General features: G+C 45.0%; 4 protein-coding genes and 1 pseudogene across 4 annotated transcripts; 4 read left to right on the forward strand and 1 right to left on the reverse strand.

The window, feature by feature from the left end:
* Positions 1–1460: 1460 nt before the first annotated feature.
* LOC121270480 (zinc finger protein 239-like) lies at positions 1461–3256 on the forward strand. Its single transcript, XM_041175805.1, has one exon. The coding sequence runs from the start codon at positions 2169–2171 to the stop codon at positions 2697–2699; it is 531 nt and encodes a 176-aa protein (XP_041031739.1). The 5' UTR covers positions 1461–2168; the 3' UTR covers positions 2700–3256.
* Positions 3257–23820: 20564 nt separating this feature from the next.
* On the forward strand, positions 23821–39001 carry LOC121270335 (annotated as a pseudogene).
* A 1425-nt stretch (positions 39002–40426) lies between these two features.
* On the forward strand, positions 40427–49690 carry LOC121270476 (zinc finger protein 239-like). The gene is made up of 3 exons (XM_041175798.1): positions 40427–40621; positions 42286–42459; positions 45454–49690. The coding sequence occupies exon 3, from the start codon at positions 45693–45695 to the stop codon at positions 46671–46673; it is 981 nt and encodes a 326-aa protein (XP_041031732.1). The 5' UTR covers positions 40427–40621; positions 42286–42459; positions 45454–45692; the 3' UTR covers positions 46674–49690.
* Positions 49691–51794: 2104 nt separating this feature from the next.
* LOC121270472 (gastrula zinc finger protein XlCGF26.1-like) lies at positions 51795–57339 on the reverse strand. The gene is given in 3 exon segments (XM_041175790.1): positions 51795–54661; positions 54664–55757; positions 57228–57339. Coding segments are annotated over 2 exon segments (1257 nt in total). The 5' UTR covers positions 55403–55757; positions 57228–57339; the 3' UTR covers positions 51795–54143.
* A 13990-nt stretch (positions 57340–71329) lies between these two features.
* On the forward strand, positions 71330–71841 carry LOC121270481 (40S ribosomal protein S24-like). The gene has a single exon (XM_041175806.1). It carries the CDS (start codon positions 71360–71362, stop codon positions 71750–71752), a length of 393 nt encoding a protein of 130 aa, XP_041031740.1. The 5' UTR covers positions 71330–71359; the 3' UTR covers positions 71753–71841.
* The last annotated feature ends 248 nt before the right edge of the window (positions 71842–72089 follow it).

Here is a 72089-nt window from a genome sequence, read left to right on the forward strand (position 1 = left end):
TTATGCCCCCTCGTGACTGACCCTTCAACTAAGGGGAACAGCTGCTCCCTATCCACCCTGTCCATGCCCCTCATAATCTTGTACACCTCGAGCAGGTCACCCCTCAGTCTTCTCTGCTCCAACGAAAACAACCCAAGTCTTTCCAACCTCTCTTCATAACTTAAATGTTTCATCCCAGGCAACATCCTGGTGAATCTCCTCTGCACCCCCTCCAGTGCAATCAAATCCTTCCTATAATGTGGCGACCAGAACTGCACACAGTACTCCAGCTGTGGCCTCACCAAGTTGATCTCCCTACTTTTGTAATCTATGCCTCGATTGATAAAGACAAGTGTCCCATATGCCTTTTTTACCACTGACATGCCCCTCCACCTTCAGAGATCTATGGACACACACACCCCAAGGTCCCTTTGTTCCTCAGAACTTCCTAGTGTCATGCCATTCATTGAAAACTTCCTTGTCAAATTACTCCTTCCAAAGTGTATCACCTCACACTTCAGGGTTAAATTAAAATCAGAATGTTCAGGATGTCAGAATTAGTGGAGCGCAGATATCTCAGAGGGTTGTGAGGCTGGAGGAGATTACAGAGATAGGGAGGGGCCATGGAAGTAATTGAAAATAAGGATGAAAATTTTAAAACTTAGTTTCTTCTTAACCAGGAGCCTTTGTAGGTCAGCGAGTATTGGGGTGATGGGGGTACAAAACTTGGTGTCATGTTTACAGGGATGCTGAATGTGGGAGGATGGCTGGGAGTGTTAAGTCTAGAGGTGACAAAAGAATGGATGAGAGTTTCAGCAAAAGATGAGCAGGAACTTGGGCGGCCTTGGTGATGATGCATATATGTGGTTTGAAGCTAATTTTTAAGTGAAATATGACCCAGTGGTTGTGAACAGACTGATTTGGCCTCAGACAGTTACCAGGGAGAGGGATGGAGTTAGTGGCCGGGAAGTGGAATTTGTAGTGGGGACTGAAGACAGTGAGTGGGCTTTGGTCTTCCCAATACTTAAATGAAGAAAATTTCTGTTCATCCAGTGCTGGATGTCAGACAAGTCAGGACGGTGTGTGACTTGGAGGAGAACATGGAGGTGATGGTGTTCACATACACCTGCTATCCTGGCCCTTCTAGGTGGTGGAGCTTCAGGGTTTTGGAGCTTCCGTCAAAATTCTGGTTGAGTTGGAATCCCTCATTTTCAGCCCTTGCCTCTCCCACCCAACCCTTCTCTCTCTTGTTATGTTCTCCAATCTAGGCCAGTGTCTTCTGTAGGTCCAGACTGGGTGGCAGATTCCCTTCCCTGAAGGACATTAGTGAACCAGTTGGGTTTTTATGACAATCCAGCAGTTTTCATGGTCACTTTTTCCTCGTGCTGGCCCCACAAATTACCAGATTGATTCAGCTCAATTTCACAACGTGCCCTTGTGTTTTTGTGGGTTCTCTCTCACTCCCTTTTCTCTGTTTTCAGTCAATTTCACAGAGTATTAGAAGGGGAGGATTTGCAGTCGGGAAACTGAAACCAAACATCAGAATCTGACAGAGTTGCCCAATTTATCGTAACTTGAATATCATTGGAATTTGAACATGGTCGGAAGAAAGCACCGTTCACAGTGGAGAGAAACCGTACACGTGTACTGTGTGTGGACGAGGTTTCAGTCAGTCATCTGGCCTGTCGAAACATAAATGCAGTCAGAATGGGGAGAAACCGTGGAAATGCAGGGACTGTGGGAAGGGATTTAATTACCCATCGGAGCTGGAAAATCATCAGCGAGTTCACACTGGGGAGAGGCCATTCACCTGCTCTGAGTGTGGGAAGGGATTCACTTGTTCATCCACGCTGCTGAAACACCGACGAGTTCACACTGACGAGAGGCCTTTCAAATGTCCAGACTGTGGGAAGTGCGTTAAAAGTTCCCAGGAACTGACGGCCCATCAACGTGTTCACACTGACGAGAGACCGTTCAGGTGCTCTCACTGTGGGTCTGGGTTCAAGACATTATCTGTTCTCACTGTGCACCAGCGAATTCACACAGGAGAGTGGCCGTTCAGCTGCTCTGAGTGTGGGAAGAGATTTGCTCACTCATGCCATCTGCTGACACACCAGCGAGTTCACACTGGGGAGAGACCTTTTAAATGTCCAGACTGTGGGAAATGCTTTAAAAGTTCTGTGGACCTGATGCTCCATCAACGTGTTCACACTGATGAGAAACCATTCAGGTGCTCTCACTGTGGAACTGGGTTCAGGCACTCATCTCAACTAACTGTACACCAGCGCATTCACACTGGGGAGAGACCTTTCACCTGCTCCGATTGTGGGAAGGGGTTCACTCAGAAATCCAACTTGCTGACACACCAGCGCACTCACACTGGGGAGAGACCGTTCGTCTGCTCCGACTGTGGGAAGGGATTCACTCAGTCATCCACCCTGTTGGCACACCAGCGAGTTCACATTGGGGAGAGGCCGTTCACCCACTCCGAGTGCGCAAAGGGATTCGCTCAGTCATCTGCCCTGTTGACACAGCAGCGAGTTCACACTGGGGAGAGGCCGTTTACCTGCTCCGACTGTGGGAAGGGATTTACTCAGTCATCCAACCTGCTGACACACCAGCGAGTTCACACTGGGGAGAGACCGTTCACCTGCTCCAAGTGTGGGAAGGGATTCACTACCTCATCCAACCTGCTGAGACACCAGCGAGTTCACAAGTAACTACGGTGATTGGATTTTTCTGTTATTCACATCCAAGACTGAACTCTGTCATTTGGTCTGTTTCTGCTGATGTTAAACTCCACGCCAATTATAGGGGTCAGTATTCTGGATAAAGTCAAATAAATCAGCCTTATGTTAAACATACAGTGTGTCAAGTCTTTGTAACATCTCTAAAACAAGTTAGATCCTTTTGAAGTGCTCTCCCTCTCTTATACCTTCCCTCTTGCCCCCTCAGAGCTCATGCTATCAATGAGACCTGCCTTCTGCTGCCTTGACCCTATTCTCACTAAACTGCTGACCATCCATTTTCTCCATGTTAGCTGATATTGTTAATGGTTCTCTTTCTCTTCTCTGTCCCACTCACCTTAAAATCCACCACCATCACCCTCCTGAGAAGAAACAAACCTTTACCCCACTACCTTTGCAAACTACCGTCCCATCTCCCAAGGGGAGGGCCCACCATCCGTGGTTAACCAAAAAAGTTAAAATACAGTATCAAACTTAAAGAAAAAATATGTAATCACACAAAGATGTGTGGCAGGTCAGAAGATTGGAAAGAATATAAGAACAGCAAAGGACGATAAAAAAGATTAAGGAGGGAAGAATTAGAGTAAGAGAGAAAGCTAGCTAGTAATATAAAGATGGATAGTAAGAGTTTCTGTAGATATTTAAAAAGGAAAAGTGTGACTGTTAGTCCTATAGAAAGTGCGTTTGGGGAATTGATAATGGAAAGTATGGTGATGACGGATGAATTAAACAGGTATTTTGCTTCAATCTTCAGTATAGAGGGCACAAGTAACATCCCGGAAATAGTTGTAAATCAGGAAAAGGGAGAGAGGAGCTCAGGAAAATTACAATAACCAGGGAAATGGTATTAAGCAAATTGTTGGGGCTGCGGGCTGAGAAATACCCAGGTCTGGATGGACTTCACCCTTGAAAGAAGTGGCTAGTGAGATCGTTGGTTTTAATTTTCCAAAACTCCCTAGATTCAGGGAGGTTCCATTGGATTGGATTCAAAAAGGGAGGGAGACAGAAAGCAGGAAACTACAGGCCAGTTGGTGTAGTATCTGTCATAGGGAAAACATAAAAAAAACTATTATTAAAGATATTATAGCAGGGCACTTAGAAAAATTCAAGGCATTCAGGCAGAGTCAGCATGATTTTGTAAAAGGGAGATCATGTTTAACCAATTTATTGGAGTTTGTTGAATGGGCCACATCTGCTGTCGATAAAGGGGAACTGCTGGATGTACTGTATTTAGATTTCCAGAAGGCATTTGATAAAGTGCCACATCAAAGGTTATTGCAGAAAATAAAAGCTGATGGTGTAGGGGGTAACATATTGGCAAGGAAAGATGATTGGCTAGCCAACAGGAAGCAGAGAGTTGGCATAAATGGGTCGTCTTCTGTTTGGCAGGATGTGATGAGTGGTGTGCCACAGGGATCAGTGCTGGGGCCTCAACTTTTTACACTTTATGTAAATGACTTGGATGAAGGAATGGTGGCTAAATTTGCTAACGACAAATATAGGTAGGAAAGTAAACTGTGAAGAAGTTGTAAGGAGACTACATGACAGAGATAGGTTAGGTGAGTGGGCAAAGATCTGGCAAATGGAATATAATGTCAGCAAATGTGAAATTGTTCATTTTGGCAGGAAGAATAAAACAAGCTGAGTTAAATGGTGAGAGATTTCAGAGCTCTGAGATTCAGAGGGATCTGGGTGTCTTAGTGCATGAACCACAAAAGGCTAATATGCAGGTACAGCAGGTAATTAGGAAAGCTAATAGAATGTTATTATTTATTGTGAGGGGAATTAAGTACAAAAATAGGGAGGTTATGCTTCAGTTTTACACAGCATTGGTAAGGCCATATCTGGAATATTATGTACAGTTCTGGTTTCCTTATTTAAAGAAAGATGTAAATGTATTAGAAGCAGTTCAAGGAAGCTTTACTGGACAAATACCCGGAATGGGTGGGTTGTCGAATGAGGAAAGATTGAACAGGTTAGGCTTGTATCCACTGGAATTTAGAAGAGTAAGAGACGACTTAATTGAAATCTTTATGATCCTGAGGGGTCTTGACAGGGTGGATGTGGAGAGGATATTTCCTCTTGTGGGAGAATCTAGAATGAGGGGTCATTGTTTAAAAATAAGGGGTCGCTCATTTTAAGACAGAGATGGGGAGAATTTTTTTCTCAGAGGGTGGTGAGTTTTTGGAACCCTTCCTCAAAAGGTGATGGAAGCAGAGTCTTTGTATATTTTTAAGGCAGAGCTAGATAGATTCTTGATAAACAAGGGGCTGAAAGGTTACTGGGAGTAGGTGGGAATGTGGTGTTGAGGTTACATTCAGATCAGCCATGATCTTATTGATTGGCGGAGCAGGCTCGAGGAGCCAAGTGGCCTACTCCTGCTCCTAATTCATATGTTCATATGTAGGACCTGGATTTGATCAGCATTTAAGTGTAAGCATTAAGTTCCAGGTTATTACCACTCATTGCAAAAAAATTTCTTCCTCACATCCTCCCTGTAGATCTTGTGGAAAATTTGAAATCTGTGTCCCATAATCCTTTTACAGTCAAATAATGGGAACAACTTCCTTTGCCTACCTTACCTAAATCTATTATAAACTTGTACACCTCTGTCAAATCTCCCTTTCACAGAATCACAGTGCAGAAGAGGCCCTTCGGCCCATTGAGTCTGCACCAACACGTGAGAAACACCTGATCTACCTACCTAATCCCATTTACCAGCACTTGGCCCATAGCCTTGAATGTTATGACATGCCAAGTGCTCATCCAGGTACTTTTTAAAGGATGTGAGGCAACCCGCCTCTACCACCTTCCCAAGCAGCGCATTCCAGACCATCAGCACCCTCTGGGTAAACAAGTTTTTCCTCACATTCCCCCCCTAAACCTCCTGCCCCTCACCTTGAACTTATGACCCCTTGTGACTGACCCTTCAACTAAGGGGAACAGCTGCTCCCTATCCACCCTGTCCATGCCCCTCATAATCTTGTACACCTCGATCAAGTCGCCCCTCAGTCTTCTCTGCTCCAACAAAAATGACCCAAGTCTATCCAACCCCTTCATAACTTAAATGTTTCATCCCAGGCAACATCCTGGTGAATCTCCTCTGCACCCCCTCCAGTGCTTTGCTTCAAGGAGAGCAACCTCAGTTTTACCAGCCTAACAATGTGACTATAATCCCTCATCCCTGGAACCATTCTGGTAAATTTCCTCTGCACCCTCTCAAGGACCCTTACATCCTTCATAATTTGTGGTGATCACTGGTTTGCACAGACCCAGATGTTCTGTGTTCGTGTCTGTGATGTCATCACACATCGACAATTGCGCAGTGACATCACCCCGCTTCCTGGGTATTTCCTCAACTGGGAGATTTTTCTTTGACTCCAGTGCTTCTGATATCTTTCTAACTGCAGGCTCCAGCAGGAGATTTTAAAAATGAAAAGAGTGAAATTGTTTCGGAGGTGAGTATTTTGACTGTTCATCTGCAATTTAGATCTTTTAGTGTTCTGCACTGTTGTCTGTGTGAGGTTCCATGGCGCTGGGGCTGGCGTGGCTCCTTTGCTGTGGATCGGAATCCATTGTTCCATTTCAGCTCTGCCTAATCTCCCTGATCATCTCTCTGCCATGGTCTAACTTCCTCTGTCTCCAATAATAGGTGTGTTTTAGATGTGTTTAGCATTTTACTGTTACTCCTGCCAACCCTGTCGAAATGAGGTTCCCACGGCTGTCCATCCCCTGACCATGTGCTGTTAGTTTACCAGCTTTATCTTCCCAGAGTATCTTTCAGAGTCAGGAATTATTTTTCCTGCATTATAGTCCATTTCTCTTCTGCTTCTGAGCTTATATTTTCCATCAAGCTCTGCACCATTTTTATTCCCTGTAATTCATTCTGTACACTTTGAAATGTTTGTTTCTCCACAGTTACTGCTTGATCTGCTGAGTATTTCCAGTAATTGCTCTTTTTGTTTCAGATTTCCAGCAGCTGCAGTATTTTGCTATTATTTTGTTGCAGACATCGCTCACAGAACTGAGTCTAGAATCACTAACAGACTAATTTAAAGCTGGTTTTGTTGCAGGGTAGGCATTGGTTGTAGAAGTTAGTTCCCTGGCCTTCAGTGTAGCTCCTTTTTCATCGAGTCATGAATCACTGATTAGTTACGATACAGACAGAGGTCATTCAGCCCATCCTGCCTGTGCTGGATCTCTGCAAGAGCCAATCAGCTAATCCCATCTCCTGCCCTTTCACTAACAAGACCAGTAGCAGATATTACCAATCCTCAGTTACCTGTGGAGAAGATGATGTTTGACCTTTTTGAACCACTGCAGTCCATCTGGTGCAGATGCTCCCACAATGATGTTAAATAAGGAGTTACAGGATTTTCACCAAGTAATGATGAAATGTTCAAAATCAACAACATCAATTTGTATTTGTAAAACACTTTTCATGTATTCGACCTTTCCAAGGTGTTGCACAGGAGTTTTATGAATCAGGAGCCTTGTAGGTCAGTGAGCACAGGGGTGAAGGGTAAACAAGACTTGGTCTGAGTAGGTACACGGACAGCAGAGCTTTGGATGACCTCACGATCACAGGGATGTTGTGGGAGGCAGCAGATGAGCTGAGACTGGGGTGGAGTTAGGCAATGTTACTGAGGTGGAAGCATACTGTAATAGTGATGATGCAGATATAGAACCATAGAAAAGTTACAGCACAGAAGGAGGCCTTTTGGCCCATCTTACTATGCCAGGCTGAGGACACCCAGGTGCCCTTTCTAATCCCACCTTCCTGCACCCAGCCCATAGCCCTGCAGCTTACAGCAATTTAGGTGCAGATCCACGTACTTTTTAAAAAGAGTTTAGAGTTTCTGCCTCTACCACCAACTTGGGCAGTGAATTCCAGACACCCACTACCCTCTGCGTAAAAAAGTTCTTCCTCATGTCCCCACTACACCTTCTGTCACTTATCTTGAATCTATGTCCCCTGGTTCTAGAATTCTCCACCAAGGGAAACAATTTTATCCTGTCCACTCTATCTATTCCCCTCATAATTTTGTACACCTCAATCAAGTCACCTCTCAGCCTTCTTTGTTCGAAGGAAAATAACCCCAACCTATCCAATCTCTCCTCATAGCTACACTTTTCTAACCCTGGCAACATTCTTGTAAACCTCCTCTGCTCTCTCTCTAGAGCTATTACGTCCTTCCTGTAATGTGGTGACCAAAACTGCACGCAATACTCCAGTTGTGGCCTCACCAGTGTTTTATACAATTCCGTACATGGTTGGAAGCTCAGTTTGGGGTGAAATATTTCTCCATTGTTGCGCATAGTCTGATTCATCCTCAGTTTTTGGCAAGAGGGATGGAGTTGATGGTTAGGAAGTGGAATTTGTAGCGGGGACTGAAGACAATGGATTTGGTCTTCCCAATATTTAAATGGAGGAAATTTTTGTTGATCTAGTTCTGGATGTCAGAGAAGTCAGGACGGTGTGTGATTCGTAGGGGAAACTTGGAGATGGTGCTGTTTGCATACACATGCTATCCTTGTCCCTCTAGGTGATGGAGGTTTAGGGTTTGGGAGGTTCTGTGAAAGTTCTGGTTGAGTTGTAGATATGTAAAATCCCTCTTCTTCACCCCTTGCCTCTCCCACCCCACTCTTCTCTCTCTTGCTCTCTTCTCCCATTGAGATCAGAGTCTTGCATTGACCAGTTTGGGTGGCAGGTTCCCTTCTCTGAAGGACATTAATGAACCAGTTGGGTTTTTATGATAATTCAGCAGTTTTCATGGTCATTTTTACCTAGTGCCAGCCCCGCAAGTTACCAAATTCACAATCTGCCTTTGAGTTTTTGTGGGTTCTGTCTCTTATTCTGTTTTAAATCAGTTTCACAGGGCATTAAAGGGGAGGATTTGCAGTCGGGAAGCTGAGGCCAAGCATCACATTAAAATCTGACAGAGTTGCCTAATTTATCATAACCTGAATACCATTGGATTTTGAACATAGAAGGAGAAAGCATGATTCACAGTGGAGAGAAACCGTACACGTGTTGTGTGTGTGGACGAGGCTTTAGCCAATCATCTGGCCTGTCAGAACATAAATGCAGTCACAACAGGGAGAAACTGTGGAAACGCAGGGACTGTGGGAAGGGATTTAATTACCCATCAGAGCTGGAAAGTCATCAGTGAGTTCACACTGGGGAGAGGCCGTTCACTTGCTCTGAGTAAAGGAAGGGATTCACTTGTTCATCCCACCTGCTGCAACATCGACAAGTTCACACTGACAAGAGACCTTTCAAATGTCCAGACTGCGGGAAGTGCGTTAAAAGTTCCTGGAAACTGACTGGCCATCAACGTGTTCACACTGACGAGAGACTGTTCAAGTGCTCTCACTGTGGGACTGGGTTCAAGACATTATCTGACCTCACTATGCACCAGCGAATTCACACTGGGGAGAAACCTCCTCTGAGTGTGGGAAGAGATTCACTCAGTCATCCCACCTGCTGGCACACCAGCGAGTTCACACTAACGAGAGACCTTTTAAATGCCCAGACTGTGGAAAGTGCTATAAAAGTTCCTGGGATCTGATGTTTCATCAACGTGTTCAACTGACGAGAGACCGTTCAGGTGCTCTCACTGTGGGACTGGGTTCAGTGAATTCACACTGGTGAGAGACCATTCACATGTTCTGAGTGTGGGAAAAATTCACTCGGCCATCCACTCTGCTGGAACACCAGTGGGTTCACACTGGGGAGAGGCTATTTCCCTGTTCCGACTGCGGGAAGGAATTCACTTGTTCATCCAACCTGCTGACACACAAGCGCACTTACACTGGGGAGAGACCATTCACCTGTGCTGAATGTGGGAAGGGGTTTAGTCAGACATCCACCCTGCTGACACACCAGCGAATTCACACTGGGGAGACGCCATTCACCTGTGCTGAGTGTGGGAAAGGATTCACAGTCATCCAACCTGCTGGTACACCAGCGAATTCACAAGTAACTATAGTGATTGGATTTTTCTGTTAATCATATTTGGGATGAACCATTGTTCATTGGGGTCTGTTTCTGCTGATGTTAATAAACTCTAGCCCAGTTATTGTAGCTAATACTATGGATAAAAGCCAAATAAAACAGCTTTGTGTTCAACACAGTCTGTTGAATCTTTTTTCATAAACTAACATGAGTTTGTTCCTTTTGAAGTGCTCTCCCTTTCCATAGTATCATCCACTCTCACCTCCAACAACAAGTGTGAGGAATGCGTGGAGCTTCTTGGTAACTAAGATTGAGACAAGCTGATCAGCTGCCTCTGCTGCTTCCCTCCTTTCCACTAGCTCAACAGGACAAACTGTCCGTAAAGTTCCCCCTTGTCTAAGCCCTGAATTTGCATCTTTCTCCAGCCTTTCTCCTATCTTCTATCTCCTTCAGTGCTCATTTTGTCCATGAGACCTGCCTTCTGCTCCCGTGACCCTATTCTCGCTAAACTGTTGGCCATCCATCCTCCCCATGTTAGTTGATATTGTTAACAGTTCTCTTTTTTGATACTGTCTGTCTCACCTTTAAATTCATGTCATCATCCATCCTAAAAAAATCCTCTTTAACCCACCGTTTTTGCAAACTACCGCCCCGTCTCCAACCTCCCTTTCCTCCCCAAAGTCCTTGTACATGGTGTCCCCCAAGGATCTATCCTTGGCCCCTCCTATTCCTCATCTACAGGCTGCCACTAGGTGACATCATCCAAATGCACCGTGTTAGTTTTCACATGCACACTGACAATGTCCAGCTCTACCTCACCACCATCCCTCTCCATTCCTCCACTGTTACTAAATTATCAAACTGCTTATCCAACATCCAGCACTGGATGAGCAGAAATTTCCCCAATTAATAATTAGGAAGACCAAAGCCCAATTTGAACCCAAGATGACATTCTGACCTCATATCTAACCATCACGAATACCAGATATTTCAATCTCCATAATGTCGCCTGTCTGCACCCCACCCCAGCTCATCTGCTGCTGAAACCTTCATCCATGCCCATGTTACCTTTAGACACGACGATTCCGATGCATTTCTGACCAGCCTCTCATGTTCACCCCACCCCTACATGGAAACGTGAGATCATCCAAAACTCTGCTGCCCATGTGCTTTCTCACACCAAATCTTGTTCACCCATAACTCACTGACCTACATTGGCTCCTGGTCAAGCAATGCCTCAATTTTAAAATTTACATTCTTGTTTTCAAATCCGCCCATGACCTCAAACCTCCCTATCTCCATAATCTCCAGTTTCATACTCTCTGATATATCTGCTCTCCCCTTATTCTATCCTCTTAGAGCATCCCTGATTTTAATTACCCCGGCATTGGTGGCAGGGCCTCGACATGAAGCTCTGAAATTGATTTACTTTTTTTGAAAAATATACTTTATTCATAAAACACCTGAAAGAACATCACGAAACATTTCTAGTTGGCCATCACAAAAAGTGCAATCAGATTCACCTTTTACACATGGATCACGAGGTGCTTCAATACAATCAATGAATATTACAGTCATTTCATTACAGACGTTACAAACAGACAAGTGCAATGATATTGGAGTTATCAACATACATCATTTGCACTCTGAGATACAATTATAATACAAAAACAAAAATACCTGGAAAAACTCAGCAGGTCTGGCAGCATCTGCGGAGAGGAGCACAGTTAACGTTTCGAATCCGAATGACCCTTCAACAGAACTAAGTAAAAATAGAAGAGAGGTGAAATATAAGCTGGTTTAAGGGGTGGGGTGGGACAAGTAGAGCTGGATAGAGAGCCAGTGATAGGTGGAGATAGCCAAAAGATGTCACAGACAAAAGGACAAAGAGGTGTTGAAGGTGGTGATATTATCTGAGGAATGTGCCAATTAAGGGTAGAAAGCAGGACAAGCAAGGTACAGATAGCCCTAGTGGGGGTGGGGTGGGGTGAAGGAATCAAAAAGGCTAAAAGGTAGAGATAAAACAATGCATGGAAATAGATTTAAAAATACTGGAAGTAGGTGGGAAAACAAAAATCTGTATAAATTATTGGGAAAAAAGCGGGGGGGTGGGGAATCAGAAACGGGGTGGGGATTGTGGAGAGAGATCATGATCTAAAATTGTTGAACTCAATATTCAGTCCGGAAGGCTGTAACGTACCTAGTCGGATAATACATTTAATATTATAATACATTTAGTATTCACTACATACATTCATTGTGAACCGTACAGCCCAAGGGGTCCATACAATTCACAGCATCTCGGTGCACTATGGCAGAAAGGTCTTAGACAGTGGCCTTTCCCCATTGCACCTTTGCGGTGGCTGCGTCAAACTTTAGTGCGTCCCTCAGCCTGTGGTCCTAGATCTTGGAATGTGCCAGTCTGCAACACTCGGCTGGGGACAGCTCTTTTCACTGGAAGACCAACAAGTTTCAGGCAGACCAAAGAGCATCTTTTACTGAGTTGATGATCCTCCAGCTGCAGTTGATGTTTGTCTCGCTGTGTGTCCCTGGGAACAGCCCGTAGAGCACAGAGTCCTGTGTCACAGCATTGCTCAGGATGAATTTGGACAAAAGTCACTGTATCTCTCTCCAGACCTTCTTTCCAAAGGCACATTCCAGAAGCCACTCAAGGGTAACGTAATGAAGCTCTGAATTTTTTTTTCGAAAAATATACTTTATTCATAAAATATCTGAAAGAACATTACAAAACATTTCTAAATCGCCATCACAAAAAGTGCAATCAGATTCAACTTTTACACATGGATCACCAGGTGGATGAAGCTCTGAAATTCCCTCCCTAAACCTCTTGGCCACTCTCCTGATTAAAGGTGCTTGTTGCAATGTGCCTCTCGAATCCAGCTTTTGGCCATCGAACCTAATATCGCCCTGAGTGACTCGGTATCTAATTCTGCTTTATGAAACTCCTCTGAAGCACATTGCAAAGAACAAACATGTTCTATAAATAAAAGTTACTACTGTTTCATGACAATCAGTTTGCACAAGGTAAGATTCCAACAACAGTGATTAGATGAATAACCAATTCGTCAAGTTGTTTTTTTGGTGCTGTTAGTTAAAGCACAAATGTTGGTCCCACTGCACCAGGAGAAGGGAGAATGAGGAGAGGCTGTATAAACAAAATGGTACAATTTTAAACAGAATGCAGGAACAGAGTGACCTGGGAGTGTAAGTGAACAAATCCTAGAATACGACAGGAGAAGTTGATCAAACTGTTTGACAAAAGATAAGGGGACCTTGGATTTATCAACAGAGGCATGGAGTACAAAAGAAAGTCAGTTATCCAGTATCTTTATAAACCTGGGGTTAATCCTAAAGTGAAATATTGTGTTCGATTCTGAGTCCCACACATTAGGAAAGATGTCAAAGCCTTAGAGAGGATGTAAGGAATATTTACCAGAATGGTTAATAGAGATGAGGGGTTTCCGTTATGTGAAGAGACTGGAGAAGCTGAGATTGTCCCCTTTAGAGCAGAGAGGATAGGAGTGATTTCACAGCAATGTTGATATTTTTTAGGAGTTTTCTTCTGCATAGGGAGAAATTGTTTCCATTGGCAGGATGGTTAGTGACCACAGAACACAGGTTCAAAATAATTGGCAAAAGTCCAAAGTGAAGATGAGGGGAGTGTATTTTAATCAGTGAGTTATGATCAGGAACACACTGCCTGAATGACTGGTAGAAGCAGGTCCAATAGTAACGATCAAAAATGATTTGGACTTTTACTTAATAAGGAAAGATTTGGAGGGCTATTGGAAAAGAGCAGGGGAGTGGGACAGATTGGTAACATTCTCAGAGACAATACAGGCACAGTGGGCTGAATGGCCAGCATCCGTGCTCTGTGGTTCTATCATACTGTATTTACTATGAATCATTATATTATTATAGATCATAGAAGCCCAAATAGGACAGCAGAGAAAGAGGCTCCCACCATTGGCCTCTCACCTGACCTACCATCGTGCTAAATGGGATAGATTTCGAACAGATCTCAGAACTCAAGACTGGGCATCCATGAGGCACTGTGGGCCATCTGCAGCAGTAGAATTGTACTCAAAAACAATCTGTAACCTCATGGCCTGGCATATCCCTCGCTGTACCATTACCACCAAGTCAGGGGATCAACTCTGGTTGAATGAAGAGTGCAGGAGGGCATGTAAGGAGCAGCACCAGGCATACCTAAAAATGAGGTGTCGACCTGGCGAAGCTGCAACACAGAACTACTTGCGTGTCAAACAGCATAAGCAGCAAGTGATAGATGGAGATAAGAGATTCCACAACCAATGGATCAGATCTATGCTCAGTAGTCCTGTCGCATCTAGTCGTGAATGGTGGTGGACAATTAAACAACTCACCAGAGGAGGAGGTTCCACAAACATCCCCATCCTCAATGATGGAGGAACCCAGCACATCAGTGCAAAAGATAATGTTGAAGTGTTCACAACAGTCTTCAGTCAGAAGTGCCAAGTGGATGATTCATCTTGGCCTCCCCCAGAGGTCCCAGCATCACAGATGGCAGTCTTCAGCCAATTTGATTCACTCCATGTGATATCAAGAAATGGCAGAAGGCAATGGATACTGCAAAGGCTATGGGTCCTGACAATATTCCAGAAAGAGTACTGAAGAATTGTGCTCCAGAACTTCCAGTGCCCCTACCCAAGATGTTCCAGTACAGCTACAACATTGGCATCTACCTGGCAATGTGGAAAACTGGGCAGGTATGTCCTGTATACAAAAAGCAGGACAAATCCAACCTGGCCAATTACCACCCCATCAGTCTATTCACAATCATGAGAAAAGTGATGGAAGGGGCATCAACAGTGCTATTGACCAGTGGTTGATTAGCAATAACCTGCTCAATGACACTCGGTTTGTGTTTCGTAAGGGTCACTCAGCTTCTGAGCTCATTACAGCCTTGGTTCAAACATGGACAAAAGAGCTGAACTCCAGAGATGAGATGAGAGTGACTGCCCTTGACATCCAGGCAGCATTTGACTGAATGTGGCATCAAGGAGCCTTAGCAAAGCTGGAATCAATGGGAATCAGGGGGAAAACTCTCCCTGGTTGGAGTCATACCTAGCACAAAGGAAGGTGGTTGTGGTTGTTGGAGGTCAATTATCTCACTCCCAGGACATCACTGTAGGAGCTCCTCAGAGTAATGTCCTTGGTCCAACCATTTTCAGCTGCTTGATCAATGCTCTTCCTTCCATCATAAGGTTAGAAGTGGGGATGTTCGCTGATGATTGCACAATGTTCAGCACCATTCGTGGCTCCTAATTACTGAAGCAGTCCATGTCCAAATGCAGCATTCCTGGACAACATCCAGGCTTGGGCTGACAAGTGGCAAATAACTTGTCCATCACACAAGTCCCAGGCAATGACCATCTCCAACAAGAGGGAATTTAACCATCACCACTTGACACTCAGTGGAATTACCATCACTGAATCCCGCATTATCAACAGCCTGGGGGTTACCATTGACCAGAAACTGAACATATAAATACTGTGGCTACAAGATCAGGTCAGAGGTTAGGAATTCTGTGGTGAGTAACTCACCTCATGACTCCCCAAAACCTGTCCACAATCTGCAAGGCACAAGACAAGTCAGGAGTGTGATGGAATACTCTCCATGAGCAGCTCCAACAACACTCAAGAAGATTGACACCATCCAGGACAAAGCAGCCAGCTTGATTGGCATCCCTTCCACAAACATTCACTCCCTCCACTACCGACGAACATTGGCAGCAGTCAGTACCATCTACAAGATGCACTGCGGAAATTCACCAAGTCTCCTTAGGCAGCACCTTCCAAACCTACGACCACTACCATCTAGAGAAGGACAAGCGCAGCAGATAGATGGGTACACCACCATCTGGAAGTTCCCCTCCAAGCCACTTACCGTCCTGACTTGGAAATATATCGGCCATTCCTTCACTGTCGCCAGGTCAAACTCCTGGAACTCCTCCCTAACAGCACTGTGGGTTTACCTACACCACAGGGATTGCAGCTGTTCAAGAAGGCAGCTCATCACCACCTTCTCAAGGGCAATTAGGGATGGGCAATAGTTGCTAGTCCAGCCAGTGATGCCCCACATCATGCAAGTGAGTAAAGAAAATGTTCCGAACCAATAGGAAGAGGGGGCAGGACTGGAGTACCGATTGGCTGCCCGTGGTTCTCCAGCCAATCGGAGTGAATGAGGGGGCAGGGCTGAGCCCAGATTTGCCTCATTGGCTGAGACTTTGAATCATTTTGAAAGTTGATTTGTCTCAAACTCCAGGAGAAAACTGGACCTTCCTGTTTGTGGCTTTAAACAGATGAAACCCTGTGGGTGAGGAACAAACATTTCAACATTTGTTAGTGAAATGGACTGATTCGGGACAGACAGCAGGGATAATATGTGGTAATAACACAGTGTATTGAGAAAGGAAATTCAATGGCAGGATTGGGAAGCTGAAGATTTGAGAACTGAAATAATCTGGAGTAAAAAAGGAGAAATGACAAGAAACTGAATAATCAGTAACAGGACATCAATTGGTCTCTTATCAAAGAGAAATCGACAATTCATTCCAACTAATCAATAATCTCCAAATGTCAGGATGAACATGGTTCATTCCTGAATATGATTTCTCTCTTTATTCTTCAATGGAATATGGGCATTGTTGACAAGGCCAGCATTTGTTGCCCATCCCTAATTAACCTTGAAAAGGTGATGGTGAGCTACCTTCTTGAATATAGCTGAGTGACTTCACAGAATCACAGATTCACACTGTGCAGAAGAGGCCTTTTGGCCTATCGAGTCTGCACCGACACATGAAAAACACCTGACCTACCTATCTGATCCAATTTACCAGCACTTGGCCCATAGCCTTGAATGTTATGACATGCCAAGTGCTCATCCAGGTACTTTTTAAAGGATGTGAGGCAACCCGCCTCCACCACCCTCCCAGGCAGCGCATTCCAGACCGTCACCACCCTCTGGGTAAAAAGGTTTTTCCTCACATCCCCCCCAAACCTCCTTCCCCTCACCTTGAACTTATGTCCCCTCGTGACTGACCCTTCAACTAAGGAGAATAGCTGCTCCCTATCCACCCTGTCCATGCCCTTCATAATCTTGTACACCTCGATCAGGTCGCCCCTCATCTTCTTTGCTCCAACGAAAACAACCCAAGTCTATCCAACCTTTATTCATAACTTAAATGTTTCATCCTGGTGAATCTCCTCTGCACCCCCTCCAGTGCAATCACATTCTTCCTAAAATGTGGCGAACAGAACTGCACACAGTACTCCAGCTGTGGCCTCACCAAGATTCTATACAACTCCAACATGACCTCCCTACTTTTGTAATCTACGCCTCGATTGATAAAGCCAAGTGTCCCATATACCTTTTTCACCACCCCACTAACATGCCCCTCTGCCTTCAGAGATCTATGGACACACACTCCAAGGTCCCTTTGTTCCTCAGTTATCCTCTTCCCATTGATATACTTATAGAATATGTTGGGATTTTCCCTACTTTTACCAGCCAGAGCTTTCTCATATCCCCTCTTTGCCCTCCTAATTGCTTTCTTAAGCTCCACCCTGCACATTTTGTACTCCACAAATGCCTCCACTGATTTGCTTCCCTTGTACCTGCTAATAGCCTCCCTTTTCCTTCTCATCACAGCCTGAATATTTCTGGTTATCCATGGTTCTCTGGGCTTGTTACTCCTTCTTATCACCCTAGAGGGAACATGTTGAGCCTGTACCCTCCCCGTTTCCTGTTTGAATGCCCCCCACTGCTCCGCTGTAGATTTCCCCACAAGTAGCTGTTCCCAGCCTACCTTGGCCAGATCCTGCCTTATTTTACTAAAATCCACTCTCCCCCCATTCCAAAACAATTTTTTGTAACTTGTCTATTTCTTTGTCCACAACAAACTTAAACTGTATCATGGGAATATACTAAGACGGAGAGACGAAGTGAGAGACCTTGGCGTATAAGTACACATGACCCTGATGGCAGCAGTTCAAGTAGACAAGGTTGTAAAGAAGGCATATGGAATGCTCTCCTTTATTGGCAGAGGTATAGAATATAAAAGTAAGGATATTATGTTGGAATTAGATAAAACACTGGTGAGGCCACAATTGGAGTATTGTGTGCAGTTCTGGTCACCACATTACAGGAAGGACGTAATAGCTCTGGAGGCAGTGCAGAGGAGGTTTACAAGAATGTTGCCAGGGTTAGAAAAGTGTAGCTACGAGGAGAGATTGGATAGGTTGGGGTTATTTTCCTTCGAACAAAGAAGGCTGAGAGGTGACTTGATTGAGGTGTACAAAATTTTGAGGGGAATAGATAGAGTGGACAGGATAAAATTGTTTCCCTTGGTGGAGAATTCTAGAACCAGGGGAAATAGATTCAAGATAAGTGGCAGAAGGTGTAGTGGGGACACGAGGAAGAACTTTTTTACGCAGAGGGTAGTGGGTGTCTGGAATTCACTACCCAAGTTGGTGGTAGAGGCAGAAACTCTGAACTCTTTAAAAAGTACCTGGATCTGCACCTTAAGTGCTGTTAGCTGCAGGGCTATGGGCCGAGTGAAGGAAGGTGGGATTAGAGAGGGCACATGAGTGTCCTCAGGCTGGCATGGACAAGATGGGCCAAATGGCCTCCTTCTGTGCTGTCACTTTTCTATGGTTCTTTGTTGTGGTCGCTATCACTAAAATGCTCCCCCACCAATACCTCAGCCGTCTGTCTGGCTTCATTTCCCAGAATTAGGTCCAGCACCATGCCATTCCTTGTTGGACCCTCTATATATTGACCTAACTGTACACATTTCAAAAAATCCACTCCATCCAAGCCCTTAACACTATGTCTATCCCAATTAATGTTGGGAAAGTTGAAATCACCTAATATAATTACCCAATTGTTATTGTTTTTACACACCTCCGCAAATTGTGCACGTATTTGCTCCTCAATTTCCTGCTTACTGTCTGGGGGTCTATAATAAACACCTAACAATGTGGCTGCCCCTTTTTTATTCCTAAGCTCTACCCACAAATCTTCATTTTATGCCCCCTCCAAGATATCATCTCTCCTAATTGCAGAAACTGACTCCTTAACTAATAATGCAATGCCTCCTCCTCTTCTTCACCCAATTTAAAGGGCAGTTAAGACTGAACCACATTGCTCTGGGTCTGGAGTCACATGTAGGCCAAACTGGGTATGGATAGCAGATTTCCTTCCCTGAAGGACATTAGTGAACCAGGTGGGGTTTTTGATAGTTGTCACGGTCACCATTGCTTAGACTAGATTTATATTCTAGATATATCAGTTCAGAACTGAGGAAGAAGTCATATTGGACCTGAAACATTAACTCTATTTCTCTCTCCACAGATGCTGCCAGACCTACTGAGTTTTTCCAGCATTTTCTGTAGATGAGGCTGGATGCACAAGTGAATCCTTTCCAACGTATGGAGCAGATGAACTGAATCTCCCTGGTGGAAAGGACGTTTTCCTCTTGTGGATGAGTCCAGAACTAGGGAGCACTGTTTTAACATTAGGGATCACCCATTTAAAATGGAGATGAGGCAAAAAAAAATTCTCTCAGAGGGTTGTGAGTCGATGGAACCCTCTTCCTGAAAAGATGGTGGAGGCAGAGTTTTTGAATATTTTTAAGGCAGAGGTGGATAGATTCTTGGTAAGCAAGGGAGTGATAGTTTATTGGGAGTAGGCAGGATGCAGATTTGAGGCTACAATCAGGTCAGCCATGATCTTATTGAAAGGCAGAGCAGGCTCGATATGCTGAATGGCCTATCCTGCTCCTTGTACGTATATTTGTTCATATGCCTCAGAAGGCAGTTGGAGGCAGGGTCACTGAGTACTTTTAAGCCTGAGGTAGATATATGCTTATTAGGCAAGGGAATCAATAGTTATCGGGGGTAGATGGGAATGTGGAACTTGAAACGCCGTCCAAGGGCCTAAACACTCCTTTCAAGTGAAACAACACTTCATTTGCACTTCCCTCAATTTAGTCTACTGCATTCGCTGCTCCCAATGCGGTTTCCTCTACATTGAAGAGACTAAATGCAGACTGGGTGACCGCTTTGCAGAACACCTTCGGTCTGTCCGCAAGCATGACCCAGACCTCCCCGTTACTTGCCATTTCAACATTCCACCCTGCTCTCGTGCCCACATGTCCGTCCTTGGCCTGCTGCAATGTTCCAGTGAAGCTTAACGCAAACTGAAGGAACAGCACCTCATCATCCAACTAGGCACTTTACAGCCTTCCGGACTGAATATTGAGTTCAACAACTTCAGATCATGAACTCTCTCCTCCATCCCCACCCCCTTTCCGATCCCCCTTTTTCCAATAATTTATGTATATTTTTCTTTTCCCAACTATTTCCATTATTTTTAAATGTATTTCCATCCATTGTTTTAGCCTATTTTGATCTCTTCCCCCCACCCCACCCCCACTAGGGCTATCTGTACCTTGCTCATCCTGCTTTCTACCCTTAATGTCACCATTAGCACATATCTTAGCTAATATCACCACCTTCAACACCTCTTTGTCCTTTGTCTATGACATCTTTTGGCAATCTCCACCTATCTCTGGCCCTCTATCCAGCTCTACCTGTCCCTCCCCACCTCAAATCAACTTATATTTCACCTCTTTTCTATTTTTCCTTAGTTCTGATGAAGAGTTTTTCGGACTTGAAACATTAACTGTATCCCTCTCCACAGATGCTGTCAGACCTGCTGAGTTTTTCCGGTATTTTTGTTCTTGTTTTGGATTTCAAGCATCCGCAGTTTTTTGTTTTTATCTAAGTGAATCAGGTGTTCTGTTTCTGGACTCAGTGTTCTCTGTAATTTGGTGTCATCTCCTCCCAAATCCTGATCAGCATATTCCACATCCACCTTGTACTGCACATGCTCAGAGTACAACCCGGTGCTGAGTAATCACACTGGGCTCCTGTCGTCATTGATGGGGCACATTCTGGCCACTTGAGAAATAGTGCATTGTATCACCATCACGGAAAACCAATTGGTGAACAGAATTTTTTGTCAATAAATTGAGATTGGATCAAATGGCCTGTTTCTGTAATGAAATCCTACGGGGTAGAGGTGGATTAATACTCAGGTCTATGCAGTTGCGGCCCAAGGGGTGAATTAACACTCAGGCCATGAAAACCCCACCATAAACCCAGCACCGACTCCATCCCTCTCCTTGCCACCCTGTGAGGCTGGACCAGACAAATTGCAACCTTCACCTCCTATTTGAACCTGAGCTGAGTATCGTGCTACCAACAACATATCCTCTCTATCACTAAGATCACCTGCTTCCAGCTCTGTCATATCATTGTCTCCATCCCACCTGAGCCAATTTGCTGCTGAAATCTTCATCCATGCCTTTGTTACCTCCAGTTTCGGCTATTTCAATGCTCTCTTGATTAGTCTCCCATCTTCCACCCTCCATAAACTTACGCTCATCCAAAACTCTTCTGGGTGGACAGCAGTTTAGTGGGAATGGAGACCACAGAGCAGAAAGTGTGTCTCATGGACAAGTTGAGCTCATGAAAGTATAAAGGGAGTTAGGAGAGAAACTAAAGAAACTTGCTTGTTCAGAGCTAGGGCTGGTCAGATCTGGAGAAGCAGTTTGGCCCAGTGGACAAGTGAAAAGGAGGAAAGTGGCAGAGGCAGCTGATTAGATGGTCTCACTCTGGGAAACAACGAAGTGAATCAGCTCCTCGCATTTGTCATTGGAGGTGAGGATGGAGGAGACAGGGGAGAGGGAGAGCACTTCAAAAGGAACTAACTTACATTGGAGATATTAAAATGACTCATTATTCCATCTGTTTAAAACAAAATGTATTTATTTGGCTTTTATCCAGAATATTGACACATATAACTGAGAGTTTATAACTTTAGCAGAAACATATCTGAATACTATATTTGCTATGAGGCGAGGGATGGAGAGGTATCGGGAAGACCAATGAAACATGAAGATTGATCATGGTAGTTTACATTACTGGAAGTAAGCTTCTTAAAAAGTGACCCCTCCTGCTTTACTTTATTCAACATGTATATGAATATGAAACTAGTAATATGGTTAACAACAGCAGCAACAACCCCAACTGTAAACTTAGCTCAGCCCTCAGTTCAGTGGATTAGCAGCAGAAATAAGAACACAATCCAGGGCTTGGAGTCACTTGTGAATTCATTGATAATCTATCATCTCAGCAGGGTAGATAATAGATTAAATGGCTTCTCACATACGGATCATGTAAAAGGCTTCTCCCGAGTGTGAGTGCGCTGGTGCCTCAGCAGTTCCCTTTTGTATTTAGACCTCTTGTCATAGTCAGAACATTTAAATGTTCTCTTATCAGTGTGAACAAGCTGAAGTGAAATGAGAGTGCTTGACCAAATGAATCCCATCCCACACTCGGAGAAGATGAATGGCCTCTCCCCAGTGCGAACTGGTGAAGCAAAGTAGAAGGTCAGGACAGATGGGAGCCAAGGATAAATTTGACAAGACATCATGGACACAAGACAGCAGGAGTGTTAAACTATGTTTGAGTTTTGGTGAACACCTTGTCAAATACCAGGAGGGAAATGGAAAACAATGAAGGTGAACATGGTGAAAGAGCCAAAAGTAAATCCTGTCAGAGAGAAGACCTTCTCTGTAACCTGTCTTAACTCCTCTATCGGCTCATTTATTGAAACAAGGGACTCTCCTTGTTCTAATGATGACATTCCTTGTCTGCCCAGTTATCACTTTAAGTCAACCCTTGAATTGCATTGTTTCATCATGTTCACAATTTTCATTAACAAATGTTGAAATGTTTGCTCCACACTCACAGGGTTTCATCTGTTTAAAGCCACAAACAGAAAGGTCCACTTTTCTCCTGGAGTTTGAGACAAATCAACTTTCAAAGTGATGCAGTTTCAACCAATGAGGAAGATCCGGGCTTAGCCCCGCCCCTCATTCGTTCCGAATGGTTGAAGAACCAACCTCCCGAGTGCTGTCCTCCAGCCCCGCCCCCTTTTTTCTATTGGTCCGGAGCTGCTGTCAATCAGGAGGGCACGGTGATCTGGAGAATGCGCGGTGTGGCTGGACACCAGTGCGCAGGCGCAGTGTCGAAGAGTCTGGAGCATGCGCACTGCGATTGATGGTCTTGCGGGAAGAGGCGTCAGTTTGTCCCGGAGAAGCGGAGTCAGAGCGAGGCGGTGGGTGGGAGGATTTGGAAACACTTTGTGGATCCGCAAACCCTGAGGAATAATTATCAGCTCCTGGTTGGCAGCTGCGGGGCTTCTCCCTCCCGGGAACAGGCCCAGGTTAACGGCCGCCATCCTGGGTCAGCGAGTGGAGGATGGTTCACATCAGAGGATGGGGGAGGGGAGACAATAAATAAGAGGTTACACTTTGGGCTCGAATCTGATCTGTGGGAAGGAAGGAAACCCTGGGAGGTGGGCGGGGAGGATTCAGAAACACCCGCTGGAGGCCCCAAACCCCCAATAAAACTCTTTGATTTTATTGTCAATCTGCAGACAGGAGCTGGAGAACTGAACCCAGGCAGAGGAGAGGGAGGGAGAAAACTGGGAGTGGAGGAAAGAAATGGTGGAGATGATGAGATGGGTTTGGATTTCAGTCCAGGGAGGAGGGAGAGTGTGTGGGACGGGGATTTACAGCTTTGGGGAAACGAGAGGAAGATGGTCCATAGAAACTAGAATTGTCTGTTCTGAATTTCTAGGCTCTGCTGACAGTTAAGAGTTTTGTAAACTCCTTTTATAGGATATTAGGAGGGGAAGATTTACAGAGGGAAGCTCAAATCAAACTTCACATCAAGATTTAAAAGCATCACTCGATCCATCAGGACCTGAATATCATCGGCAATTGAATGTGGAATGCTTGTCTGTTCTGTCTGTGTGAAAAGATTTCAGACATCAGTGTGACTGGAAAAGCAGTGAGGCACACACACACCCGAGTGAGAGTGTTCAGTGCATTGACTGAGGAAAGAACTTTAACCAGTTATATAGCCTGAAAAAACATCACACCATTCACAGTGGGGTGAGACCGCACACGTGTTCTGTGTGTGGACAAGGCTTTAACTGATTATCCAATCTGGAGAGACATAAGGACTCCGGCACCATGGACAAACCATGGAAATGTGAGGATTGTGGTAAAGGATTCAATTATCCATCTCAGCTGGAAATCCATCGACGCATTCACACTGGGGAGAAGCCGTTCACCTGTTCCGTGTGTGGGAAGGGATTCACTCAGACAACCAAACTCATGTCACACCAGCAAATTCATACTGAGGAGAGGCCATTCACCTGCCCTGTATGTGGGAAGTGATTTACTGAGACATCCTGTCTTATGTTACACCAGCGAATTCACACTGAGGAGAGGCCGTTCAGCTGCACTCACTGTGAAAAGAGGTTCAGGTCTTCATCTGACCTCAATATACACCAGCGACTTCACACTGGGCAGAAGCCATTCACTTGCTCTGTGTGTGGGAAGGGATTCACTCATTCATCCGGCCTTAGGTCCCACCCAGCGAGTTCATTCTGAGGAGAAGCCATTCAACTGTACATCCTGTAGAAAGAGTTTCAGGCATTCATCCGCCCTTGCTGAACACCAGCGAGTTCACACTGGGGAGAGGCCGTTCACCTGCTCTGTGTATGGACAGAGATTTACTCAGTCATCCAGTTTGCTGAGACACCAGCGGGTTCACACTGGGGAGAAGCCATTTAGCTGCACTTCTTGTGGAAAGAGTTTCAGGCAATCATCCACCCTCATTGCACACCAGCGAGTTCACACTGGGGAGAAACCATTCACCTGCTCTGTATGTGGGAAGGGATTCACTGTATCATCCGCCCTCGAATCACACCAGCAAATTCACACTGAGGAGAAGCCATTCAGCTGCACAGACTGTGGAAAGAGGTTCAGGTGTTCATCTGCTCTCCTGGCACATCAGAGAGTTCACAATGGAGAGAGACCATTCACCTGCGCCGTGTGTGGGAAGAGATTCACTTGGTCTTTCAACCTAGTGACACATGAGCGATTTCATAAGTGACTGCAGGGGTTGGATTCTGCTGTTTTTGCTGCTGTTAATCATGTTCAGGATTGATAGTCTGACAATGTCAAGTTTGTTTCTGCTGATGTTAACAACCCCTATAACTGGCTGGAGTTTAATATTCTGGAGATGTCACTGATACTCGGGGCAGCAGTGTCCCTTTTAAAAAGCACCATCTATGATCGTTCCCCTTAATTCATGAACTCTGCTGGAAGGTCAGATCCATTCCACAGGATGTGCATGACACAAAAATAATCTCAATTTACGAAAACAAAGGGGACAGAGGAGATTGCAACAAAAACTTTGTCCACCAAAGTTCCTCCGTCTCATCCACTCCTTTCATGACAACATGCCCTGTGCTGTACAGTTTGACGGTTCCACTTCTGACAGTTTCAGGTTGAAGAATGGAGTGAAACAGGGCTGTGTCCGAGCCCCCGCTTAGTTTGGTATTTTCTTCTCCATGTTCCTGACCTTGGCCTTCCCTGCAGATATGGAAGGAGTTTCCCTGAATACTTGGTCAGATAGCAAAGTCCACAATCTGTCCAGACTGAAAGTGAAGACAAAATACAGCCTGTCTCGATCAGAGACCTGCTCTATGCAGATGATGTCATGCTTGTGACTCACACAGAAACTCAGCTACAAAGACTCATGGACTGTCTCTCCTGTGTCTGTAACTTGTTCTCCCTTACTGTAAATATCAAGAAAACAGTGGTTTGGGGACTGGGTGACGTCCTTGATCACACTGGAAGTGGCCAGTGAAATCTGTGACTTTGGGTCCACAATGACAGACAATCTGTTTCTTGATGCAGAACTCGATACACGCATTGAGAAAGCGGCCCCACCTTTGGCCGACTCACATCAAGCTGCCTCTCAGCACCAAGATGCTGGTTTATGAGGCCGGTGTCCTCAGCACCTTGTTGTCTGTCTGTGAAACGACGATTTACAGTGATCAGGAAAGGAAGCTCAACAACTTTCACCTTCAATGTTTGCGGCACATACTGGGCATCTCAGGTACAGAATCAGGAATGTGGCTGCCCTCTCAAAGACAAATCTCCCAAATACATTGGCTCTCATCAACTTCACTGGCTCTGAAGAAGAGTCATACGGACTTGAAACATTAACTCTGTTTCTCTCTCCACAGATGCTGTCAGACCTGGGTTTTTCCAGAATTTTCTGTTTCTACCCCATAAGAGGCTTCTGGCCTCCCTTCCATGGTCTTGTCCGTGTCTGGGCGGCTCTGGAGACGGAGCATGTGGTGTCCACTTATACGGCTGATACTTTCCACCTCTGGTGGGTACCCCAAGGTACAGAGTGTCTCAGAGACACTGGAAACAACATTCTGGTTTAGTTAGGAAGGTTCTCCTCACTCTTGTTGGGGCTTTGATGCTGATTTTGGGCTCTTTTCATTTAATTGGACAACGTGCTTGAGAGAAGAAAGTATGTTCTATAGAAACTAGAAATGTCTGATCTGAATTTCTATCCTGGACTGACAGTGATAACTTTTGTCAACTGTATTTACAAGATATCAGAAAGAAATGATTTGAAGATGGGAAACTCAAACCAAACATCTCATCACAATCTGACAGAGTCACTCGATTCATCAGGACCTGAATATCATCAGTCTTTGAATGTCGAAGGAGAAATGTTTGTTCTGACTGTGGGAAAAGATTTCAAGCATCAGTGTAACTGGAAATGCACCGAGACACACACACCCGAGTGAGAGTGCTCCAGTGAACTGACTGTGGATAGAGCTTTAACCAGTTACACAGCCTGAAATAACGTCACAACATTCACAGCAGGGAGAGACTGTACATGTGTTCTGTCTGCGGATGAGGCTTCAACTGATCGTCCAACCTGGAGAGATATAAGGACACTGAGGCCACAAAGAAACCGTGGAAATGTGGGGAGTGTGGGAAGGGATTCACTTGCCCATCCCAGCTGGAAGCTCATCGACGGACTCACACTGGGGAGAGACCGTACACCTGCTCCATGTGTGGGAAAGGATTCACTCTGATGTCCAGCCTTCAGTTACACCAGCGAGGTCACACTGACGAGAGGCCTTTTAAATGCTCTGACTGTGGGAAAGGCTTTAAAATCTCACCAGATCTAATTAAACACCAGCTTGTTCACACTGACGAGAGACCATTCAGTTGTCCTCAATGTGAGAAGAGATTCAGACAGTTGCCTCACCTCATTCAACACCAGCGAGTTCACACTGAGGAGAGGCCATACACCTGCTCCATGTGTGGGAAGGGATTCACTTCATCATCCAACCTGGTAACACATCAGCGGGTTCACACAGGGGAGAAGATATTCACCTGCTCTGTGTGTGGGAAGGGGTTTTCTCAGTCATCGAATCTGCTGACACACCAGCAAGTTCACACTGGGGAGAGGCCGTTCACCTGCTCTGTGTGTGGGAAGAGATTTGCTCGATCATCTCAATTGCTGACACACCAGCAAGTTCACAAGTGACTGCAGAGGTTGGATTCTGCTGTTAATCACATCCTTTGTTTCTGTTGCTGTTAGTAATGCTTGTAACTGGGCTGGAGTTTAATATTCTGGATATCTGTCAAATAAATGAGTTTAGATGAAAGCAGACAGCGCTGCTGTAAGAACCTAAGAGAAGGGAAGATAAGCGTGAAAAGAGTGTGTGCAGCTGCAGCTTCTGGAAGCCCGGGTTTTGGAGCTGGAGTGGCAGCTGGGGACACTGGAGCATCCGTGAGGCGGAGAGTATCATGGATAGCACATATAGAGAGGTGGTCATACCGTAGGCCAAGAGTCCACAGACAGGAAGGGAATGGGTGACCACCAGGCAAAGCAAGAAGACTAGGCACACAGTGCAGGAATCTCTTGTGGCTATTGTCTTGCAAAACAGATGTACCACTTTGGATACTGTTCAGGGGAATGGCCTCTCAGGAGAAAGCAGCAATAGCCAAATTCGTTGCACCGTGGTTGGCTCTGCTGCACTGGTGAAGAGTAAAAAGTGTGGGAGTGCAATAATTAATTCAATTGGAAGGGGAATAAATCAGCGTTTCTGTGGCCGCAAACGAGACTTCAGGATGGTATGTTGCCTCCCTGATGCTAGGGTCAAGGATGTCTCAGAGCGGCTAGAGTACTTTCTGAAGGGGGAGGGTGAACAGCCAGTGGTCCTGGGACACGTTGGTACAGATGACATGGGCAAAAAAAGGGATGAAGTCCCAAAAGCAGAATATAGGGAGTTAGGAAGTAAGTTGAAAAGTAGGATCTCAAAGGTAGTAATTTCAGGATTACTACCAGTGCCACGTGCTAGTCAGAGTAGAAATAGCAGGATATGTCGGATGAATACATGGCCGAAGAGATGGTGTGAAGGGGAGGGTTTCAGATTCCTGGGACATTGGGGCCAGTTCTAGGGGAGCTGGGACCAGTACAAACTGGACGGGTTACACCTGGGCAGGACCGGGACTTATGTCCCAGGAGGAACATTTGCTAGAGTGGTTGGGGAGGGTTTAAACTAAAATGGCAGGGGGTTGGGAACCTATGCAAGAAATCAGAGGAAGGGGAATCAAGGACAAGAACAAAAGACAGAAAGGGGAATAGAAAAGTGATAGGCAGAGAAATCAAGGGCAAGAATCAAACAGGCCCTCAGTGAAAAATAGTGGGAACAGGACAAGTAATGTTAAAAAGACAAGTCTTAAGGCTTTATGCCTTAACGAGAGGAGCATTCACAATAAAGTGGATGAATTAATGCGCAAATAGATGTAAACAGGTATGATATAGCCGGGATTACGGAGACATAGCTGCAGGTTGACTAGGGATGGGAACTGAACATCCAGGGGTATTCAGTATTTTGGAAGGACAGACAAAAAGGAAAAGGCAGAGTTGCATTGCTGGTTAAAGAGGAAATTAGCACAATGGTAAGGAAAGATATTAGCTCCGACGATGTGGAATCTGTATGGATAGAGCTCAGAAAAACTAAGGGGCAAAAAACGTTAGTGGAGGTTGTATAGACACCCAAACTGTAGTGGTGATGCTGGGAATGGCATTGAACAGGAAATTAGAGACACGTGCAATAAAGGAACATCTGTAGTTATGCGTGACTTTAATCTGCATATAGATTGGGCAAATCTAATCAGTAACGATACCGTAGAGGAGGAATTCCTGGAGTGTGTACAGGATGTTTTTCTGGATCAATATGTTGAAGAACCAGCTAGAGAACAGGCCAAAATAAAAAATACCTGGAAAAACTCAGCAGGTCTGGCAGCTTCGGCGGAGAAGAACACAGTTGACGTTTTGAGTCCTCATGACCCTTCAACAGAACTAAGTAAAAATAGGAGATGGATGAAATGTAAGCTGGTTTAAAGGGGGGCGGTGGGGGGGGGGGGGGGGGGGGGGAGAGAAAGAAGGGGGGGGTGGGCGGTGGTTGTAGGGACAAGCAAGCAGTGATAGAAGGAGATAACCAAAAGACAAAAGAACAAAGAGGTGTTGAAGGTGGTGATATTATCTAAATGAATGTGCTAATTAAGAATGGATAGCAGGACAAGCAAGGTAGCTCTAGTGGGGGTGGGGTGAAATAAGACTAAAAGGGCATAAAAGGTATAGATAAATGATCGGTGGAATACATTAAAAATAATGGAAATAGGTGGGAAAAGAAAAATCTATATAAATTATTGGAAAAAACAAGGAGGAGGGGGAAGAAACGGAAAAGGGGGTGGGGATGGAGGAGGGAGTTTAAGATCTAAAATTGTTGAACTCAATATTCAGTCCGGAAGGCTGTAAAGTGCCTAGTCGGAAGATGAGGTGCTGTTCCTCCAGTTTGCGTTGAGCTTCACTGGAACAATGCAGCAAGCCAAGGACAGACATGTGGGCATGAGAGCAGGGTGGGGTGTTAAAATGGCAAGCGACAGGGAGGTCTGGGTTATGCTTGCGGAAAGTCTGGCCTTCATAGCCAGAGGATTTGAGTACAGGAACAGGGATGTCTTCCTACAATTGTACAGGGCCTTGGTGAGACCACACCTGGAATATTGTGTGCAGTTTTTGTCTCCTTATCTGAGGAAGGATATACTTGCTATGACTTTATTGATTGGCGCTATGGTCAGTCTCCACCTCATTCCCACAAAATAATCACAACCTGAATTGTGAATCATAATGGTGGAGCTTTTACCCAACATTCCCTGAGGTAGAAAATGTCCCCTATCCACACCACAGGAGACCAGTGCGCAGGCTTAGTGCTCCCCAGCGTTTGGAGCATGCGCAGTGTCAGTTGTGACCACGGAAAGCCACTTGTTTGTCGCTTCTGCAACCGGTAGAGGGAGCGATGGAGCCGGCAGCTGGACAGGGAGGATTTGGAAACTCTGTGGATCCGGAAACCCTGAGGAATAATTGTCAGCTCCTAGTTTGCAGCTGCGGGGCTTCTCCCTCCCGGGAACAGGCCCAGTTTAACGGCCGCCATCCTGGGTCAGCGAGTGGAGGATGGTTCACATCAGAGGATGGGGGAGGGGGGACAATAAATAAGAGGTTACACTTTGGGCTCAAATCAATGAGGACTCTGATCTCTCTTTGGGAAACTATGAACAAATGGCTTCTTGTAAATTGAGCTCAGGGTTACATTGGGCAGGAAGAGAATAGAAATGAAAGGTCTACTGCACTCTGCATTTTCTATTAAAGTCCTTCGATCATATGTTGTCAGCTTGAGTTCATTAAACTCTCAATCATTTACATCCTATTTATGAGTTTTATGCCGTGGACAATCGGGCTGTCTTGTAGTGTATTTGTCCCAAACCTATTTGCAGATGTTATCTTTTCTCCTGAACTCCATTATACATTTACTTCCATGTGGTTGGGCAGTGCCTTTGAGAGGTGGGATTCTGGAGTTTTCTGCTGTTCCAGCTGGTGAGACACCAGCTAGTTCGCATTGATGAGAGGCTGTTCAACTGCTCTGATTGTGAGAAGAGCTTTAAAAGATCAGAGGACCTGGTCAAGCACCAGTTTGTTCACACTGAGAGACAGTTCAGTTGTTCTCACTGTGGGAAAGTGTTTAGACAATCACCAAACCTCATAAAACACCAACAAGTTCACATTAGGGAGAGGGAATTCAGCTGCACCGTGTGTGGGAAGGGATTCGCTCAACTATCTCACCTCAGCTCACACCAACTTGTTCACACTGACCTTTCCAATGTTCAGAATGTGAGAAGAGCTTTAAAACTGCAGTGATCTGCTGAGACACCAGCGAATTCACACTGAGGAAAGGCCGTTTACCTGCTCCATCTGCCAGAAGGGATTTATTTGTTTGACCAACCTCAAGCTGCACCAACGAGTTCACTCTGATCGGAAACCTTTCCAATGTTCTGACTGTGAGAAGAGCTTTACAACTACAAGGGATCTACTAATGCACCAGTGCATTCACACAGGTGAAAGGCCATTCACCTGCTCCATATGTGGGAAGGGATTCACCCGTTCATCCCACCTACTGACACACCAGCAGGTTCACACTGGAGAGAGGTTGTTCACCTGCTCCGTATGTGGGAAGGGATTCACTTGTCTTGCTCACCTCAATTCACATCAACTTGTTCACACTGATTACAGACTTCTCAAATGTTCAAAATGTGAGAAGACTTTTAAAACCACAGGTGTTCTGCTGAGACACCAGCGAGTTCACACTGTGGAGAGGCCCTTCACCTGCTCCGTGTGTAGGAAGGGATTCACTCATTCATCCCACTTAATGAGACACTAGCGAGTTCACAATTGAACTGCTTTTGCTGTTATCATTGCTGTTAATCACATACAGGACAACCAGGTTCATTCTGACAGTTGGGCTGATGTTAATAACCATGTAACTGGGCTGAAGTTTGATTCATTTGGCAGATCTCAAGATATTCATTTTGTTTGAAACACAGAGTGTCATGTCCTTAATTTCTCTAAGATAAGAGGAGAATAACTGCTGCTTTTTGGGGTCTTTTTTCCTTTCTAACTCAAGATTATTTCAGATCTCATACCTTCGGTTACTCTCATGGACAATTCCCAGCTCCTCATACCTTCCAGAATGTCTCTCCTGGCCTTGGAATCCTGGGAAGGTATCTGTAACACTTTCGGGATCAATAAACACAAAACCCAGCCTGTTAATCACTCTCAACTTCTGGACTTAGTGCGGGTCCCCCACAGCAAAAGTCAAATAAATCAGTTTTGTGTTAAACACACAGTGTGTTTATTATTTAAAATATCTGTAACACAAGTTAGTTCCTTTTGAAGTGCTCTCCCTCTCCCCTGTCTCCTCCATCCCCACCTTTATAAGGTTAAGGTTTGGGAGTCATGGATTAAACAAAAAAAGTGTTCAAGTACCTCAGTGATTTTAAAGTTGTTTATTAATTATTAAGTAGTTTATTCAGAAGAACCAGATTAAATATGATCATAAACTAAATGGATATAAAATTACACCTGACCCATGACAGATGAGTGGTTTTGACAGCAGTCTCTTGTTCGATGTTTGCAGCTGCTTTCTCTTTTGTTCTGTCTTCTCGAGCTGACTGAGGGGTTAGGAAGTTAGGAATGTTTCTGCCGATGAGGACTGCCCCCCTTCCCTCTGAGCACCCATTAAAATACTTTATTTCTAGGGGCTGGTAGATTATCCCATGTCAATCACTTGTTCAATTCCCCATCTGGTCAGTGACCAGAGGCAAGGTAGCCATGGTGTCACCCCCTCCCCTCCACCCTTGTCCATCACTTTGCTTCAAGATCATCTTGCAGCTTATCTTGTGCTTGGTACGCCACCTGTTAACTCCTGCCAGACACTTGTCTAGATTCTTCTTGGCTGTTATCTCTGTTTGTCCCTGGCTCTGGCTGCTAAGAAGTGTTTATTCAAAGTGAGAGAGAGAGAGACAGCAGAGACAAAGTAACAACCTTGTGTCAGACAGTCTTATGCAATACCTGCTGATTCTATAATAATCCTGTAATATTCTTAAAGATACATCTCTTACAGCACTCCTCTTTGAGATGGAAATATACTCACAACTGTTTATGACTAACCTAATTATCTCTACACTGGTGCTTGTTTCCCTAATTTCTCGATTACAAACCATAGATAACATACTAAAGCTACTGGAATTATCAGAATCATCGTGACAAAATATTAATCTGAATCACCCTAATTCAACTATACAGAACAACAGACGTTAACCTTGTGTCCGGAACTTTCTGTGTAGAGATTTAACGAGCAATCATGAAGGTAGTTTCTCCAAACCTCCCAGGGTTTCCTTCCTTCCTTCTCTCCCTCTCTAAGTTAAAGTCAGTCTCTTGTACCGTTTTAGTTTCTGATTCTCTTCCTGCCCAATGTAACCCTGAGCTCATGTTTTACAAGGACCAAATATTTTGATAGCTTCCCAAACAGATCAGAGCCCTCCTGAAACAAAAACAAAAACTGCTGGAAAAACTACCAGCGTCTGTGGAGAGAAAGACAGAATTAACGTTTCAAGTCCATATGACTTCTTCAGAGTCTTTCCACAGATGCTGTCAGACCTGCTGAGTTTTTCCAGCAATTTTTGTTTTTGTTTCAGATTTCCAGCATCCGCAGTATTTTGCTTTTTATCAGAGTACTGCTCATTGATTTGATCCCAAAGTCTAACCTCTTAAATTAATTAATCTCAGTTGGGTAGCAGAAAATAAGCTATCGCCTGATTGGAATATGAATGGCGACGCTGTTACCATCAATCCTCGCGAATGTGAATATGCCCTATTCACTCGACAGGACACCCCCCCCTCCCAGTGCGCAGGCGCAGTGCTGGGCCGTATCTCGAGCGTGCGCAGTGTCACTTTGCTCAGAGGCCTGCGAGTGCGGAAGACGCTTTTATTCAGAGGGTGAGAGTCGGTGCGGGGTAGGGTGGAATGGAGCCGGGAATAGAGGGGAGGGAGGTGAGGCCTTATGTAAACACTAGGTGTAGGCCGAAATCCTGGATTAGAACCTCCATGTCCCGCGTTTGCAGCTCCGGCGCTTTTCCCGGGAACAGGCCCCAGTTAACAGCCGCCATCTTGGGGCAAGGGGCGGCGGGGCGCATGCGCAGTGGGTGTCTCACTGATTCGGAGCCGGGACAATGGCCCATGACGTCACTGAGGAACCTCCTCTGGTTTGGGGGGAGCTGTGAACATGAGAATCAGGAGCAGGAGTCGGCCATTCGGCCCCTCAAGCCTGCCCCACCATTCAATAAGATCATGGCTGATCTGCCCCAGGCCTCAATTCCTCTTTGGTGCCAACTCCTCATAGCCCTCAACTCCCAAGTGGGGGCAACTTTGGGCACAATGAAAGATTTTACTGGTTTGGAGACTGGGTCTTGCCTGGTGTTTTCTCACAGTGTAGGCATTTGCTTAAAATATATTTCAAAACTTAGGGGAAAATGTCCTAATAACTGTTTGATAAGAATCTCTGCTGCTGGCGACCCTGCCACTCATAATGACTTAACGGAGTCAGACAGCATTGGTAGCAAACACAGCCGGCGATGGGCAGGAGGATGCATGCACAGCTGCCATCTTTAGAAGCGATGTGCAACAGAGGGCATGCACAGTCATCACTATCCCTTGCAGCAGGAGGAGGGAATGTTGTGTCTCCTGTCAATCCAAGATGTCCACCAATACTCATCTGCACATGTGCACTGCTCAAGAAATCCAATGACTTCACCGCTGAAGCCTGCAGCCTGGAACCTGGAGTGGGAGAAGGGAGAAGAATGAGGAGAGGCAATATAGTCTAACACTCACAGCAATCTACAATCCATGCACATTATTGTGACAGAGAGACAAAGTTTTCAACATGGCTGCAGTAAAAGATCCCACAAGGAAAATATTTTACTTTCCCATCTGCATATTCTCCCCCTCAAAACCCCTGTAAAAGGAGTTTCCAAAATCCATCAGTGTCAGTCCAGGATAGAACTTCACAATATTCTCTCCTCCTGCTGACAGGGAAAACAGCGAATGTGCCCTGCTGCACATTGCCCCCTATAAAGATGGCAGTCGCTAACCTGGGTCTGCCATCAGCATACAACAGTGCATGTATCACACTGGTAGAAAACACAGCCAGGGGAGAGTGTTGTGAATTCTTATCCTGGACTGACAGTGATGGATGTTGGAAACTCCTTTTCCTTGGGGTCTGAAGGGGAGGAATTATCAACGACAAGTCAAATTAAGAGAACCAAGAAAATTGTCTCCTCTGAATCTCGAACCTGGACTGACACTTATAACTTTTGTGATCTCCTTTTACAGGGTGTTAGAAGATTTGAAGACTGCCACGTTGTTCTCTGACTCAGTGCTTCTGATATCTTTCCAGCTGCAGGCTGCAGCAGGAGATTTTAAATTTGAAAACAGTGAAATTGTTTCAGAGGTGAGTGTTATTGAGCATTCTTGACAATTTAGAGTTTTTAGTGCTGAGCTCTGGTTCCATGGCTCAGGGGCTGGTGTGGCTCCTTTACTGTGGTTCTCAATCCATGTCCATCCATTGCTCTGTTTCCCCTCCCCGATCACCTCTCTGTCATTGCCTAACCTCCTCTGTCTCTTCTAATGGATGTGTTTTAACCATGTTTGATATTTTGCTATTATTTCCACCAACTGTGTCTAAATGAGGTTTCCACTGCTGCCCACCCCCCCAGCTATTCACTACTGATTTACCAGCTTTATTTCCCCGCGGTCAGGAATTGTTTTCTCCTTCACGAGAGATCATTTCTCTTCCACTTATAAACTTATTGACCATCAAATTCTGGTCTATTTTTATTGCCCATAATTCATTTTGCACACTCTGAAACATTAACTCTGTTGCTGTTTCTACAGTTACTGCCTGACCTGCTGAGTATTTCCATTTTTTATTTGAGATTCCCAGTGGCTGCATTATTTTCCTTTTGTTTTATTGCAGACGTTTCTCACAGAACTGAATCTAAAAACAGAGATGGACCAATTAAGAACTAATTATTAGGTTGAGTGTTGGTTGCAGGGTTTGACCCCTGGCCTCCATGGTAGGTGCTTATTCACATAATCATTGTGTGATTACAATACAGAAGGCCATTTAGCCTGTCATGCCCGTGCTGGCTTTCTGCAAGAGCAAATTGGCTAGTCACATTCCCCTGCCCTTTCCGCGTAGCCCAACTTTTACCTTCAGGTGCTTATCCAATTCCCTTTTGAAAGCCTTTGTTGCATCAGTTTAAGCTGGAGTGGAGATGGAGGAGAAGCTGCTGGGTTTAACCCTGAGTTGTTCAGAACCCAGAAATTTTTAATGTGAAATTGTCGAGGGAGGTAGATTCCAGGGAGATCAGGTTGTTAAATGGACACTGTCCATACAATGTAAAAGAATATTGTTTTTGGAATAAATATTTCTATAGATGCTTTTAATTTATTTTACATATACATATTTTGAAAATTTATTCTTGGGGTTTTGGTATCACTAACAAGACCAGCAGCAGAGATTACCCCTTCCCAGTTACCTATGGAGAAGATGATGTTTGACCTTCTTGAACCGCTGCAGTCCGTGTGGTGAAGGTGCTCCCACAATGCTGTTAGGTAAGGAGTTACAGGATTTTCACCCAGTGATGATGAAGGAACAAATCAACGGCAATAATGTGTATTTATATACTGCCTTTTGTGTAATAGACCTTTCCAGGGTGTTTCACAGTGTGTTATAAAGCAACATTTGACACTGAGCCACATAAGGACATATTAGGGCAGGTGACCAAAAGCTTGGTCAAAGAGGTAGGTTTTAAGGAGTATTTTAAAGGAGGAAAGTGAGGTGGAGAGGCAGAGAGGTTAAAGGGGGAAACTGCAGAGCTTGGGGCCTTGGCAACTGAAAGAACAGCCACCAATGGTGGAGCGAATCAAATCAGAAATGCTCAAGGGGCAGGAATTAGATGTGTGCAGAGATCTCAAAGGGTTGTGGGGCTGCAGGAGAGTACAGAGATAGGGATGATCATAGCCATAGAGGGATTTGAAAACAAGGATGAGAATTTTAAAGTTTGGTGCTTAAATGAGAACCTTTGTAGGCAGCAAGCACAGGGTAATGGGTGAAGAAGACTTGATGCAAGGAAACACATAGGCAACAGAGTTTTGGATGAGCTCAAGATTACAGGGAGGTTGAATATGGGAGGCCGGTCGCGAGTGTGTTGTTAAGTCTAGAGGAATGGATGAGGGTTTTACACTTGGGTGGAGTCGGACGATGTGACTGAGGTGCAGATAGGCAGTCTTGGTGACGATGCAGCTATGTGGTTGGAAGCTCATCATGAGTTCAAATATGACACCAATGTTGTAGACAGTCTGGTTCAGCCTCAGACAGTTGCCAGGGAGAGGGATGGAGTCGGCAGCCAGGGAGAGGAGTTTGTAGCGGGGACTGAAGACAATGGCTTCAGTCTTTCCAATATTTAAATGGAGGAAATTTCTGCTCATCCAGTACTGGCTGCCAGACAAGTCAGAACGGTTTGTGAATTGGAGGGGAACTTGGAGTTGGAGGTGATGCAGACCGGGTGGCAGGTTACCTTCCCTGAAAGACGTTAGTGAACAAGTTAGGTTTACAACAATTTACACACACCTGCTCCCTTGGCCCTTCTGGGTTGAGGGTTTGGGAAGTTCTGGTTGAGTTGTGGATACATAAAATCACTCTCCTTTATCCCCCTCACTCTCCCATCTCTCTCTCTCTTTCGTCTCTCCCCCCATAGAGGCCAGAACTTTTGTGTAGGCCCAGACTGGGAGGCCTGTTCTCTCCCCTGAAGGACATTAGTGAACCAGTTGGGTTTTTATGACAATCCAGCAGTTTTCATGGTCACTTTTTCCTAGTCCTGGCCCCACAAATCACCAGATTCATTCAGCTCAATTTCACAACCTGCCTTTGTGTTTTTGTGGAATTTCTCTCACTCCCTTTTTTCTGTTTTACATCATTTCACAGGGTATTAGAAGAGGAGGATTTGCAGTCGGGAAACTCAAACTAAACATCATGTCAGGATCTGACAGTCTCCCAGTTTATCGCAATCTGAATATCATCATCAGATAGTGAACATGGAGGGAAAAAGCACCGTTCACAGCGGAGAGAAACCGTACACATGTTCTGTCTGTGGGCAAAGCTTCAACTTTTCATCCAACCTGCAGAGACACAAGGACACCTGCACCACGGAGAAACCATGGAAATGTGAGGACTGTGCAAAGGGATTCAATTGTCCTATTAAGCTGGAATCTCATTTGCACTTTCACACTGGAGCGAGGCCGTTCACCTGCTCTGAGTGTGGGAAGGGATTTACTCGTTCATCGCACTTGCTTCAGCGCCAGTGGGGAGAGGCCGATCACCTGCGCCAGATGTGGAAAGGGATTCACTCGGACATGCCACCTCATGGCACACCAGCGTGTTCACACTGAGGAGAGACCTTTTAAATGTCCAGACTGTGGGAAGAGCTATAAAAGTTCCGGTGAATTACTGTACCATCAACGTGTTCACACTGATGAGAGACCGTTCGGGTGCTCTCACTGCGGGACTGGGTTCAGGCAATCATCTGACCTCACTGAACACCAGAGATCTCACACTAGGGAGAGGCCGTTCATCTGCACGGAGTGCAGGAAAGGATTCACTCAGTCATCCAGCCTGCTGAGACACCAGCGAGTTCACACTGAAGAGAGACCGTTCACCTGTCCCGAGTGTGGGATGGGATTCAGTATTTCATCCAACTTGCTGACCCACCAGTGCATTCACACTGGGGAGAGGCCATTCACCTGCTCAGCATGTGGGAAGGGATTCACTCAGTCATTCAGCTTGCTGAGGCATCAGCGAGTACACAATGGGGAGAGGCCGTTCACCTGCCCCGTGTGTGGGAAGGGATTCATTAGTTCAACCAACCTGCAGAGACACCAGAAGGTTCACACTGGGGGGAGACCTTTTAAATGCCCAGACTGCAGGAAATGCTATAAAAGCTCCCGGGAACTCATGTCCATCAACAGATTCACGCTGAATAAATGCCATTCAGGTGCTCTCAATGTGGGACTGAGTTCAGGAAATCATCTTAACTCGCTGAACACCAGTGAATTCACACTGGGGAGAGGCCATTCACCTGCACAGAGTGTAAGGAGGAGTTCATTAATTGAACCAATCTGCTCAGATACAAGCAAGTTCACGAGTGATTGGATTTTGCTGTAAATCAAATCCAGGATTGAATTATGTTCCTTGGGGTCTGTTTCTGCTGATATTAATAAACTCCACCATAGTTATAGTAGTTAATATTCTGCTTAGAAGCCAAATAAATCAGCTTTGTCTTAAAATGTGTTGAGTCTTTTTAATGTCTCTGAAACAAGTTAATTCATTTTGAAGTGCTCTCCCGCTCCCCTGTCTCCTCCTCCCTCACCTCCAAAAACAAGTGTGAGGAACTCACGGAGCTTCTTTGTCACTAAGATTGAGACAATCTGATCAGCTGCCTCTGCTACTTTCCACCCTTCCACTAGTTCACCGGGACAAACTGCCTTTAAAGTTCCCCCCCCCACCCCTGCCGCCACTGCCTGATCCAAGAACATCCCTCTTTCTCTAGGCTCCCTCCCATCTCCCCTCATACCCTCTCAGGACTCACCTTGCCCATGAGACCCACCTCCTGCTCCATCGACCCTATTCCCATGTAAATTGATCTTGTTAACAGTTCTCTCTCTTCAGTTGTTTTCCCGCTTTCCTTTAAATCTGCCACCATCGCCACCTCCTCGAAACACAGACCCTTGTCTCCACTGTCCTTGCAAACTAAAGCCCCATTTCCAAACTCCCTTTCCTCTCCAAAGTCCAAGATCATTTTATCAACTCCCAATTATCTGTCCATCATTCCCGGAAGTCCGTATTTGAATCCCTTACAGCAGATTTCAGCCTCTGCCACAATACGGAAACAACTCTTCTCAAAGTCACAAATGACATCCCCTGTGACTGTGACAAAGGTTAATTAACCCTCCTTGTTCTTCTGGACCTGTCTGCAGCCTCGACATGGTTGACCACACAATCCTCCTGCACTTCTCCACTATCACCCACTGGTGGGACTACCCTCGCCTGGTTCCTTGTAATCTATCTAATCACAGCCAGAGGATCACCTTCAATGGCTTCTCTACCTGTTCCCACACAATTACCTCTGGTATGCACACCAAGGTCCCTCTGGCCTTCAGTATTTTCCATGGTCCTGCTATTCACAGTGTAATCCCTTGCCTTGTTAGCCCTCCCCATGTGCATTCATTCACACTTTTCCGGGTTGAATTCCATTTGCCACTGCTCTGCCCACCTGACCAGTCCATTGATATCCTCGTTTGTGAAGCTATAAACAAATGTGGTGCTATTTAAAATCAAACCACATGACGTGGGAGAAAATAAAGGGAAGACAGTGACTAAACTGCCTTCCGCCACCTGCCAGCCCAGCACGCAGGCGCAGAAAGCGCTGCTGACTTGAGCTGAGCTGTCTGGAGCGATCTCTTTTTGGACCAAGCAGTCGCCCTAGTCAGTGAAGGGAGGAGAGAATTCGCCGAGCAGCTTCTCGTTCTGGCCGGAGCCGTCAGCCGGTTGCCTGGAAACCTTGGCTCGAGGAGTCAGTGGAGCGGGAACAATAGGTGGGGGCGGGGCTCCCGTGTCTGCGCGCTGGCCCGCAGACTGGAAACCGAAGACGTCACCGCGGATCAGAGTGATTCCTATTGGCTGATTCAGGCAGGGTTCCATTGTGGACGTCACAATGCGGAAGTTGGACAATGAGCTTCAGACGAAAACGTCCTCCTCTGGGCAACATCTGTGAGGAAATCAATGCTTCCCCCTTTCCATTTCTTTTCTAATTCTGGGGATAAATTGGTGACTTGCAGGAACTGAAGGGAAATGAAGTGATTCCAGGGAGGGATTCCAGATTCTGAGAAGGTAAGCCGAGGTCTCGCTCTCTCTCTCTTAAAGACATTGACATCCTTTGCTCCTTCAACTTGACACATTTATTTATCTCGCTAAATTAGGCTGGCCTCCTTCCTAATTGTTTATAATTAAAGGAGTGGCTTCCCTAAGAGATAGCCGATATTTAAGGGGACATTAAATTAATATAGGACAGAGATATGTTTAATATTGTCATAAGGTACATTTTAAATATATAATTTATGGTTCTGTAAGAAAGTTCTTTTTTCATCTCATTATGTAATACTGTTGCTATGTTACATATTTCTCGTACTGAAAGAGTCTAGTTGTCAATTTGAATCCATGCTGACTCACTGTGGAACAATCCACTCAGCCCGATTCGTCCTCTACATTCTTGTAACCTTGCATGGTTATTTCTTTCAAGTGCCCATCCAATTTCATTTTAAAACCATTGATCTTCCACCACTCTTGTAGGCATCAGTTCCAGTTTATGACCACTTGTTGTCTAAATAATGTCCTTCCTCATACACCCCTTCCCACTATATCTCTCATTTAGAGATACAGTACTATATATCACATTTTTAGTCCACTTATACGTACATACTAGCAGCCTCCATAAACATTTTCAGTCTCTAATTCCAGGACATGCAGCACTGACCATGGTCTGTTAATCAGCATGAATCGCTCCTTCAGGACAATTAGGAGGTTCAAAGTTACGTGTGGCAAAGTATCTTGGATATGAACTTGAGGTGATGTAACCTATGGGGGTACAGACCAGGCACTGGAAGGTGGTGTTAGATTGGATTGTTTTTTCTTGGATGGCACAGACATGATGGACTGAATAGTCTTCTCTACTATAAATATATTATGTACCTATGAGAGGGCAGATGGAACCCCAGTTTAACCTCTCATTCAAAATACAGAACCTCAGAAAGTGCAGCATTCTCTCAGTACTGACATTGATTTAGAGAGGTGCAAAGGTTTAAGGAGGGAATCCCTGAGTTCAATCCCAGAGAAGTTTGAGGTAATTGATTTGGGGAAGGCTAACAAGGCAAGGGAATACAGAACAAATAGTAGAATAGTGAGAAATGTAGAAGAACAGAAGGACCCTACAGATCCCTGAAGGTAACAGCACATGTAGATAAGGTGGTTAAAAAAGCACGTGGAATATTTTTCTTTAATAGCCGAGGGCTGCGTATCTCTAGCACTTTCTGCTTGTATTTAAATCTAAATCCTTATGCTTGAAGTTAACAAATTGATTGGGTAAGGGGGCGTCACAATAAAATACAGTAACTACCCACATATACTTTCTGCTGGTGTGGGGTCAGTGCGCCTCCCACCCCCACATTTTATCCAGGTCTGAGGAGCTTGGAGACTGTGTTCCGGATGAGTAATGGCTGCCCCAGCACCCACAACCCCCCGCGCTGGTGAACCCGCTCGATCCGCCGCGCGGTGGGCGACCCGGGACTGCGCATGTCCAAGGGAGAGGGAAGTTGCGCATGTGCGGGGGATAGCCCCTCCACCCAACATTACCATCGTGCTGAGATGGGAAGACTTGGAGGACCGGAGGCTTGGCCTAAATAGCCAAGTGGTTATGGTACTGGGTTTGTAACCCTGAGATCAAGAGTTCAAATCTCACAATGGCAAACTATGAAACAATGTAACTTCATCTGAAACAGATGGAAACGGGTTTGTACTTGAAAGAGTTACAGATGCTGCCAGACCTGCAGGAGTTAGGAGGCTGGTAAAAAGACCTTGGAGGACCGGGTGCTCTAGCCAATCAGAGCGCAGGCTTTGTGTCTCCGGCGCTTGAGCTTCACGGAGACGGAAATTTCCTCCTGTGTCCAACATCTGTGAGTAAAACCATTTCTTTTCTCATTCTGAGTTTAAATTGTTGATTTGCAGGAACTGAAAGTAAAGAAAGTGAATCCAGGGAGGGTGCAGACTCTGGGAAGGTTGGCCCAGGACTCTCTCTCTTAAAGACATTGACATCCTTTGCTCCCTCAGCTCGACACATTTATCTGTCTGGCTAAAAGGATGGTCTCTTTCCTAATGTTCATAATTAAGGGGATGGTTTCCCCAGGAGATGACTGACATTTAAGGGACAATAAATTAATATTGGAAGAGTTATGTCGAGTGTTGTTATATGATACATATTAGAGATAATATTTATGGTTCTTTAATCATGTATATTTATTATTATTTCTATTCTTGTAATATATAAGGTGGTAGCATTTTATATTTCTAACCATAGAGTCATTTTGGCATTCAGCGACTTGAGTCTATGCCAACTCTCCAAGATCAGCCTGGAGTCTCCAGGAATTGAAGACCATTCTCCAATTCACTGCTGCGTGCAACCCTGGAGAAAATGCATCAGAAAATTAATTGTTTTTTTTTGTAATTTTCTTAGAACATTTCACTTTGCAAGTTATGAAAATATTGAAAATGTGTGTGGGGGTGGAGGTGGGGTATTGGGCGGCTGGGGAGGGCGTGGAAGGCTGCTTGGCTGACTGTTGAGCATCATCCAAGTGGATATTGAGTCTTTTTGCTTTCCAGTTGGTCTAGGAAGACAGTGCGCCACAAGGTTGGCTGTGTTGGGTTGATTAATGGCTGGAACGTGGAGGTAAATCATGCGGTGAAACCTCCAGGAATACATTTCATCACAATTGGCAAGCTCAGTCCTCACTCACTCTTCATAAAGCAATCCAGGCAGTCCCATTCACCCTGTAGATTCTCATAGTCTTGCAACTTTATTTCCTTCAATGCCTACTAATTTCACCCTCAAATCGTTGTTAATATCTGATCCTACCAGCATCATAGGCAACAAGTTCCAAGCAAATCTAAGAGTACTGTATCTGTAACTCCGGATCAGAGTACTGTATCTGTAACTCCGGATCAGAGTACTGTATCTGTAACTCCGGATCAGAGTACTGTATCTGTAACTCCGGATCAGAGTACTGTATCTGTAACTCCGGATCAGAGTACTGTGTCTGTAACTCCGGATCAGAGTACTGTGTCTGTAACTCCGGGTCAGAGTACTGTGTCTCTAACTCAGCATCAGAGTACTGTGTCTCTAATTCAGCATCAGGGTACTGTGTCTCTAACTCAGCATCAGGGTACTGTGTCTCTAACTCAGCATCAGAGTACTGTGTCTCTAACTCAGCATCAGAGTACTGTGTCTCTAACTCAGCATCAGAGTACTGTGTCTCTAACTCAGCATCAGAGTACTGTCTCTAACTCAGCATCAGAGTACTGTCTCTGTAACTCAGCATCAGAGTACTGTCTCTGTAACTCAGCATCAGAGTACTGTCTCTGTAACTCAGCATCAGAGTACTGTCTCTGTAACTCAGCATCAGAGTACTGTCTCTGTAACTCAGCATCAGAGTACTGTCTCTGTAACTCCGCATCAGAGTACTGTCTCTGTAACTCCGCATCAGAGTACTGTCTCTGTATCTCAGCATCAGAGTACTGTCTCTGTAACTCAGCATCAGAGTACTGTCTCTGTAACTCAGCATCAGAGTACTGTCTCTGTATCTCAGCATCAGAGTACTGTCTCTGTAACTCAGCATCAGAGTACTGTCTCTGTAACTCAGCATCAGAGTACTGTCTCTGTAACTCAGCATCAGAGTACTGTCTCTGTAACTCAGCATCAGAGTACTGTCTCTGTAACTCAGCATCAGAGTACTGTCTCTGTAACTCAACATCAGAGAACTGTCTCTGTAACTCAGCATCAGAGAACTGTCTCTGTAACTCAGCATCGGAGTACTGTCTCTGTAACTCAGCATCGGAGTACTGTCTCTCTACCTCCGCATCGGAGTACTGTCTCTCTACCTCCGCATCGGAGTACTGTCTCTCTACCTCCGCATCGGAGTACTGTCTCTCTACCTCCGCATCGGAGTACTGTCTCTCTACCTCCGCATCGGAGTACTGTCTCTCTACCTCCGCATCGGAGTACTGTCTCTCTACCTCCGCATCGGAGTACTGTCTCTCTACCTCCGCATCGGAGTACTGTCTCTGTAACTCCGCATCAGGGTACTGTCTCTGTAACTCCGCATCAGTGTACTGTCTCTGTAACTCCGCATCAGGGTACTGTCTCTGTAACTCCACATCAGGGTACTGTCTCTGTAACTCCGCATCAGGGTACTGTCTCTGTAACTCCGCATCAGGGTACTGTCTCTGTAACTCCGCATCAGGGTACTGTCTCTGTAACTCCGCATCAGAGTACTGTCTCTGTAACTCCGCATCAGAGTACTGTCTCTGTAACTCCGCATCAGAGTACTGTCGCTGTAACTCCGCATCAGAGTACTGTCGCTGTAACTCAGCATCAGAGTACTGTCTCTCTAACTCAGCAGAGTACTGTCTCTCTAACTCAGCTTTAGGGTACTGTATCTCTAACTCAGCTTTATTGTACTGTATCTCTAACTCAACGTCAGATTATTGATCTCTAGCTCAGTAATAGAGTACTGTATCTCTAACTTACTAGTAGAGCACTGTATCACTCAGCAATAGAGTACTGTATCTCCAGCTCCATAATAGAGTACAGTATCTCTATATCAGTATTAGAGTACTGAATATTACACACATTTTTAGTCCTGTGATAGATTTTCATGCCTCCGTGTCCAGAACAGAAGCGGTGAGTGTGGAACTGTCAAATAGCATGATTTGCCACATTCAGGAGAATTGGGAGCATGTACATTAGGTAATGCAGAGTTAGAAAGGAGGGAAAGTGTGTGGAATGGAGATTTACACATCTTGGAACATAGGAGGGAAGAATCTTCCATAGAAATTAAAATTGTCTGTCTGAATTTTTATCTTAGACTGATGAAATGTGTGAACTCCTTTTACAGGATATTAGAAGGGGAGGATTTGCAAACAGAAATCTCAATACAAAAGTCACGTCAAGATCTCACAGTCACTCAATTCACGGGAACTGAATATCATCAGCCTTTGAATCTAGAAGGAGAAATGTTTGTCTGTTCTGTCAGCTTCAAAAAGTTTTGGAAAAGCATCGAGACACACACACCCAAGTGAGAATTTTCCAGTCTATGACTGGAGTAACCTGAAGAAACACAAGGACACCTGCACTATGGAGAAACCGTGGAAATGTGGGGATTGTGGGAAAGGATTCCGTTCCCCGTCTGTGCTGGAAATTCATCGACGCAGTCACACTGGGGAGAGGCCGTTCACCTGCTCCGAGTGTGGGAAGGGATTCACACGATTATCCACACTGCTGACACACCAGCGAGTTCACACTGGGGAGAGGCCATTCACCTGTGCTGAGTGCGGGAAGGGATTCACTCAGTCATCCCACCTGCTGATACACCAGCGAGTTCACACCGGGGAGAGGCCATTCACCTGCTCCTTGTGTGAGAAGGGTTTCAGTGATTCATCTACCCTGCAGACACACCAGCGAGTTCACACTGGGGAGAGACCATTCACTTGCTCCATGTGTGGGAAAGGATTCGCTCAGTCATCCAACCTGTATTCACATCAGCGAGTTCACACTGCAGAGAGGCCATTCACCTGCTCTGTGTGTGGGAAGAGGTTCCCTCACTCATCTAATCTGCTGAGACACCAGCAGGTTCACAGTGGGGAGGGGGCTTTCACCTGCTCTCAGTGTGGGAAGGGATTCAGTGATTCATCCAACCTATTTTCACACCAGCGGGTTCACACTGGGGAGAGGCCGTTCATGTGCTTTGAATGTGGGAAGGGATTTACTCAGTCATCCAGCCTGCAGACACACCAGCGAATTCACACTGGGGAGAGACCGTTCACCTGCTCTGTGTGCGGGAAGGGATTCAGTGATTCATCCAACCTGTTTTCACACCAGCGAGTTCATACTGGGGAGAGGCCGTTCCCCTGCTCTCAGTGCGGGAAGGGATTCACTCGGCTATCCAACCTGGTGACACACCAGCGAGTTCACAGTGGGGAGAAGCCATTCATCTGCTCCGAGTGTGGGAAGGGATTCACACAGTCACAACACCTGCTAAGACACCAGCGAGCTCACCAGTGCTTCCAGAGGTTGGATTCTGCTACTATTGCTGCTGTTAATCACATCCAGGACTGAATCATGTTCATTCTGAAAGTTGGGAGGGTCAGAGGGTTTCTTTCTGCTGGACTGGTCAGTCTCATGACTTTGCTTCCAGTGGGCTGATGCTCTTTGAATGTGGGAGAGCACATTTCCACTGAAATGATCCATAAAAGCTGATGAAGTACATTTATTTATCCTGGATAGTAAATAGTGTTGTTCCTACCACTACAGGTAGATCTAAAATAAATACATTTTTTTTCCCATTGAGTCTATAGCACAGGGCTAGACCAGTCGGCTCCATTGGTCTATGTCAGCATTTATGTTCCACATGAGTCCACACCCACCTCTCTTTATCTCCCCCATCAGCATGTCCTTCTATTCCTTTCTCCCTCTTGTTTATATCTAGCTTCCCCTTAAATGTATTCATACTATTCACCTCAACCACTCACTGTGATAGCGAGTTCCACATTCTTACCACTTACTGGATAAAGAGGTTTCTCAAGAAATCCCCATTGGATTATTGAACTTCTTCATAATCTTAAAGACTCCCATCAGGTTACCCTTCAGTTTTATCTTTTCTAGAGAAAAGCAGACCCAGACTTTCCCGAGGGTTGAAATGCTCTCATTTCTAGTATTCTTGGGAATATTTGTTGCCCCTTCTCCAGTGCCTCTATTTCCCTTTTCTAAATGGACATCAAAAATGTTAACAGTCCTCCCACTGTAGTCTAACCATGGTTCGAAACAAGTTGAACATAACCTCCCTGCTTTTCAATTCTGTCCCTCTAGAAAGGAACCCTACATCTGAGCCCCGCACTTTGGACAAGATGTGAAATTATGCGAGAGGGCGCAGAGGAGAATTGTGAGAATGCACTAGAGATGAGGGTCGTCAATTAGTTGGAGAGACGGGAGCAGCTGAAATTTCTGTCTTTAGATCATAGAGTCATTAGAGCAGAGAAGGAGGCCATGCAGCCCATCGAGTCCATGTCGACTCTCAGCAGAGCAAACTAGTCAGTCCCATTGCCCTGTTCTATTCTTGTTACCCTGAATGTTTATTTCCCTCAAGTGTCCATCCAATTTCCTTTTGAAATTATTCATTGTCTCCTTTTCCATTGCCCTTATAAGCAGTGAGTTCCAGGTCATTCCCACTCAGTGTAAAATATTCTTCCTCACATTCCCCCGCATCTCCTCCCCAAAAGCTTAAATCCGTGTTCCCCAATCCTTGTACCATCAGTTAATGGGAACAGCTTTTCTTTCTCCACCTTATGTAAACTTGTCATAATCTTGTACACCTCTATCAAATCTCCCCTGAACCTCCTTTACACCAAGGAGAACAATCCCAGTTTGTCATCTAAAATAAAGAACAAACAGAATATGTTAATGCCTGGAATCAAATGGGAATTTAAAGGTATTATGAAAATATTGTACGGGACAGTAAAGGAATTGGGATTACTCACTTTGATGTAGTTCAATGGAATATATCAATCCGGCATCCATGTACATTTTAGTGAAAGTTAAGGAAGTGTCGATGAGATGAACAAGTTGATAGCTTTATCTTGGAAATATCTGTATCCTTTGCTTATGTTCTTTTTTTAGAAGAAAACCACATTTGATAGTCTGGCTAATCCCTAAACTATCAGCACCATATCAGGGGAGATAAGCAAAGATCTCGAGATTAACACCCACTTTCATCTTTTAATAAGAACACCTGAAAGTTCAGAATATGTGGCATGATATTGGAATACCGATTTGTGTGTACAGATGTAATTTGTTACTTGTGAAGCAACTAACGTGTAAATTCATGGTGAAAGGCACTGAAGAATGGGTTCCAAACATGGAGAGCTACTTGACAAATACCATGACATGAAATGGTTAATGTGGCCGGGGAAATGAGACAACATTTTGACATCATTAAGGCACTGACTCATATTCCATGGAGAAACTGACTTTAAAACAATCAGGATAGAATTAAACACACTGGTCACACTCAAGAGATGAATTAAATTAAAGTTAAAGGGATAAAAATTTTAGATTGGGAAAATCAAGGCCTTGGGCGAAATAATACTCAGTAAGAACTGTCCACAAGTTGGATAGGGGTAAAGAGAGAGCTGGAGAATCTTTGACATCCATGCTTGATAAGTTGCTTCTTGATGCTCTTTGATATTCCTTATGTACTAGTACCATAGAGCTCGTGAAGCTCCTTCATGAGAAAAGATCGAGTAGATGTTACTCCAGATGGGGCCAGAACAGAGAGAGACAGTACTGCTCCCCTTCAAGATGTGGGCTGTAAGAATCCTGGGGGATCCCCGCTTGGGGTTTTCTTGCTAATTAGCGAACAATAAAATAAGTTTGATAACTGGCTGTGTATTTATTTTTAATTTTATTCTTATGCTTCTCCTGTTTTTATTCCTGTTGTGATTACGCTCTGAGTAAGGCTGGTTGATAGGTGACAGGATGGGATATTGTGGTTTGGGTCTTCATTGACGAAATGTTTTATTGATCTGAAAGGTGTAAAAGGGGCCAAACTTTGGCAGAAGCCTAGCAGAGCTGAGAAGAAATGACTTGCTGGGTGTCCTTGGGCTGGCATGGACAAGATGGGCCGAATGGCCTCCTTCTGTGCTATAACTTTTCTATGGTTCTATGTAGGAACAGGGAGACAAACAAGCTCCCAGAGGACAGAGAAAACAAGAGTTCCTTGAATCGTAGGCGACACCTGGGTGTGAAGGCCACCATATTTTCACTGCTTGGCCTGGGAATGCTGACTCCCTGTACCGGGGGTGGAGTGTGGGGAAATCAATTGTTTCAGAGTTTGACATATCTTGGACGGGTACAGATGGATCAATGACAGATTTTTAATTGGTTCATTCAAATATTAGCTTGGCAATGATTGGGTTAAATCAGTCTCCATAGACTTTGCAATGTATAAAAGTAAAAGAAGTGATTCCCCGAGCACAGGGATTTGTAGAGGTTTTACAAATTACATTGACTGGTGCCATGGCATTTGGGACAGACCAGGGAGCATTTATGTGGAGATGGTGCTTCTATCCAGAGTGTAATGGTAATGCTGCTGCACTTTCATCCTACTGCTCAGACATGAGCAAGTGTCAGCTCTTATTTCAATAATATCTAGCCACTATCACCAATAAATGTTATCACTGTGAATCATTTAAGAGTTTGGGAAAGGGGGACAAAAGGTTAATTAACTCCCTGAACCCCATATTCTAACATCACTGTGTCAAAAATAAAATCTCATCTCCTCCAGTGGCTCCTTTACCTTAGAGGGACTCATTTTCTGTTAAAGAGCCTGCCACTCTCCCTAAAGTGCATAAATCTAATCATGTAAAGCCCAGCAAAATCAAATATTTTTTCTGATAAAAGTTTATTAATGAAACAGAACATGGTTAAAAAGAAGAAAATTACTTAAGGATCAAAGACAACCAGAGTAAAAGGATGTGCACAATGTTCTGGACCCAAATGATTTCTCTTCAGCTCCTCTGTACGCTGTTCCCATGGCTCCCTACTTTGGACACGGGGGAACTGAATCCCAGGGGTCACGTCACCATCAGTCCTGGTTGCCCCCTACTCCTTCCTCAATTGGTTGGAGGCCTACTTCCCAGTCAGCCTTCCAGCATCTTCCTATTAGTCAACACCCATGGCAGTTTCTTAACTGCAATGCAGACCCTGTTATTCTCAGCTAAATTCAGCCCCTCAGCTCCATCACTGACATGAGCAATAGAGACAGAAAAGAGCCAGAGGCTCAAATGGGAGCTCAAAACTTGTGGCTGTAAGCCAACACTAACATTTGTCAGTCAAATACATGTAATTTAGATTGGAGTTTTGATTATTAGATTTAGGCACTAGAGGCAAAATGTGGGGAATTTCAAAGGATAACTTTCCCTTTCTAACTTTGTATTGTCTATAGTGTCAGCCAAGGTTTAGTGGATCACACTCGTATCTCTGAGTTAGAAGGCTGAGGGCTGAAGACTCACTCCAGGGACTTGAGGACAAAAATCAAAGTCAACATTCCAAGTGCGAGCACTTTGGGAGTGCTGCACTGTTGGAGCTGCTGTCCTTTGGATGAGTTGCTAACTCAAGGGCCCTGTCTGCCCCTTTGGGCGGTGATGGAAGTTCTCATGGCCAATATTTTGAAGAAGAGCAGGGGAGCTATCCCAGGTGTCCCGGCCAAAATTTATCAATCAACAACTAAAAACAGATCATCTGCTCATTATCACATTTGTGGGATCTTGCGGTGTGTAAACTGGTTGCCATGTTGCCAACTTTATGACAGTGACTACACTTCAAAAGTACTTCATTGGCTGCAAAACGTTTTGTGATGTATTGTGGTTGTGAAAGAAGCTATATAAATGTAATATCTTAAATTTAAGATTTATATTATCTGATCTTGCGATCTGTAACTTTATTGATTTCAGCTTGCCACTTAATAAATTCACTTTGGTCTGAACAAGATTTTAACCAATTTAGGCAAAGGCAGACTTCTCTGGATAGTAAACTTTAAAAACTTATTTTTTTATTCATTCATGGGATGTGGACGTCGCTGGCTAGGCCAGCATTTATTGCCTATCCCTAATTTCCCTCGTTCAGAGGGGCATTTAAGAGTCTGGAGTCACATGTAGGCCAGACCAGGTAAGGGCAGCAGATTTTCTTCCCTGAAAATGGTTTCATGAGTCATTATCAGCCTTTTAATCTCAGATTCCTATTGAATTCAAATTCCATCATCTGCCATGGTGGGATTCAAACCCTAGTCCCCAAAGCATTACCCTGGGTTTCTGGATTACTAGTCCAGCGACAATACCACTACACCATTGCCTCCCCCAGACATTATAAGATAAAGGTTTACTTAACAATTTTAAGACATTAACTTTTACAACTTCATGTGGGTGATCAGTCCGTAGATGCGTCACCCTCTCTGGCTCCTTCTTTGACAGTAATTTCCTTGGAACTCAGCCTTGGGAATCTTCAGCATTTGGCTAGCAAGGAAGACCTTTGGAACCTCTACTTTTATCCCCAAAGTGACCATTACCTCACATCAGAGAGGGGCTTGTTGTAACATGACAATTGATCAATTTAGTTACTAGATTAATTGTATTCACAATTACTTTTACGACCTTCTCATTATCTTCGACAGGAATACAATAAAACTGTTTCATACTATCTCTTTATCTGATTCTATACAATCGGACAGTTTTTCAGACAGTTTCAAACTTTGAGACTAATCAGAGTTTGAAGGTCTTTCTTACCAGTACATTTATCTTCATTGCACATTCTCTACATACACAGCAATGAAAGTTTCACATCTTTACAGTGAATAAAACTCAGTCTTTTACTATAACTATTGATTTCATTATTGATTCATTAATTGTAACTCAATTAAGACTCACTACTTAAACATCTGTTACTGACTGACAGTTAATTAATACAGTAATATTTAATCAATACATTTGGTTAATACAAGATACAGTGGTTCAAAACGACAGTTTGTGGAAAACAATAGCTTTTTACTCATCTTGAATGGATTAAACAATGAACCTTATTCTTAAACTGGATTTTGGCAGAATATAATGTCCTATAGCTTATCAAAAGTAGAAAATAATTTATTTGTTTAAACAATTCCTGCTAGGTCTGCAGTTTCTAGAAAGAATAGGTTTATATGGTGTTCATTTTTTAAAATGCAGATGCACCCTTTATAAAATAATTATCTATTACATTGATTCACTAAGTGATAACTTATTCAAGGTTCATTACTGAAAAATCATCTGGTTCATGACTGCCTATTAATACAAAACCAATATGTATTTAATAAAGAAAAGTTATACAATGTGCAAAAGTTTCAAGAAGCCACATGTTAAGAGTTGAAAATGGTTTCCTTGACCTTGTTACTTATAACAGTGAATACAGGATGAAAGTGATTAATTTTTAAATTGAAATTTGACTACCCCACCCTATCTATAGGTTCATACATTACAACAATGATGAAACTTCAAAACTACTTCATTGGCTGCAGAACGCTTTAAGAGGTCCTATGGTCCTGAGAGGTGCTATAGAAATGCATTGTTTCGTAATTGTCCAGAAAATTGAACATATTACACACAATCCCCTCGTCAAAATCATTGATAAAGATTGAACCTTAATTTTGTGTAATAACCACATCTTTGACACCATTTTGAATACTATGTGAAACTTCAAACACACAATATCCTGAATTATTTGTTTTAAAACACAGCAAGTTGTTGTGATTTGGAATGCACTGCCTGAAAACGGTGCGAGAAGCAGATTCACTTCTATCTTTAAAAAGGGATCTGGATAGATTCTTGAAAGGAAAAGAAAATTGCAGGGCGACTGGATTAATTGAGTTGTTTTTCAAAGAGCCAGCATGAGCATGATGGGCCTAATGGCCTCCCTCTTTGCTCTGTGAGCCTCGTAGGCATTTAAAGTGAGTGGTCATGACTTGGAATCTGCTTCCAATGAGGGTGAGAGAAGCGGAGATAATTGGGTGGACGAATAAACCTCTACGGATGTGAGGATGGAACAGGGCAATGGAACTGACTGGTTCACTCTGGAGAGCTGGCATGCAATTGATAGGCCGAATGCATAACTCTATGATCTAAAGAAAGGAATTTCATCTACTCCAGTCTCTCCAACTAACTGAAGTCCCTCATCCCTGACGTCATTCTCATAAATCCTGTCTCCAGCCTCTCAAAGAATTCACATCATTCCTTTAATGTGTGGTCCATATATAGGGTTCCATTATAGAGGGATAGAATTGAAAAGCAGGGAGTTTATGTTCAACTTGTTTCGAACCATGGTTAGACTAACTGGGAGAACTGTCAACATTAGTGATCTCCATTTAGAAAAAGAACAATACCAGAACTGAAAGCATTTTCTTCACTGACACTTTTCAGGAAAAAGAGAGAAGACTGAAGGGTGACCTGATGGACGTCTTTAAGATTATGAAGGGATTCAATAATCCAATAGGGATTTCATGACAAACCAGCGAGTGGTGAGAATGTGGAACTTGCTACCACAGCAAGTGGTTCAGGTGAAAAACATGAATACATTTAAGCAGAGGTTAGATACATACACGAGGTATATAGGAATAGAAAGATATGCTGATGGGGGAAGATGAAGTGGAGGCTCATGTGGAGCATAAAAACTGACAAAGACCAATTGAGCCGACTAGCCTGGCCCCATGCTGTAGACTCAATGGAACAGAGACAAATGTATTTATTTGTGATCTATCTGTAGCGGTAGGAAAAACACTATTTACTATTTAGGATATAATAAATGTACTTAATCAGCTTTGTGGCTCATTTCAGTGGGAATGTGCACTCCCAGGCTCAAAGAGCATCAGCCCACTGGAAGCAAAGCCGTGAGACCAGCCAGCCCAATGGAAAGAAACCCTCTGACCCTCCCACTTCACCAACCGTCAGAATGATCATGGTTCAGTCCTGGATGTGATTAACAGCAGCAATAACAGCAGAATCCCTGCAATCATCTGTGAACTTGCTGGTGTCTCAACAGGCTGGATAACTGAGTGAATCCCTTCCCACAAGCGGAGCAGGTGAATGGTCTCTCCTCAGCATGAACTTGCTGGTGCTTCAGCAGGGTGGATGAATGTCTGAATCTCTTCCTGCAGCTACAGCAGGTGAATGGCCTCTCCCCAGTGTGAATTCGTTGGTGCATCAGCAGGTTGGATGAATCACTGAATCCCTTCCCACACTCAGAGCAGGTGAATGGTCTCTCCCCAGTGTGAAGTCGTTCATGTGTCTGCAGGGCAGATGAATGAATGAATCCCTTCCCACAGTCAGAGCAGGTGAACGGTTTCTCCCCAGTGTGAATTCGCTGGTGTCTCCGCAGGGCGGATGAATGAGTGAATCCCTTCCCACACTCGGAGCAGGTGAATGGCTTCTCCCCTGTGTGAACTCGCAGGTGTGTCAGCAAGTTAGTTGACTGATTGAATCCCTTCCCACACTCAGAGCAGGTGAAAGGTCTCTCCCCGGTATGAAGTGGTGTATCAGCAGGTTGGATAACTGAGTGAATCCTTTCCCACAGTCAGAGCAGGCGAATGGCCTCTCCCCAGTGTGAATTCGCTGGTGGGTCAGGAGGCTAGATAACTGAGTAAATGCCTTCCCACAGTCAGAGCAGGTGAACGGCCTCTGCCCAGTGTGAACTCGCTGGTGTCTCCACAGGGTGGATGACTGAGTGAATCCTTTCCCACACTCAGAGCAGGTGAATGGACTCTCCTCTGTGTGAACTCGCTGGTGTGTCAGCAAGTTAGTTGACTGATTGAATCCCTTCCCACACACAGTGCAAGTGAAAGGTCTCTCCCCGGTATGAAGTCGCTGGTGTATTAGCAGGCTGGAAAACTGAGTGAATCCTTTCCCACAGTCAGAGCAGGCGAATGGCCTCTCCCCAGTGTGAATTCGCTGGTGGGTCAGCAGGCTGGATAACTGAGTAAATGCCTTTCCACAGTCAGAGCAGGTGAACGGCCTCTGCCCAGTGTGAACTCGCTGGTGTCTCCGCACAGTGGATGACTGAGTGAATCCCTTCCCACACTTGGAGCAGGTGAATGGTCTCTCCCCGGTGTGAACTCGCTTGTGTGTCAGCAGGTTGGCTGAGAGAGTGAATCCCTTCCCACAAACAGGGCAGGTGAATGGTCTATCCCTGGTGTGACTGCATCGATGATTTTCCAGTGCAGATGGGGTCCGGAATCCCTTACCACAGTCCCTACACTTCCATGGTTTCTCCATTGTGTAGGTGTCCTTGTGTCTCTCCAGTTTCAACAATCAGTTGAAAACACTTCTACAAACAGAACATGTGTACAGTCTCTCCCTGCTGTTAATGGTCTCATGTTTTTGTCAAACTGTGTACCCTGTTAAAGCTTTCTCCACAGTCAGTGCACTGGAACACTCTCACTCGGGCTGTGTGTCTCAGTGCTTTTCCAGTCACACTGATGTTTAAAACCTTTTGACGCAGACGGAACAGACAAACAGTTCTCCTTCTAGATTCAAAGGCCGATGATACTCACATTGTGATGAACCGAGTGACTGTTGATGTGACATTTGGTTTGAGATTTCAGTTTGCAAATCCTCCCCCTCTAATGTCCTGTAAAAGGAGTTTACAGAAGTCCTGTCAGTACAGGGGAGAAATTCAGAACAGACAATTGTAATTTTGATGGAACATTCTTTCCTCTCTCATTCCCCAAAATCTCTAAATCTCCATCCCGCACACTTTCCCTTCATCCTCATTCTGCCATACCAAAAATAGACCCTTCCAATTTTTCTAAAGGTGCTGATTCAAGCTGATCGACAGATTCCTGTTCACTGCTTCCTGTCCTGGGCACAGAGGTTATAAGAAATGGGAACAGCAGTAGGCTATTCATTCCATCAAGCCTGCTCCACCATTCAAAAAGATCATGTTTAATCCGATGTGGCCTTAACTGCACTTTCCTGCCTATCTACCATAACCATTTGGCTTCCTTGTCGATCAAAAATCTGTCTAACTCGGCCTTGAATATATTCAATGACCCGTCTCCACTGGTCTCTGTGGAAGAGAATTCCTAAGACTAATGCTCCTCTGAGAGAATAAATTCCTCCCCATCTCCATCTTAAATAGGAGACCCCTTTTTAAAAACTGTGTCCCCTTGTTCTAGATTTCCCATGAGAGGGAACCTACCCTGTCGAGCCCCCTCAGAATGCTATTTGTTTCAATAAGATCACCTCTCATTCTTCTAAACTCCAATGAGTTAAGGCTCAACCTGCTTAGCATTTCTCATAAAACAATCCTTCATCCCAGGAATCAGCCTAGTGAACCTTCTAAAATGGCTCCAAGCCAGTATAACCCTCCTTAAGGAAGGAGAACAAAACTGTACAGAATACTCAACATGTGGCCTCAACAATGCCCTGTACAGCTGTAGCAAGACTTCCTGAAAAATTCCTTTGCGAGTAGTGGACCGGACCCAGAATAGGGACAAATGGACCTTCTAGAAAGTATAAGTGAGCCACGTTGTGAGTCCAACTGATAATCTTTTATTGGGCCTGGTCCTCAGCAAGGAAAATGAATTTGTCTAGGCATTGTGGCTTTTCAATTAAACAAAAACTACATGGACAACTATTCCTTGTCGTTTCCCCCAGTGGCATCTCTCAACCAACTGGATTTGACTCGGAATTTCTGAATTTAATTAAAAGCTAGCCATGATTGTTTCCTGGTGCATACCCCAAAGCAACAACTTGACCTGAGTACACTTGCAAAACAATCAGCTCACTGTTTTACAATATGAATTATTGTTCCCTTTGAAATTTGACATTCTAGCATCTATTCTGATGCGTGCAAATGAAAAGCTTTGGCAGAGTCTCTCTTTTTACAGCAATACTCAAAGTCTATATTACTGTACTGTCTCGTCAAATACCAGCCAACTCCTGGACAAACCACCCCTTTCGTTGAGAGGCCTGGGGCAACCTTTCCAGAGTCTGCATCCTGCCTGGATTCACTTCATTTTCTTCAGTTCCTGCAAGTCAACAATTTAAGCCCAGAATTAGAAAAGAAATGGAAAGGGGGAAGCATTGATTTCCTCACAGATGTTACCCAGAGGAGGAAGTTTTAGTCTGAAGCTCATTGTCCAACTTCCGCATTGTGACGTCCACAATGGAACCCTGCCTGAATCAGCCAATAGGAATCACTCTGCTCCGCGGTGACGTCTTCGGTTTCCAGTCTGCAGGCCAGCCCCGCCCCCACCCATTGTTCCCGCTCCCCCTGCACCTCCTCGAGCCAAGGTTTCCAGGCTGACGGCACCGGCCAGAGCGAGAAGCCGCTCGGCGAATTCCCCCCTCCCCCCGACTGACTACAGCGGGGCTGGTCCATAATTAGATCGAGAGCGACCGCTTGCGGCAGCTGCACTGCGCCTGCTCCAGACAGCTCGGGTCAGCAGCCCCTTCTGCGCCTGCGCGCTGGGCTACCAGCTGAGGGAGTGGAGCTCACAAAATGTCTTTCCCTCATTTTCTTTCAAGTTTGTTTTTAAACAACACAACATTTGTTATTAACTTCCCACGGACACTAAAACTTCCTCCTCTGTCTAACATCTGTGAGTAAAACACTTTCTTTCCCTCACAACAAAAACAAAAACAGAATTACCTGGAAAAACTCAGCAGGTCTGGCAGCTTCGGCGGAGAAGAACAAAGTTGACGTTTCGAGTCCTCATGACCCTTCAACAGAATTAAGTAGAAATAGGAAAGGGGTGAAATATATGCTGGCTTAAGGTGGGGGGGGAGGTTTACTGGGACAAGCAGCCAGTAATAGGTGGAGATAACCAGAAGCTATCACAGACAAAAGGACAAAGAGGTGTTGAAGGTGATGATATTATCTAAACAAATGTGCTAATTAAGAGTAGAAGACAGGACGAGCAAAGTACAGATGGCTCTAGTGGAGGTGGGGGAATACTAAAAGTTAGAAATAAACAATCGGTGGAAATACATTTAAAAATAATGGATATAGGTGGGAAAAGAAAAATCTATATAAATTATTGGAATAAACAAAAAGGAGGGGGAAGAATCAGGAAGGAGTGGGGATGGAGGAGAGGGTTCAAGATCTAAAATTGTTGAACTCAGTATTCAGTCCGGAAGGCTGTAAAGTGCCTAGTCGGAAGATGAGGTGTTGTTCCTCCAGTTTGCGTTGGGCTTGACTGGAACATTGCAGCAGGCCAAGGACGGACATGTGGGCAAGAGAGCAGGGTGGAGTGTTGGAATGGCAAGCGATAGGGAGGTCTGGGTAATGCTTGCGGACAGACCGAAGGTGTTCTGCAAAGCAGTCACCCAGTCTGCGTTTGGTCTCTTCAATGTAGAGGAAACCGCATTGGGAGCAATGAATGCAGTAGACTAAGTTGAGGGAAGTGCAAGTGAAAAGCTGCTTCACTTGAAAGGAGTGTTTGGGCCCTTTGACGGTGAGGAGAGAGGAAGTGAAGGGGCAGGGTTGCATCTTCTGTGGTCGCATGGGAGGGTGCCGTGGGAGGGGTTGAGGTATAGGTGGTGATGGAGGAGTGGACCAGGGTGTCATGAAGGGAACGATCCCTACTGATTGCCGCCAAGGCGGGGTGAAGGGAAGATGTGTTTGGTAATGGCATCATGCTGGAGTTGGCGGAAATGGTGGAGGATGATCCTTTGAATGCGGAGGCTGGTGGGGTGATAAGTGAGGACAAGGGGGACCCTATCATGTTTCTGGGAGGGAGGAGAAGGCGTGAGGGCAGATGCTTTCTTTGCCTCCCCATAAGCTAGGTGTAAGCCAAGAGGAGTTTGTGTGTGCAGGTCAGACGCGTGTAACATCTGAAAAGTCTGTAAGCCCTACAACTGTCTGCAAAGGAAACAACTTGAAAGGAACCTCATTTTGAATTCATAAGATGATATGTGCTTTGCCTGGTGACTGCTTAAAGTCTGTGGCAGTGTCTGGGGGGTGGGTGCTGTGGAGAACAGAAATTTACAGACTTGGGGAATGAGAGAAGAAAGAAAGTTCCATAAAAACTAGAATTGTCTGGTCTGAATTTCTATTACAGACTGAAAGTGATGACTTTTATAAACCCCTTTTATTGGATATTAGAAGGTGAGAATTTGAAGACACAAATCTCAAAACAAACTTCACATCAAGATCTGACAGAGTCACTTGGTTCTTCAGGACCTGAATACCAATAGCATTTCAATCTAGGAGAAGAAATGTTTGTCTGCTCTGTCTGCTTCAAAAGGTTTTAAACAGAACTTTGACTGGAAAAGCACCAAGACATACTCACCTGAGTTCCAGTGCACTGACTGTGGAAAGAGCTTTAACCGGTTACACAGCCAGAAAAAAAAAAACACACCATTCACTGTGGGAAGAGACTGTACACTTGTGTGTGTGGACAAGGCTTCAACTGATCACTGAACCTGCAGAGAAAGAAGGCCTTTGGGAAAGCGTGGAAGTGTGGGGACTGTGGGAAGGGATGCAGATTCCCATGTCGGCTGGAAACTCATTCACTCATTCACAGCAGGGAGAGGCCGTTCACCTGTTCTAAGTGTGGGAAAGGATTCAATGATTCATCCACCCTATGCTAGCCGAGCGAGTTCACACTGGGGAGAGACCATTCACCTGCTCAGAGTGTGGGAAGGGTTTTACTCAGTTATCCAGCCTGCAGACACACCAGCGTGCTCACACCAGGGAGAGGCCATTCACCTGCCCTGAGTGTGGGAAGGCATTCAGTGATCATTCACCCTGTGGAAACATCAGCAAATTCACACTGGGGAGAGGCCGTTCACGTGCTCTGAATGTGGGAAGGGATTCAGAGATTCATCTGCCCTACAGAGGCACCAGCGAGTTCACAATGGTGAGAGGCCATTCATTTGTTCTGTGTGTGGAAAGGGATTCACTGACTCATCCACCCTGCTGACACATTGACGAATTCACACCGAGGAGAGGCTGTTCACTTGCTCTGAGTGTAGGAATGGATTCAGAGATTCACCCACCTTGCTGAGGCACCAGTGAGTTCACACCGAGAGGCCATTCAGCTGCTCCGCATGTGGAAAGGGATTCACTGACTCATTCTGACACACCAGCGAGTTCATACAGGGGAGAGGCCGTTCACTTGCTGTGTGTGTGGGAAGGGATTCAGTACATCGTCCAGCCTGCTGAGACACCATGTCACCCACACCAATGAGAGACCTTTTAAATGCTCTGACTGTGGGAGTTGTTTCAAAAGCTCTCGGGGCCTGATGGTTCACCAACGCAATCACACTGAGGAGAGACCGTTCAGCTGCTCTCACTGTGTGAAGAGATTTAGAACATCATCCAACCTGCAGGCACACTCATGAGTTCACAAGTGACTGCAGGGGTAGGATTCTGCTGTTATTGCAGCTGTTAATCACATCCAGGACTGAACCATGTTCATTCTGACAGTTGGTGAAGTGGGAGGGTTGGCGAGTTTCTTTCTGCTGGACTGGACGGTTTCACAACTTTAATTCCAGTGGGCCGAATGCTCTTTGAGCCTGGGAGTGCACATTTTCACTGCAAAAGCTGATGAAGGACATTTATTTCATCCTGGATAGTAAATAGTGTTTTTCCTACCACTTCCAGAAGATCTGAAGTATATACATTTATCTCTGTTCCACTGAGTCTACAGCACAGGGCCAGGCTCATCTGGTCTTTGTCAGTATTTATGTTCCACATGATTCTCCGCCCACTCCTCTTCATCTCCCCCATCAGCATATCCTTCTATTCCTTCTCCATGATGTATGTACCTAGCTTCCCTTAAATGTATTCATGCTGTTCACCTCAACCACTTGTGATTCCTTTCACAGAGTCCATTGCTGAAAGGATTTTCAGCTGCGGTGCTCATGAACATGACGTTCATGTTTTTACACGTCTCTAAACTCATCATTCGCAAATTCCCCTCAATTATCAGTCAGAAATTTAACTGCTGTCCTAGGTCTAGTCACAGAATCTTTACAGTGCAGAATGAGGCCATTCGGCCCATCGAGTTTGCACAAGCTCACTGAAAGAACGTTCTACCTAATCCCACTCCCCTGCCTTATTCCCGTAACCTTGCACATTCTCTCTTTTCAGGCAGCAATCCAATTCCCTTTTGAATACCTCGATCAAACCTGCCTCCGCCACCCTCTCAGGAAGTTCATTCCAGACTCAAATCATCCTCTGGGTGAAAAAATTTCCTCTCATCACTTCTCCTTTTGGCAATTATTTTGTATCTGTGCCCTCTAGTTCTTGAAGTTCCCTTGAATGGGAACAGTTTCTTACCATTTACCCTGTCCATACCTCTTGGGATCTTGAATACCTCTATCAAGTCTCTTCTCAGCCTTCTTTTCTCCAAGGAAAACAGTCCCAACCTCTCCAATCTTACCTCATAGCTACAGTTGCTTATCCCTGGAATCATTCTTGTGAATCTCCTCTGTACTCTCTCCAATGCCTTCACATCCTTCCTCAAGTATGGTGCCCAGAACTGGATTTGTGCTCCAGATGAGGCTTAACTAGTGTCTTACACAAGTTTAACATGATCTCCTTACTCTTGTACTCAATTCCCCTATTAGGATACCATACATCTCCTCTGTACTCTCTCCAATGCCTTCACATCCTTCCTCAAGTATGGTGCCCAGAACTGGATTTGTGCTCCAGATGAGGCTTAACTAGTGTCTTACACAAGTTTAACATGACCTCCTTACTCTTGTACTCAATTCCCCTATTAGGATACCATATACTTTATTAACTGCCCTCTCAACATGCACTGCCACCTTGAATGAGTTATGTACATATACACTGATGTCCTTATGTTCCTGCACTTCCTTAAGAACTTCCCCTTATTTCATAAAGTCTCTCCACATTCTTCCTGCCAAAATGAATCACCTCCCACTTCTCTGCATTGAACTTCATCTGCTATTTGTCTGCCTAGTCTACCAATGTGTCTATGTCTTTTTAAAGTTCAAGACTATCCTCGTCACGATCGACAGTGCTTCCAATCTTCGTATCATCCGCAAATTTTGAAATCATGCCCTGCACACCACAGTCTAGGTCATTAATATATATCAAGAAGAGCAAGGGTCCCAACACTGACTCCTGGGTAACTCCACTACAGTCCTTCCTTTAATCTGAAAAACAACCATTTATCATTATTCTCTCTTTCCTGTCACTGAAACAATTTCTTATCCAAGTTCCTACTTTCCCTTTTATTCTTTGAGCTAGAATTTTGCTCACAAGTCTGTTCTGTGGCACTGTATCAAATACCTTTTGCAAATCCATATACACGACATCAACAACATTGCCCAGAACAATTCCATACTTGACCCCTCTGGAACATCCTCTCTCTCCAGTACTGTAATACCATCTTTAATCAATACAGCCACTCCATGCACCCCCAACTTTCTTCCTTTCCTGTCCCTCCTAAATACCTTATACCCAGGAACATTTAACAGTCCTGTCCTTCTTTGAGCCAGGTCTCAGCTATAGCAATAATATCACAGTTCCATTTGTCAGCCTGTGTCTTTAGTTCACCAATCTTATTAATCACAATCCATGCATTCACATACATGCACATTAATACCGGTTTAGGGTTTTTAAACGTTCCCCCTTGCTCTGACTCCATTTAATGACTTACGATAGCCTACTCTAGTTCTATCAGACTCTCCGAATATTCTCCGAATTGATACTACTCTCTGATATATCCTCAACAGCTACTTCTACTTCTATATTTCCCAGTTTTTCTCCTCTCCTCTCTGAATTTCCCCTCAGGTTCCCATCCTCCTGCCAATCTAGTTTAAACCCTCCCTAACAAAAACAGAATTACCTGGAAAAACTCAGCAGGTCTGGCAGCATCGGCAGAGAAGAGTTGACATTTCAAGTCCTCATGACCCTTCAACAGAACTGAGTGAATATTAGAAGAGGGGTGAAATATAAGCTGGTTTAAGGTGGGGGGTGGTGGTGTGGTTGTAGGGACAAGCAAGCAATGATAGGAACAGATAATCAAAAGATGTCACAGACAAAGGAACAAAGAGGCGTTGAAGGTGGTGATATTATCTAAATGAATGTGCTAATTAAGAATGGATGGCAGGGCACTCAAGGTACAGCTCTAGTGGGGGTGTGGTGGAAAGACTAGCAGGGCATTCAAGATTTAAAAATAATGGAAATAGGTGGGAAAAGAAAAATCTATATAAATTATTGGAAAAATAAAAGGGGGAAGAAACAGAAAGGGGGTGGGGATGGAGGAGGGAGTTCAAGATCTAAAGTTGTTGAATTCAATATTCAGTCTGGAAGGCTGTAAAGTGCCTAGTCGGAAGATGAGGTGCTGTTCCTCCAGTTTGCATTGGGCTTCACTGGAACAATGCAGCAAGCCAAGGACAGACATGTGGGCAAGAGAGCAGGGTGGAGTGTTAAAATGGCAAGCTACAGGGAGGTTTGGGTCTTTCTTGCGGACAGACCACAGGTGTTCTGCAAAGTGGTCGCCCAGTTTACGTTTGGTCTCTCCAATGTAGATGAGACTGCATTGGGAGTAACGAATGCAGTAGACCCTCCCCATCTATTTCTCCATGGCTTGGTCTATAATCACCCTTTTGTCCTTGCGATGGCTTATTGGAGAAAGACTAAATCGGTTACCATGCCTATAAAGTGTAGAATGAAAATATTTCTGTCTTTGTCCCATTCCTTTCGATCCATGGCATCTACCTTGTTTTGGAGTCACCTGCCAAGGGAAGGTTTACAAAAGGACCCACTCATAATTGGGCCAAAGCTCCTTCTAACTGGTACAATTTCTTCAGAGGAATCATCATCATCTTCAGCCTCAGAATTCTCAGTGTCACGTGTCACTCTGAAGACCCTGATTTTCTGCTTTGGGCAGTTCATCACACAATGATATTGTGAGTTAGTCCTGAAACACCTGTTAATTGTTCCCTGGTCATTCAGTCCTGACAGCCTTATCGTGAAGGAAGAAACTGGAGCCAAACTTATTGGTATAGATTTATTCACAGAGTGAAACACTATGGGTATATACCTCCTAACTCCACTCTATGTCAGTAAGTGCCTCTTCATATGCACTCATGTAACCAACCAATCAATGCCCACCACCTGTATATACTGAAGCCCAAATGATATAATGAACACCCACAATCAGAGTATTTAAAAAATCTCTAATCGGTGTTACTGCCATGCTAACTCAGAAAGTTGGATGATTCAGTGAATCCTTTCCCACACACGGAGCAGGTGAAAGGCCTCTCCCTAGTGTTAATGCGCCAGTCTGTCCACAGACTGGTTGACTGAGTGAATCCCTTCCCACACACAGAGAGCAGGTAAATGACCTTTCCCCAGTGTGAACTGCCCAGTGATTCTGCAGGGTGGATGATTCACTGAATCCCTTCCCACACACAGAGCAGGTGAACGGCCTCTCCCCAATGTGAGCTCATTGGTGTATCAGCAGGTTGAATAGCTTAGTGAATCCCTTCCCACACACGGAGCAGGTGAACAGCCTCTCCCCAGTGTGACTGCGTTGATGAATCTCCAGCTCAGATGGCATTTTGTATCCCTTCCCACAGTCCCCACATATCCAATTTCTCCCTGGTGTGGGTTGCCTTTTGTCCTTCCAGATTTTATGATCAGTTGAAGACTCAACCTCACACAGAACATGTGTACAGTCTCTCACCACTGTGAATGGTGTGGTTTTTTCAGGCTGCTTAACATGAGCACACTGACTTGGGTGTGTGTGTCTCAGTGCTTTTCCAGTCATACTGATGATTAAACCTTTTGAAGAGACAGAATGGACAAACATTTCTCTGTCTAGATTCAAAGGCCAATGATATTCACATTGCGATTAATTGAGTGACTCTGTCAGATCTTAATGTGATGTTTGTTTTGAGATTTCTGACTTCAGATCCTCTCCTTCCAATAGCCTTCCAATAAAAGGAGTTTACACAAGTCAACACTGTTATTAGAGAATAGAAGCTCAGAACAGACAATTCTAGTTTACTTGAACACTTTTTTCTTCTTTCATTCCTGAAAAGGTGTAAACCTCCACCCCACACACTTTTCTTCTAATCCCACTCTGCTGTTCCTCATATAACTCTCCAAGTTCTCCTGAAAGTGCCAGTTCATGCTGATTGACAGATACATGCTCACTGATAAAAACAAAAAAACTGCAGATGCTGGAAATCCAAAACAAAAACAGAATTACCTGGAAAAACTCAGCAGGTCTGGCAGCATCGGCGGAGAAGAAAAGAGTTGACGTTTCGAGTCCTCATGACCCTTCGACAGAACCTGTCGAAGGGTCATGAGGACTCGAAACGTCAACTCTTTTCTTCTCCGCCGATGCTGCCAGACCTGCTGAGTTTTTCCAGGTAATTCTGTTTTTGTTTTACATGCTCACTGATTCCTGTCCAGGACACAGGGCCCTGAAAATGAACTGAAACTCACTCCATACGAGGGTGGTGGAAGCAGAGATAATCAATGATTTCAAAATTAAATAGGATGGACACTTGAAGGAAATAAACTTGCAGTGTTATCAGGATATAGAGGGGGAATGGGACTGACTGGATTGCTCTACAGAGAGTTGGCATGGACATGGCATGGAGTAACTGAATTGTCTCTGTGCTGGAATAACTCTATGACTGGAAATATATAACATACCTACAGTACTGTATTACAAGACTAGAAATAATAATGAATGAACTTTACTACAGAGCCATAAATGACATCTAATATGTACCATACAACAACACTAGACACATCTCTGTTGTTACAAACCCCATGGAGAAAGATAACCTTAAAATAAAGAAACAAATTCCCAGTCAACCCCAACGGAATAAACCAAAGGGCAAGATTTCACTTTTAACTTTTACTGTAACAATCAAACTAAAATCAACATAAATGAAGCATGCATTAAATAATACGTTTTTATAATAAGAACTAAATTTTACTTTAAATAGCTTGTACAATAAAAGCATCTTCCACAAAATCACAAGAAATTCCCCCTTCAGCATATTTGACACTAATTCCAGTTACAGAGTCTCATAACTTTATGTATTTCCAAGGTTTACATTCAGTTCCTTTCCTCCTACGGGAGGTTGGACTGAAGTCCGTTTAGAGGGCTGTCTTCCCACAGCCCATTTCCACAGGCAGCCCCAAGAGTCACAGCCTCTGAATCTCTCACTGTTGGATTCCCCCAATCAGCCTTTTTGCTCTTCTTTTCCCTCAGACCTCCTTCCTCTCCATCTCCCACTCACAACTTCACTGTTCTGTTACTGAATTGTTCCCTTTTCTCCTGAAAACCTCAACCTCTCAACCCCGCCTGTTTCTCTTTTTCTTTTCAACGCAAACTCTCAGATCCTGAACACAGGAGAAAGTTTTGGTCTGTGTGAACCCCATCTTCTGATTGGCTGGAGGACCAAAGTCCTTCCGGTCCTCCAGCGCTCGCTATTAGCCGGAGCCGTCATCGGTTGCCTGGAGACCTTTTGTTGAAAAGTCATACAGACTCGAAACGTTAACTGTGTTCCTCTCCGCAGATGCTGTCGGACCTGCTGAGTTTTTCCAGGTGTTTTTATTTTTCCCTGAAGAACTTGTCTGGAGGAGGTGCTGGGGTGGGGGCGGGGCTCCCGTGTCCGCGCGGCCTGCAGGCAGAGGACGTCACCGTGGAGCAGAGTGATTCCTATTGGCTGAATCAGCCAGTGTTCCATTGTGCATGTCACAAATACTCAGAGGTTCGTTCCCAGTACACAGTGTCCCATTGGGAGCAATAGCTCTGGTTACAGAAGCAAAATACTGCGGATTGGACAATAGTCTGGAGGTCAAAGTCACTCCCGCCCCACGTGAGCACGGGTTACGTTCTCTCAAAACAAAAACAGAATTACCTGGAAAAACTCAGCAGGTCTGGCAGCATCGGCGGAGAAGAAAAGAGTTGACGTTTCGAGTCCTCATGACCCTTCGACAGAACTTGAGTTCGAGTCCAGGAAGGAGCTGAAATATAAGCTGGTTTAAGGTGTGTGTGTGGGGGGCGGAGAGATAGAGAGACAGAGAGGTGGAGGGAGGGGGGGGGGGTGTGGTTGTAGGGACAAACAAGCAGTGATAGAAGCAGATCATCAAAAGATGTCAACGACAATAGTACAATAGAACACATAGGTGTTAAAGTTAGTGATATTATCTAAACGAATGTGCTAATTAAGAATGGATGGTAGGGCACTCAAGGTATAGCTCTAGTGGGTTTTTTTTAATAATGGAAATAGGTGGGAAAAGGAAAATCTTTATAATTTATTGGAAAAAAAAAGAAGGGGGAAACAGAAAGGGGGTGGGGATGGGGGAGGGAGCTCACGACCTAAAGTTGTTGAATTCAATATTCAGTCCGGAAGGCTGTAAAGTCCTAGTCGGAAGATGAGGTGTTGTTCCTCCAGTTTGCGTTGGGCTTCACTGGAACAATGCAGCAAGCCAAGGACAGACATGTGGGCAAGACAGCAGGGTGGAGTGTTAAAATGGCAAGCGACAGGGAGGTTTGGGTCATTCTTGCGGACAGACCACAGGTGTTCTGCAAAGCGGTCGCCCAGCTTACGTTTGGTCTCTCCAATGTAGAGGAGACCACATTGGGAGCAACGAATGCAGTAGACTAAGTTGGGGGAAATGCAAGTGAAATGCTGCTTCACTTGAAAGGAGTGTTTGGGTCCTTGGACGGTGAGGAGAGAGGAAGTGAAGGGGCAGGTGTTGCATCTTTTGGGTGGGCATGGGGTTGTGCCATAGGAGGGGGTTGAGGAGTAGGGGGTGATGGAGGAGTGGACCAGGGTGTCCCGGAGGGAGCGATCCCTACGGAATGCCGATAAGGGGGGTGAAGGGAAGATGTGTTTGGTGGTGGCATCATGCTGGAGTTGGCGGAAATGGCGGAGGATGATCCTTTGAATGCGGAGGCTGGTGGGGTGATAAGTGAGGACAAGGGGGACCCTATCATGTTTCTGGGAGGGAGGAGAAGGAGTGAGGGTGGATGCGCGGGAGATGGGCCGGACACGGTTGAGGGCCCTGTCAACGACCGTGGGTGGAAAACCTCGGTTAAGGAAGAAGGAGGACATGTCAGAGGAACTGTTTTTGAATGTAGCATCATCGGAACAGATGCGACGGAGGCGAAGGAACTGAGAGAATGGGATGGAGTCCTTACAGGAAGTGGGGTGTGAGGAGCTGTAGTCGAGATAGCTGTGGGAGTCGGTGGGTTTGTAATGGATATTGGTGGACAGTCTATCACCAGAGATTGAGACAGAGAGGTCAAGGAAGGGAAGGGAAGTGTCAGAGATGGACCACGTGAAAATGATGGAGGGTTGGAGATTGGAAGCAAAATTAATAAATTTTTCCAAGTCCTGACGAGAGCATGAAGCGGCACTGAAATAATCATCGATGTACCGGAGAAAGAGTTGTGGAAGGGGGCCGGAGTAGGACTGCAACAAGGAATGTTCCACACACCCGATAAAGAGACAGGCATAGCTGGGGCCCATGCGGGTACCCATAGCCACACCTTTTATTTGGAGGAAGTGAGAGGAATTGAAGGAGAAATTGTTCAGCGTGAGAACAAGTTCAGCCAGACGGACGAGAGTAGTGGTGGATGGGGATTGTTCGGGCCTCTGTTCGAGGAAGAAGCTAAGGGCCCTCAGACCATCCTGGTGGGGGATGGAGGTGTAGAGGGATTGGACGTCCATGGTGAAGAGGAAGCGGTAGGGGCCAGGGAACTGGAAATTGTTGATGTGACGTAAGGTGTCAGAGGAATCACGGATGTAGGTGGGAAGGGACTGGACAAGGGGAGAGAGAAGGGAGTCAAGATAACGAGAAATGAGTTCTGTGGGGCAGGAGCAAGCTGAGGCGAACGGCCCGAACAATCCCCATCCACCACTACTCTCCTCCGTCTGGCTGAACTTGTTCTCACGCTGAACAATTTCTCCTTCAACTCCTCTCCCTTCCTCCAAATAAAAGGTGTGGCTATGGGTACCCGCATGGGCCCCAGCTATGCCTGTCTCTTTATGGGGTGTGTGGAACATTCCTTGTTGCAGTCCTACTCCGGCCCCCTTCCACAACTCTTTCTCCGGTACATCGATGATTATTTCGGTGCCGCTTCATGCTCTCGTCAGGACTTGGAAAAATTTATTAATTTTGCTTCCAATCTCCAACCCTCCATCATTTTCACGTGGTCCATCTCTGACACTTCCCTTCCCTTCCTTGACCTCTCTGTCTCAATCTCTGGTGATAGACTGTCCACCAATATCCATTACAAACCCACCGACTCCCACAGCTATCTCGACTACAGCTCCTCACACCCCACTTCCTGTAAGGACTCCATCCCATTCTCTCAGTTCCTTCGCCTCCGTCGCATCTGTTCCGATGATGCTACATTCAAAAACAGTTCCTCTGACATGTCCTCCTTCTTCCTTAACCGAGGTTTTCCACCCACGGTCGTTGACAGGGCCCTCAACCGTGTCCGGCCCATCTCCCGCGCATCCACCCTCACTCCTTCTCCTCCCTCCCAGAAACATGATAGGGTCCCCCTTGTCCTCACTTATCACCCCACCAGCCTCCACATTCAAAGGATCATCCTCCGCCATTTCCGCCAACCCCAGCATGATGCCACCACCAAACACATCTTCCCTTCACCCCCCTTATCGGCATTCCGTAGGGATCGCTCCCTCCGGGACACCCTGGTCCACTCCTCCATCACCCCCTACTCCTCAACCCCTTCCTATGGCACAACCCCATGCCCACCCAAAAGATGCAACACCTGCCCCTTCACTTCCTCTCTCCTCACCGTCCAAGGACCCAAACACTCCTTTCAAGTGAAGCAGCATTTCACTTGCATTTCCCCCAACTTAGTCTACTGCATTCGTTGCTCCCAATGTGGTCTCCTCTACATTGGAGAGACCAAACGTAAGCTGGGCGACCGCTTTGCAGAACACCTGCGGTCTGTCCGGCAAGAATGACCCAAACCTCCCTGTCGCTTGCCATTTTAACACTCCACCCTGCTCTCTTGCCCACATGTCTGTCCTTGGCTTGCTGCATTGTTCCAGTGAAGCCCAACGCAAACTGGAGGAACAACACCTCATCTTCCGACTAAGGACTTTACAGCCTTCCGGACTGAATATTGAATTCAACAACTTTAGGTCGTGAGCTCCCTCCCCCATCCCCACCCCCTTTCTGTTTCCCCCTTTTTTTTTCCAATAAATTATAAAGATTTTCCTTTTCCCACCTATTTCCATTATTAAAAAAAAACCCACTAGAGCTATACTTTGAGTGCCCTACCATCCATTCTTAATTAGCACATTCGTTTAGATAATATCACTAACTTTAACACCTATGTGTTCTATTGTACTATTGTCGTTGACATCTTTTGATGATCTGCTTCTATCACTGCTTGTTTGTTCCTACAACCACACCAACCCCCTCCACCTCTCTGTCTCTCTATCTCTCCGCCCCCCACACACACACCTTAAACCAGCTTATATTTCAGCTCTTTCCTGGACTCGAACTCAAGTTCTGTCGAAGGGTCATGAGGACTCGAAACGTCAACTCTTTTCTTCTCTGTCGATGCTGCCAGACCTGCTGAGTTTTTCCAGGTAATTCTGTTTTTGTTTTGGATTTCCAGCATCCGCAGTTTTTTTGTTTTTATCTTTACGTTCTCTCATTGTGGTCGGACCGGGTTAACCAATGGGATGAGCTGGTGGACCTGAATTGGGTTTTGTGCCAATGGCTGCACGGAGCTTCCCCCATTGTCTGAATGCGGGTGTTGGACAATGAGCTTGTGAACATGTTCATTATTGCCCAACAAAACTGTAATGAGCAGATTAACAAGCTCTAAATGAAGATTCAGCTTCAGCCAAGTGGTTATGGTACTGGGTTTGTAACCCCAAAATCAAGAGTTCAAATCTCACAATGGCAAACTATGAAATAATGTAACTTCATCTGAAACAGATGGAAACGGGTTTGTACTCGAAAGAGTTACAATAACTTAGGGAGCTTGGCTTAAATAGCCAAGTGTTTATGGTACTGGGTTTGTAACCCCAAGATCAAGAGTTCACACACATCAAAGCTTGGCCTAAATAGCCAAGTGGTTATGGTACTGGGTTTGTAACCCCAAGATCAAGAGTTCAAATCTCACAATGACAAACTATGAAACAGTGTAATTTCATCTGAAACAGATGGAAATGTGTTTGTAAGCCTTTTCCAAACCCTGCGCCGAGGAGCCAGTCGAGATGAGTGGCACTGTGACCATCAGAACAAGAAAGTTCTTGACAAACCGCTTGCTCCAACGCAAGCAAATGGTTGTCGATGTCCTCCACCCTGGCAAAGCCACAGTTCCCAAGACAGAAATTAGGGAGAAGTTGGCAAAAATGTACAAAACAACGCCAGATGTTGTGTTTGTATTTGGCTTCAGGACGCAATTTGGTGGTGGCAAAACAACAGGATTTGCCATGGTCAATGATTCCTTGGATTACGCCAAGAAGAATGAGCCCAAACACAGGCTGGCAAGGCATGGCCTATTGGAGAGAAAGAAGGTTTCCAGGAAACAGCGAAAGGAACGCAAGAACAGAATGAAGAAAGTTCGGGGCACAGCTAAAGCAAACGTTGGTGCCGGCAAAAAGTAACTTGGGAATGACACTGAAAGTTCTTTAAAATGCTAAGCTATCCAAGGATCAACTTCAATAATTATTTGTATATGCCCCCAAATAAATTCAGCCAAGTGGTTATGGTACTGGATTTGTAACCCCAAGATCAAGAGTTCAAATCTCACAATGGCAAACTATGAAACAATGTAACTTCATCTGAAACAGATGGAAACGGGTTTGTACTCGAAAGAGTTACAATAACTTAGGGAGCTTGGCCTAAAAAGCCAAGTGGTTATGGTACTGGGTTTGTAACCCCAAGATCAAGAGTTCACACACATCAAAGCTTGGCCTAAATAGCCAAGTGGTTATTTTACTG

The sequence above is a fragment of the Carcharodon carcharias genome, chromosome 27, assembly GCF_017639515.1.
Source record: "Carcharodon carcharias isolate sCarCar2 chromosome 27, sCarCar2.pri, whole genome shotgun sequence".
In the NCBI taxonomy this organism is placed as follows: domain Eukaryota; kingdom Metazoa; phylum Chordata; class Chondrichthyes; order Lamniformes; family Lamnidae; genus Carcharodon; species Carcharodon carcharias.

Excerpts from the sequence above, each read along its gene's own strand:
- LOC121270480 (XM_041175805.1), top strand. The coding sequence starts at position 2,169 with ATGCTCCATCAACGTGTTCACACTGATGAGAAACCATTCAGGTGCTCT.
- LOC121270476 (XM_041175798.1), top strand. The coding sequence starts at position 45,693 with ATGGAGAAACCGTGGAAATGTGGGGATTGTGGGAAAGGATTCCGTTCC.
- LOC121270481 (XM_041175806.1), top strand. The coding sequence starts at position 71,360 with ATGAGTGGCACTGTGACCATCAGAACAAGAAAGTTCTTGACAAACCGC.